Source organism: Dendronephthya gigantea, unplaced genomic scaffold (genome assembly GCF_004324835.1).
Source record: "Dendronephthya gigantea isolate DGI-Jeju-01 unplaced genomic scaffold, DenGig_1.0 000039F, whole genome shotgun sequence".
NCBI classification, from domain to species: domain Eukaryota; kingdom Metazoa; phylum Cnidaria; class Anthozoa; order Malacalcyonacea; family Nephtheidae; genus Dendronephthya; species Dendronephthya gigantea.
In genome coordinates this window covers 277585-349673 of record NW_021163049.1, presented here as the reverse complement: position 1 = coordinate 349673, position 72089 = coordinate 277585, and the positions used below count along the sequence as shown (strand labels likewise).

The 72089-nt window shown below is 38.6% G+C and overlaps 2 protein-coding genes and 1 pseudogene across 2 annotated transcripts; 1 reads left to right on the top strand and 2 right to left on the bottom strand.

The window, feature by feature from the left end:
• Positions 1-35235: 35235 nt before the first annotated feature.
• Positions 35236-38164, top strand: LOC114526592. The gene is made up of 6 exons (XM_028548189.1): positions 35236-35780; positions 35878-35978; positions 36184-36938; positions 37050-37233; positions 37319-37400; positions 37701-38164. Exons 3-6 carry the CDS (start codon positions 36586-36588, stop codon positions 37865-37867), a joined length of 786 nt encoding a protein of 261 aa, XP_028403990.1. The 5' UTR covers positions 35236-35780; positions 35878-35978; positions 36184-36585; the 3' UTR covers positions 37868-38164.
• A 188-nt stretch (positions 38165-38352) lies between these two features.
• Positions 38353-39381, bottom strand: LOC114526517. The gene has a single exon (XM_028548128.1). The coding sequence runs from the start codon at positions 39379-39381 to the stop codon at positions 38353-38355; it is 1029 nt and encodes a 342-aa protein (XP_028403929.1).
• A 7623-nt stretch (positions 39382-47004) lies between these two features.
• LOC114526516 lies at positions 47005-48921 on the bottom strand (annotated as a pseudogene).
• Positions 48922-72089: the final 23168 nt, after the last annotated feature.

Below are 72089 nucleotides of genomic sequence, written 5' to 3'. Positions count from 1 at the left end.
CACCCATGTGTGCTCATTTACCACATGGTGTAAAATGCCAACCCATAAGTCCTAATATGCAAGAAAGAGCAAACAGCTGTAACTGTATGTAAGGCATATGTAAGGAAAAGGTAGAAAAAAAACAAATGGAAAAAAGCAAACAATGTTTAAAGAACATTCCATGGAACAGTTCAGGCATCACATATGATGTTCAAGCTATATATCACGATCAACACATTTCAGCACCTCTACATACAACTGAAACCTTGGTGGAAAAGAAATATTAACTTACTTTAAAATCATCTGTACTACCATGAGACTCCCTACTGCAATACCAAAAATGGTTTCGCACAGAACTAACCCACGGCGCAAGCTCATCATTGCCTTTTTCCTTGCTGGCCTACATGTGAAAATATTAAATAGTTATACACAGGGAGGCCAGGGTCTGTACTCATCAAACAAAGTATTTGAGATTAAAAATACTTTTACATATGATAAAATACTTTTGAAATAACTTTTCAGAAAAATATCCATTTTACAGTCATTACATATAGGATAAACTGATTTGGATTAGATGCTAGGGTTTTATAATATTTAATAACACCACTTTTGGTACTTTCAAATTATAATTAAAATAGAAACTTACTGCAATTAGTTTTTTGCCAAGATTTTTTGCTCCATGCCAAACATCCCATTGATGAACAACATCCTTGTATTTTACTGAATTCTCTATATTCAACAAAAGACAGTTTCCAGTTTCAACTATTGTACAAACATTGTGGGATTTACTTTTGCAACTTACTCATAAGTGCACTGATTTCCAGATGGCCATCTGTCACAACTTCCTGCACCTTCATCTTTGATGCAAGCAATTCATCAAGCCCTCTCTCGAAACCAACCCTCTCCATATTGGTACTCTTCCTTCCCTCAATCTCCCTCACTTCCACAATATTCAAATTCAATATGGTTTTTGTATCCATATCAGCAAATGAATATGTGAGATATTGTGCACAGTGACCAGGAGAATCATTACGCCCATCCGAACTCAGGATCACTTCTTTTCCCTCTCGTTCTTGCCACTCTTCTTCTTTTATACTCTTCCAAAAATCATCAACGGTAGGGGCAATATAAAGGCTTTGGTACTGGTTATACAACATTTTGGAGATGTACTTCATGTTCATGATTTTAAACAAGAAGCCAATTTTCGTAAACGAGTTTCCAGACAGGGCAATTGCTGAGGCTAACAATAAATTTCCAGATTGTAGACCAGCACAAGTGGGCTGAGAGGCCCACCGTCCACCAAAGTGCCCAGCATGACACTTCCAATTAACCACAAGGCATGTACCACGATACATGTCTCTAAATTCAAGTTGCTGGTAACACCCAGGTCGTTTGCAAGTGTCCCCATGAAGGCGATACAAAAGCTCAAGCACTTTAGTTGTTGATGCAATACAATATTCCACTTTTCCTACATCTGATGGTGGTATCACATCAACTTTGGTGTCATCTTTGCAAGGGTCATAGGACATATCCTCAGAGTCAGACATATCTTCATCTTCTATATCCTCTACCCCTTCAACATTGAGATCATATACCTTGCTTTCAATTGATGTTTTCTCCAGATCATCATGCCTATTTGAAATGGTTATCATCATCAAGCTATGTACATTAGTTGTGATTATCTAAAGGGGATATTTTAATTGTTGAATCAAGCTTCCTGATTATAAAAGATTAACAACAAGTTTCAAACAAGACCCTTAATATCTTGGAATTTTGTCTTGAGAATATCATATTTTGTGGTTGAGTCTTATAATTCTGTGTATCAGCACCTGTTTATGCACACAAATAATCTAATACCATGGTCTGAATATTTTATACTTACTGTGGACTATCTTGTGGAAAAAACTCATCTGGTTCCTCATCATTATCACTATCTTCAGACTCACTTGCAGTTTGGGTAGTCTCCCACAATGATGTATTGCTTACTCTGGACCTTAACAAATACAAAAGGAAAACTATTGTCTTGCATAAGCCTACTGCTGACAAGTAAAATTATCAGACAAGAAGGAAAAATATATATATGAAGGATGCATATTGCATACTGCTTATTATTTACAGTCAAATCCTGAGTTTTGTTGAGGCAATATTGCAATTTTCATTGCCAGGTTTTGCTGCAGCTGTGCAGTATCAGTATGTGTGATTGCAAGTTGAAACATATCTACACAAAGCGTCTGATTTGCTAGCAATTGTTTAGAGATTACTTTTTGTTAGGGGAGGCAGTTTACCCTGGTTTGAATTGTGTTTTGTTTTCTTGGTGACCATGCAATTCACCAAGTTTCAAACATACTTAAAACAAATTCCCCAGGATAGGGGATTGGGCTGTTGAAGAAAAGAATTAAAATTTTATGCACAGTAATAGGAAGCAAGGTTATTTTTTAAAAAACATACATAGCTGGCGAAGGCTGAACAACTTCTGTCAACAAACGACGGCGTTTTGGTGAAGAGCAACCACCTGTTTGCGCAACTTGACCTTTTGATATGGGTGTTGAAGTCATAACTGGAAAGAAAAAAGCCTGTTTGGTTAAATCCTTTTGTATTAAAACTATTTCAAGTGGTATGCAACTTACTTGGCCATTGCTCGGAATGGAGATGACTTGGCGTTGTCGGTAAAGGCTGGTCAATTGCCGAATGGAGATGACTTGGTGTTGTCGGTAAAGGCTGCTCGATTGCCGCAGCTGTCACAGTCGGCTCACAACCTTCCGTTTGTGTATCAACATCACTGTGTATTTATTAAAAGATACATGACAACAAATATTTAATAAAACGCAACATTAAACTATGATCCTTCAAAGCTCCGCAGTATATTTCTAGTTGAGTCATTACCTGAAATGTCGTCTTTTGTGAGCCATGTAATTGTCGAGCAATACTGACGCAAGTTCTTTGTCAGACTTTAGCGACAATTCGTCCATCAAACTTCGCCATCTGGTGTGCTCATCCAACAAATAAATTCGAGAAGCATTTCTCTCAGCATAATATTGCTTTTTTCTTCTAGCCTTATCTTCGTCACCTGCAATTCGAGCATGCTCGACTTGCGGCAAAGAAGAACTCATTTGTAACTCCGAACTGTCCGCCATTTGTAATACAATGCGCTAATATCGCATATCATTAACATTCCAAAAGTTGCTCCCCCACTGATGGAATGTGTTGCTGCGCGGAATATATGCGCAGAACGGACTTTACCTCATCTTTAATGGTTTGAATTGATATGAAATCATATTCTAGATAATGCAAAGAAAGACTATGGTAAATAACAAAATTTTGATTATGGTTGGTACCAAGAATATTATGGTACTAGGTGTGGTACTAAACATGTTGTCTTATTAATTCATAAAAATGCAACAGAGCCAATTCATTCATCCATCATCTATTAACCTTTAATTCCTAATTGGCCCCATGAAAATATCTCTTTAATGATGGGGAAGGTAAACTGTCCAGGAAATTATAAAAGTTGCTGCAAATTGAGGACAAACAGCTCTTCATCTTCAAGTAGAGATCGGATCAAATTTAACTGTACTCAATAGAGTACACCTAGGGGACAGAGAGGGAGTAAAAAAGCTTGATTAATGCAAGATGCCAAGAATTAGTCAATTAAGCCATGGTTATTGACTTAATTTGCATTTGACAAAACAAACAAGATAAAATACTAGATTTTTAACAACCACTGTTGGAATCATACTTTGAAATATTTTATAACAGCACCCACTGGCCACTACTAACCACTAAGTGACCATGTTTTAAATTTATCTAAAAGAATCAATAGTTCAGTGACTAGTAGAGTCACTAAGAGGATTGAATAATGAATAATCTTAATTGTACTTCATAAAGTGTCGCCTCATATAACAATGCTCTATCTTTATTACTTCACTCAAAATACAGCGAATTTAAAGTAACTATAACAAAATAATATAAAGACTGGGTTCCACTGTGTAACCCCTGATAAACACCACGTCCGCCCCGCATACTTCGTCTTTTTGCTTCGCTCACGAGGAAAGAAGTTATGGCTGACTCAGCTGCCGAAGAAAAAGGTCCTAACTCAGGAGAAATCTCAGGTAAATCGATCTCTTCAGTGCTGCAAAGCACTGAGTTTATCACCGCTCTTACGGAATCTCTACTTCCTAAATTAGTAGAGAGTGTTAAAAGCTCGTTTAACAAGTCAAGTGATCTCGACAATGCTGACGAACAGTTGACCGGTATGTCCTCCGGTTCACCAAAAGGAATTGCTTCACCCAGCTTGAACTCTGGGTTACAAAAACGTTCTTCTACTCCCAGCTGCGCCTCTGGGTTACCAACCGGCAAAACAGGTGAACCACCAAGAAAAATAATACGGGTGGAACTAGATGAGAACGTAAATGCTGAAACAACTGAACAAGAAAACTCGCTCGTAGATGAGAACGATGATATTTTCGCACCAGAACCCGAAGATGACACGCTGGCGTCGGTGTCCGAGCGATGGCCAGCGTCTGATGAACTGTCAGCTTTACTTAATACTTGTTTTGGCAAACAGTTATCTGGCTATGATAAACGTCAAGTGGTTCGCTCATGTCCTCGCCCAAATGTGGACAGCGTGTACACACCATTACTAGATAAATTTCTTCCTGACCTTTTACCTAAGTGCAAAGTGGAAGATAAATCGCTACGGAAGACCCAGGACCTTGTTCTAGACGTTGTTGGTCCAGTAGCAATGGCCTATGAAACTTTAATTCAGGCCAGAGATGGAAACTCTGAAGTGAGTGTTGGTATAGTATTGAAATACTTGGCAAAATCTCTCCAGCTCCTTGGCAATGCTAGTAACCATCTTTCTAGCAAACGTTGGACCCAAGTACTTAGTAAAGTGGGCCAGAAATACACCTCATTGTCTCAGGAGTCATGGGATAACACTGGCAAAGACCTGTTTGGTGAAAAATTTGAACTTCGTCTGAAGCAACGAACAGAAACAGCAAAAGCAATTTCATCTGCAACCTTTGCACCTCAAGGCAAAGGGTTTTTTCTACTGGGCACCCCCTCAACACGGTCCTGGCAGCGAGGGGGGGGGTGCAAGCAACTTCCGCAGGAACTTTCAGTTCAGAAGCCAGTCCTTCAGGAGGCCTTATCGTGCAAGGGGGAGATCAAGTGCGACTTTCAGCCAACCACCTCAGCAAAACTGAACAATCTTCCATTAGCAACAGGTATGTTTTCAAATATCGACAACAATACCCAATTCCCTCTAGGGGGAAGGCTTCTTCACTTTTACCAAAACTGGAAAAAATTAACAACCGACCCATGGGTTTTAGAAACAATACAAGGTTACAAAATCGAGTTTGTCACAACACCCAAACAAACCTCTATTTCAAAAATGCAAATCACTCCAGCACAAAGCTCAGTGATAAGCGAGGAAGTGCAAGCTTTGTTCGAAAAACATGCAATTTACAAGGTCCAAAACTCCAATATTCAAACCGAAACTCAGTTCATAAGCCCCTTATTCACTGTCCCCAAAAAGGGAGGGGGGCACAGACCTGTCATAAACCTCAAGGACCTGAATTACTTTGTAGAGTATCAACACTTCAAAATGGAAGGAGTGACAATGCTAAAAGACCTATTAAAACCCAACGATTTTGACAAAAATAGACCTAAAAGATGCCTATCTCACAGTTCCAATTTGGCACAAACACAAAAAATTCCTTCGTTTTCTGTGGAAAGACACTCTTTGGGAGTTTGCATGTCTTCCCTTCGGATTGGCAAGTGCCCCTCGGACATTTACAAAAATTCTCAAACCAGTGGTAGCCCAGTTAAGGAGGATGGGAGTAAGACTGATAATTTACCTAGACGATATCCTGATAATGGCAGAACCCAAAAACCTTTGCCGGGAACATACTCAGTTGTCAGTCAGATTACTGACAAGTCTAGGGTTCATAGTAAATTATGCCAAGTCAGTGACAGAACCCAGTCAGGAACTAGAATTTCATGGATTTCAGGTAAACTCCAAGTCAATGTCCCTAGCCCTCCCCAAGGACAAGATCAAGGGAATAATGAAAGACTGCCACAGAATACTAAACAATCCATATGTGTCAGTCAGAACTATCACGCCTCATAGGAAAACTGTCGGCCTCTATTCAAGCGATATTTCCTACCCCTCTCCACTACCAGTCTCTCCTTCGAGCAAAAAACATAGCTCTGAGACAGTCTCAAAGCTACGAAGTCATGGTGTCTTTAAACCAGGCAGCTCAAGAAGAGCTACACTGGTGGAAAGACCATCTAGCAGCCTGGAATGAGAAATCCCTACTGAAAAGAAAAGAAGATCTCACCATAGAGACAGATGCCTCAAACCTGGATTGGGGGGCAGCTTGCAGCGGAATGTTGACTGGGGGAGTTTGGTCACAACAAGAACGTTTCCAACACATCAATTGCCTCGAACTCATGGCAGGGGGGTTTGCAGTGAAGTCATTTTGCAAAAACAAAGCCTCGATACAGGTAAAATTACTGATGGACAACACAACTGCCATCACTTACATCAACAAAATGGGCGGGCCCTCGCCAGTTTAGTTTACGAGATATGGCAGTGGTGTCTTCAGAAAAATATACATCTCAGTGCGCATCACATTCCAAGGGTTCTCAACACTGGGTCGACAGAGATGCAGCAGATTGGAAACTGAATCCAATCATCTTTGCCACCCTGAACAGACTATGGGGGCCCTTAGACATAGATCTTTTTGCCACCAGGTTAACAAACCAATTACCAAGGTTTGTCAGTTGGCGGCCAGATCCAGAAGCCGAGGCGACAGACGCATTTTCAATAGACTGGTCAATAGTAAAAGGGTATGCGTTCCCCCCTTTCAATCTAGTGGGACGGTGTCTGCCGCAAGTCAATTCACAAAAAGTTCCCCGGTTGTGCCTAGTAACACCAGTGTGGGAAACCCAACCATGGTACCCAGTACTTCTCGAGATGAGTGTGGATTTCCCATGCTTGTTTCCCAAGGGAGCATGGGTTCTGAACAAAGGGGAAATGCCTCACCCCATTGCCCATCTCCAACTAGCCGGGTGGCTTATCTCAGCAAACAGTACTTGTCAATGGGAGTTTCAAAACAAGCTCAAGACCTGCTTGTCTCCGCTTGGCGCAACCAGACCTCTAAGTCATACCAGTCAGCCTGGAACTTGTGGAGTAGCTGGTGTAATCAACAAGGAATTGATGCCTTTTCAGCCTCTGTGCAACAAGTAATCAATTTTTTGGCTAACCAATTTGAGATTGGCAAAGAGTATCGCACCATTAATGTTTATCGTTCAGCTATTTCCATGACTCTCCCAAAAATTGAGGGTGTTAATATAGGACAACACCCCCTTGTATGTCAGGTCATGAAGGGCATTTTTTACAAAAAACCACCCCTTCCAAGGTATACAACTACTTGGGATGTGTCAAAAGTGCTTATTTACATGAAGTCTTTAGGGGATAATGTTTCGTTGACAAGGAAGCAACTCTCGGAAAAACTGGTTGTTTTGTTTGCCCTAACATCTGCAGAGAGAGGTTCAGAATTAGCCGGACATGATCTTCGGTATCGAACCTTTTACCCAGAAGGAGTGGAATTTAAACTTCCAATTGTAACTAAGTCAATCCATGTAGGTAAATCCCTAAAAACCTCATTTCATGCTAGTTTCCCAGATGACAAGCAATTGTGTCCCTGTGAATGCTTAAAGGCATATGAGATGTCAACATCGTCTTTTAGGGCATCAGATCCAGCACTGCCGAATAAATTATTTCTATCCGTTATTGATGGCTGACTGGTCAAGTGATACCACCTTCCGTCGCTTTTATTACAAACCTGTCAGTAATCCAACATTTGGCAGGGTGTTCTTAATGTTTCTAAAGATTAGGCTTTGAACTAGCATTGTTATATGAGGCGACACTTTATGAAGTACAATTTCAGATTATGCAAGACCCGTAGGGTTGAAGTATAAGATGAATTGTACGAATAAATGGAGACGAATATAACAATGCTCTTTATATTATTTTGTTATAGTTACTTTAAATTCGCTGTATTTTGAGTGAAGTAATAAAGATAGAGCATTGTTATATTCGTCTCCATTTATTCGTACAATTCATCTTATACTTCAACCCTACGGGTCTTGCATAATCTGAAATTGTTTGACTGAACATAGCGAAACCTCGAGCGAAACTAGGTCATGCAGTCGAAAGCCAAAAAGGCTTAAAATATTTGCCGTTTATAACACTAATTTCAAAGAAATTACTGGATCAGGCGCTTTGGTAGATGTTTTATTATACTGTCGTGACGTATCGTCCAATTATTAAAAGTAAAAAAGTTTTGAAAACCGACTTACCTGAGGTATTAATATTTCCGATATCAATTCAACCATTCACAACATGACAGAGCAGGACGGCGAAGTTACTTCTCCATTCAATTTGTTAAGCAGGGAAAGAGTGACTTTTTAAATGAAATGCCAAAAAGAATATATACTGAAATATAAATTCGAAAACCTAAAATATTTTCATAAAATTCGGGAGGGTGATGGACACAGTTTTTGACTTTGTATCGCGATATGTCGGTGGTAATTACCACCAATTACCATTGGGCAAAGGGGACCATGTGGCATCAGCAAATCTGAAAATCCGCCATCTTTTTTGCTTCACTTTCTGGCCAGGAGCAAGTCCTCCAGGAATTATAATATAGCTCAGTGGAGAAGACTCAATTTTTGTCTTTGGATCGCGGTATGTCAGCGGTAACTGCCCAGGCCATTTAGGACCATGTGGCGTCAGCAAAGCTCAAAATCTGGAAGGCTGACTCGGGGGGGGGGGGGGGGGGGGAAATTGAAGCTGCGCTTTGTAGGTAGTGCTAGTCTTCTTATAGTTTATTTTTTTAAAACGCATAGTACACATTTTCACTAAACTCGCTCCCTAAACCTTTCTTTGCATTTATATTTATTAACCGTGTTTGTTTAAAAGTGGCTGAATTTATAAAATATAAATCAAAATATAAACTAACCTTGTAAAATGATGCGTAAATTCGTCGTCAAAGTTTAACGTTGAGAAAAAAACGCGTTTCCCCCCCCCTTTTTTTTGAGTTTCTGGAAGTTCCCAGCAAAACAAAGGGTTCAAACCACAGAATTATTGTTGGTCATTATAAAATACATCTATAATGCAGGATGTGTGAAAATAGGGCAGCAATGTACACAAAAATTGCCTCTGCAAGTGAAAAAAATCGATGGGTTGTTAGCCCTAGTCCTTTTTTTCCCAGGGTGACAGATTTCTTCAATATATTTTAATTTATATTATTTGTTTAATATGAAAAAATCCAAACAGCATTAAATTTGTATTTGAGAATAAGTATGCCATACAACTGTGTTGTATGTAGAAGCAGAAGTAGAGAAAACAAGGAAAATGAACAAATTGAGCAAGTTGTATACCACAGGTACGTTCACAAAATTCACAAAAATAGATGAAAACTTTAGATTTATTATTTTTAGATACACAAATGGACTTATAATACATAAATATTTCTTAAATAAGGTTCCCCTTAGAAAATAAAGAGAATTTTGAAAAATGGGAACAGGTAGTCAGGAGAATGAGAAAGGATGGTGAATGCTGGAGAGCAACGAAACATAGTTTCCTTTGCAGTAAGCATTTCGAAATCAATGATTACATACAGCCTCCAAACTCAACTGGTTCATGCCCTCTAAAGAAAAACGCTGTCCCCTAAATTTTCAAAATTGAATAATTTTCAACAACATATCCGCAACAAGCCGATTGCAGCAGCCAGAAAATAACTTACGTGCTAGAAGGAAGACATGTCAGCTATCCCAAGAAGAACCATCATTTGCGAAAGTTTAGATAAACATGAACTACGAATCTAATCTACTAAAAATCTTCAAGAAAGCGGTGGAGAGTGCAGAAATATCGAAGGAGCAATTAAAGTGTAAAGTGGGAAATTTACAGCAACAACTCCGCAGATGCAAAACCAAACTATCCACTAAGTCAGATATCATCAATAATCTGCAAAAAAAGCTAATTGTCAAAACTGAAATTGCTGACCGACTCCATGCATCATTTGACAAACTCCAACTGTTTTTTTTTCATAATGTAAAAAATAATAATGTTACCTCTCCAAATGGCAGAAATTATACTGTTGACATAAAAGAATTTTCTTTAACTTTATATTATTACTCTCCTAAGGCATATGAGTATGTGCGCTCAATCATACCATTACTAAACCCATCGCTCATAAGAAAGTGGTCGAGTTCAATTGATTGTGAACCTGGTTTCATTAATGAAGCATTCCAATCTTTGAAAGCCGAAGTAGATAAAACACCTGCCAAAAAGATTGCTCCTTGGTGATAGATGCTATGTCCATTAGAAAACAAACACTTTGGGATCCAAAAAGGAGAAGTATTTAAGATTTGTCAACTATGGCCCTAAACCACCAGAGGATCCAGACATGCTTCATGCTTGCAACAGAAGCACTTGTTTTTCTGTTAGTCGGAACACGTACCAGTTGGAAATGTCCAATTGGATATTTTCTTACCAGCAAATTGAATGCCTCACTTCAAGCACAGCTAGTCAGTAGCGTAGCCAGCCTGACGATTTGTCCCGCTATGCTAATATTTTGGTGTTCACTGACTGTGAAAACAATAAGTTTCTAAAGAAATGAATAATTATAATAACTCGAAATTTACATAGCGGGACAAAATCGTCAGGCTGGCTACGCCACAGCAGCTAGTTAGGATGGCTCTTGAAAAAACAGCTGATGTGGGATTACGAGTATGGACACTAACATCCAATGGTACATCCGTCAATATTAGCACATTTACAATTGGGCTGCATATTTAGTACCACATATGAATCCATGGTCACCAATTTCAAGGACTACTATGTTTACATCATTTTAGACCCTTGTCATATGTTGAAACTTGCCAGAAATGCTTTGGGAAGTATTGGATCCTTCTTTGATAACAATGATAGCAAAATCCAATTGGTGTACTTCCATAATTTACATAATCTTCAGGAAGCTGAAGGTCTGAAGTTGGGTAACAAGTTTCATCACAACATCTGAAATATGAAAAACATAAAATGAATGTGAGGTTAGCAATAGCAGCACAAACATTAAGCAATTGAATTCATTGATGTTGCAATGCAGATGCCACAATTTAAAAACAGCAAGGCCACAGTTACCTTGACCGAGCTTTTGACATTCTAAATTCAAGGAACCAAATTGGACAAGGGTACAAACAACCCCTAAGACCCTCATAAAAAAAAACATGGGAACCTATCCTCAAATCTGAAGCAGATTATCTCCTGTCACTATACTACTTTCCACCATTAAAAAACATGAAGAAAAAAAGTTCCTCTCAACACACAGGAGAAAGACCTTCATAATTGGTTTTGTTGCAACGATAAAATCAACGATTGAAATGGCAAGCGAAATGTTCTCGATCACTGAAAATCCTTTCAAGTATCCGTTCTCACATATACATATTCACAAGACCATGTAGAGTTATCGTTCTCATGCATTAGATCTAAAGGTGGATGGAACAACAACCCTAACAGCTTGCAACTTAAATATGCGTTGAGGAAGATGCCAACTGCATTGAATTTTCCGAATATTCCTCATCGATAATTCCAATTTTTCACGAAAGAAAACACAATTCTCCTCTGATTGAAGAGAAGACTGAAGTCAAAGATATCAACAATTTCACCCCATCAGAACAAATGCTGCTAGAGCAGTTGGACCAAGGAGGATTAATTGAAAATATTTTGTTCTACATTGGTGTTGGTGGGTTTGTCGTTAAGAAAATATCGAAGTCCGTTACCTGCACAGCTTGTATAAGCAGCCTCACATCCAGTTTCAGCATACCAACACTAGAACATGCGTGATTACTGTGGCTCAAAATCAGGAAGAAATCCTTGTGATCCACCTGCCTCAGCCTTCACACAGTTTGAAAACCGGAGTGGTTTGACCAATCCATCGAAATCGGTCTTCGCCGTTTTCAAATACGCGGAACATGTTTTTAAAGCGATTGTCAGCAAGGATGGGAAACAAATCAGTTCGAACGAAAAATTACGCAGCAAAATGATCTGGGAGGGCTGCCATCACTTCATGGCAGATGAATGTTGTCGATCAACTGTCTTCGCTGATCACAAACCCGGATTAAATGGCATTCATGACAACCATAGAGTGAAGCTAATTAAATACACGGCCGACCGATATTTTACATTTCGTCTTTTCACGTACGGCAAGCATCATTCCGAGTCCGTTATACAAGAAGGCAAACCTAGTGAAAGATTTCAATTAACAAAGTTAATTTTATTCAAAAATCAATGAAAAACACTTGATATTCTTATTTAAACGGATAATTATACTTATCTCTTGATAAAACAAAGATTTTCACTACAATTGTATTCTGTTGTTGTTGAAATCGAGGTTGAAATTTGAATATATCTTTGTGAATTTGTCAAATAAATTTTCCTCAGAAACAGTTCGTCTTCTTTCTTGAACAATATTTCCCTGATTGCTTTTATTTATTCATCTTCGCCAATTAATGAATATACTGACATTTACATAAATACATATACTAAATATAGTTATGGAAACACACACGCATACATCTAAACAGAATTGGCTAGGTGCACGCTACAGCTTTAGCCAATTACAGCGGCCCTATATATAATGATAAACACACAAACTAAAAACAAAATTAAATGGATGCAATACATCAAACAAAATGATGACATAAATTCTACTACTTTTGACCAGTTCATAACATGATGTTTACTCAAATTTAGTTAACAAAAGTTGAGATAAATTCCTTTTTTGGGCGTTGTTACAGCATTGCACCCGCTTAAACAGGGCTTAATAACAACACGATAATTCACATGACAGTTTACGACACTTATTACAGCACAAACATATAGATTTCCATGTTCTTGGGTCTTCAACGTCATTTACAGTTGCCACAGCTACTTCATAATATTGGAAAAGTCCACTTTTGAATCGACTTAGGCTGATTTCATTGCCTGTTAAATCGCTTGGTAGGACATCCCATAAACGAGTTGATCTATTTAAGTAAGACTTCTGGAATGTGGTGGTTTTGCATCGTGTTGTTCTAAATGAGAAGTTGTTAGGATTTGTTGATCTCGTTTCTCTTTTGTTGTGGATGGGTGGTAATGGCAACAACTTGTTGTCGATGCTCACGAGTCCGTGGACAAGTTTGAAGAAAAACACCATATCCAAGAATTCATGCCAGTAAGACAAAGGAACGAGATTCAGAAGTGTAAGCCTCTGGGTGTAGGTGGTATCAGAACGAAACGGTAGATCCAGAGCGTACTTCGTCGCTCGTCGTTGTAGCGTTTCCATATGTCGGATGAGATTGATGGTTTGAGGTGCCCAGATTTGTGACCCATAGCATAACTGGGAATGAACGAGCGTCAAATACAATGTGCGACGGACTGTGGTGTCTTTAATGTCAAATGTTGACCTTCGAACATATCCTAGAGTCTTGGAGGCTTTGGCACACTGACACTCAACATGTCTGGACCACGTCAAGGCAGATGATGTTAAAATTCCGAGATCACGCTCACAATCCGTGCTTTCTATGATGGTATTGTTTAAAGTATATGGGTAAATGATTTTGTTATGTTTACGTGTGACTCTCAACACTTTGCATTTGCTCGCGTTCAACACCAGGTTCACATTGGTGGAGCTTTCTTCGAAGCTTGATAGGTCATTTTGTAGATCAGATGCATCGGAGGTGGTGTTGATGGTCTTAAAGATCTTCGTATCGTCAGCAAATGTAGTGATATTTGAATTACTCACGGTGTAAGAGAGATGATCTTCATACAGCAAGAACAATAACAGTCCAAGAATGGAACCTTGTGGTACTCCTGATGTCACTGGAAGAGGTTTTGATGTTGCACCAAGAATAGTTGTTTGCTGGTATCGGTTTGTCAAATAAGATTTAAACCAATTGAGGATGCTGCCTCCAAACCCAAATTCATGAAGACGCTGTAGTAGCTTGGCGTGACTCACTTTATCAAAGGCTTTTGACATGTCTAGATAGAGTACATCAATTTGGTTACCACGATCTAACTCACGACCAATGTGTTCGAGAACTTCAACAAGTTGAGTGATGCACGACTTCCATGGCATGAAGCCATTTGGGCAAGGATTTAATTGTTCGTAAACGTGTTGTTTGATATTGTTAAAGATGCAACGTTCAAGAACTTTGGAGATGAGTGAAAGCAGTGAAATTGGCCGGAAATTTTCAACATAGGACTTTTCTCCGTATTTATACACAGGAACCACGTTTGCAAGTTTCCAGTCGCTTGGAACAACACCAATTCGTAGGGACTTGTTAAAGAGAGAACAGAGCGAAGAGCCAATTTGAATGGCTGTTTCTTTCAGCAAACGCAGTGGGATGTTGTCTGGACCTTGCGCTTTGTTGCTGTCTAAATTCATTATCACAGCTATGACTTCTGCTTCCGATAATGTTATGTCCTGCATTGTGATAGTATTGTAGGTATAGCCTCGATGTTCTAAGATGTCACTAACAGATTCTGGAGTGAAGACAGAGGCAAAATATTCATTGAACATATTCGCGATGTCCGAGTTGCTGTCAACATGTTTTCTTTTACGTTCGTTTATCTTCGTTGAAACTTTCCCCGGAATGTTCCTAACTTTAGACTTCAATTTGAAAAAAGACCAAAAGCGTTTTGGGTTGTAATTACGAGATGCGCAAATACTGTTCAAGTATTCAAGGCGATTGTCACGTATGTTATGCTCTGTTTATTATCATAAATATGCGTCTAAAATACTCAATTCGTCAATACTTGAATCACATCTCTTCTTCCTAGCCTCAAAAACAAAATCTCCTCATGGTCCGTACTTTTCCCAACTAATTATCGTCTCTTCGTCACTACTTAAAAATGAACTGTTCACGTGTCCGGCGCATGCAATTGTTATTGTTATAATTATCTCGTAACATTACCCCCCTCTGCAAAAACAAGCCCCCTGGCTTGTTCAGAGGAAAAACTAACTTGAACCAATATAAAAATACTTATTTATTAAAGATTAATTGTTAATGTTTGTTGTTGGACGGTGTTCGGGATGTCGGGCATAGAAATCTGTCCAAAGACGTTGATCCAAAATGTGGTCTGGTGGTTCCCACGTATTGTGCCGTTTTCCATATCCGCGCCATTTGATACGATATTCAGGTTTTCCATGGCGGACGCGATGACCAACAATTTGCTCAGCATCATAGATGTGGTTTACATTTTCTTGGGCGGATGTGGTTTCTCCGGTCGCTGGTGCGTCATTAGAATGACTAAGTGGTGGGCAGTTTGTAGAGACATGAGATACACAGGAGGGGAAACTGTCCGCTGGTATGTCATGATCATGAAGATATGGTTCACTATCCATATCTGGATCTTCTTGCGGGGCTTCGATCGGCCGATCTTTCGGATCGAAATATGGTTTTAATCGGTTTGCATGAACTGGAGCGTGAACTAGTTTGTTTTCCAAGGTTCGCAGCTTAAAGTGAACAGGGGATAATTTTTCCACGATCCGGTACGGTCCGTGGTAATTGTAGAGCAGTTTCTTTGACAACCCTTTACGGTTTTTTGGTGTAAAAACCCACACTCTTTGACCGATTGTGTACGGAGGTTGACGCGCTGACTGGTCATACCTGGCTTTCATTTTAAGTTGAGCCCGCTGGGTGTTAGATTGGATAAGCTGTTTGACTTCCTCAAGGGTTGTCACAATACGGGCGCGATGCTTAGCTACGGACGGGCTAAGATTGGTAGGTGGAAGTAGACTAACGTCCATTGGGAGACGAGGTTCACGACCATAGAGTAAGTAAAACGGTGACTCACCAGTGGTAGCATTCAGAGATACTCGGTAGGCAAACAAGACTTGTGGAAGATGTTCATCCCAATCCTTTTGGTTGGTGCTAACATACATAGAAAGGGTTTGTGCCAGGGTACCATTGAATCTCTCTACTAACCCGTCAGTTTGAGGATGGTAAGCGGTTGTGTTCAATTTAGCTGTGTTCATCAGTTTGCACGTTTTCTTGACAAGGGCTGACAGGAAGTTACTACCTCCATCAGAAAGGATGGTCCGGGGTGCACTGTGTCGCATCATGATCTCGTTAATGAGAAGGGAAGTGATACAGTGAGCTTCACAAGAGGGTACGGCGAATGCCTCAGGCCAACGCGTGTAATAGATCGAAAAGACGACAATGTAACGTGAGCCAGAATTCGTTACGGGAAACGGACCGAGGACATCCACAGCTATGCGATGGAATGCTCCTTCGACGGGGATGGGAAGAAGTGGGGCTTGACGGCGATAACGGGGCGACTTCTTCATAGAACAGTCAATGCAAGATTTGCACCAATGTTCGATATCTTTGAACATTCCAAACCAATAGTATTTTCGCCGTAACTTCTCATAGGTTTTTTGAATTCCTAGGTGTCCACTAGTGGTGTCGTCGTGAGCATTAGTAAGGATTTCGTGACGCAGAGAAGCCGGAACTACTAGTTGGCTGAAGAGATTACCAGCCTTTCGCTTGCCAGGGGACCAAAGATGACAGAGGATACGGTCGTCGTTAAGGTAGTAATCATCAACGTGGAGGAGCAAAGTTCTGGCTACACGTTGATCATTTGGCAGTTCCTTAGATTCGAGATAGGTTATCAGGTTTTGCAGGTCTGGATCTCGGCGTTGCAGATGACGAATGGTGTCAACTTGGACTCCTGGGGTGTCGATGGCTGTGATGTGGATATTTGAGTATGATAAGCGAGAGATTGCATCGGCTTTACCATTCGATGTGCCTGGGCGATGGATGATTGCAAAGTCATACTGTTGAAGCTGGAGGGCCCATCGTGGCAGTTTGCCGGTGGGGTCTTTGATGCTCATCAACCACTGTAATGCATGATGGTCTGTATGGACATAGAATTTTTGCCCATAAAGGTAAACTTGATACTTCTTAATAGCTTCAACAACCGCGAGTGCTTCCCGTTCCGTAGTGCTATAGTTACATTCAGCCTTATTGAGTTGCCGACCGCCGTACGCGATGACAACGTCTCGCCCTTCGATGTTCTGACCGAGAATATAGCCGAGTCCGGTTGCACTGGCATCAACATGTAGATGAAAGGGTTGGGAGAGATTTGGATACGCCAAAATCGGTGGTGTAACCAGGGCGTTCTTCAGGCAATTAAAGGCTCTTTCACATGACTCATCCCACTTAAATGCGGTATTCTTTCTGGTCAACCGAGTGAGGGGAGCGGCAATTGATGAAAAGTCTTTCACGAACCGGCGGTAGTAACTTGCAAGGCCAATAAAAGCACGAATGTCCTTTACACTTCGAGGACGAGGGAAGTCACGTACCAATTGTGTTTTCTCGGGGTTAGGTTGGATCCCATGTTGGGAGATAAGGTGACCAAGGAAAGACACAGATTGTTGGCCAAAGAAACACTTACTCGGATTCAAAGTAAGGTTAGCCGCTCGTAGACGATCGAGAACTAATCTTAGGCGGGAAAGGTGTTCGTCGAATGTGCGGGAAAAGACGATAATATCATCCAGATATATTAGGCAGGTGTTCCCGTCCAATCCATGGAGTACTTGGTGCATTAAGCGTTAGAAGGTGGAAGGTGCATTGCACAGACCGAAAGGTAGCACACAGAACTCGTATAAACCCGATGCCGTGGCGAAGGCTGTGTACTGTTGAGATGATTTGTCCATTTCGACTTGATGATAACCGCTACGAAGGTCGAGTGTACTGAAGTATTTGGCTCCAGAGAGAGCATCTAAAGCATCATCTACTCGTGGAATTGGATAGCTGTCCTTATGTGTAACCGAGTTGAGCCTACGATAGTCTACACAGAAACAGGATGAGCCATATTTTTTCTTGACCAGGACAACGGGAGCACTCCACGGACTATTGGAAGGTTGGATCAAGTTTGCATGCAGCATTTCTTGAACATGGTTTTCAATCTCTCGACAGGACGTCGGAGTATTCGATAAGCAGTTCTGAGAGGGCTTGTTTCTCAGGGTTAGACAACACAGAGTTGGTCAGGTTGGGAAAATCAGAGGGCGTGGCTGAAGTGGAAGTTGGGCTTGGTGGGGTTGGTGTTCTAGGTGGGTCTTGCAGATCAGCAAAATCAGATTGGTGGATTGTGTTTGCCAAGGGGTTGATAATAGGTAGTGAGGTGCTTCTCTGAGTTGTCGTGGGTAATCCTGTACATGGCGTAGGGGTGGGCGGATCAGTAAGAGTTGTGCTCTCGAAATCTTTTTGTGTGAACTGTCCTAATGTGGCACCACGGAAGATTGTAACAGGCTCATGATTTTTTAATTTTCATTCTTAAAGTGTTTTTCTTCTTAATTAAATGAAGGATTGTATTATTCATCCATGGAAGAAACCTCCGATCTTTCAATTTTTTGACAGGGACAAATTCTGCGACTGTCGTAAGAAACGTATTTTTCCAGGCCAACCAATCTTGGTTAATATTGCCATTTTCTGTTATTTTCTCGTGAAGGTTAAGATTTCCAAGACAAGCCCGTAGACCATCAAAGTCAGCTCGTCGATAGTCGAACACAGTTCTCTTCATTCTTGGTAATGAGTTACACGCTGTGATCAGATCAAACATTATAACGCTATGATCTGTGGAGATTCCTGCATCAGTTGGCTTTAATACTTCGCTCATGTTTATCTTGTCAGGAATACTTGTAATCACGAGATCAAGGATATTGTTTTTTCTCGTAGGAACTTCATTTAATTGTTCTAGGTAAAAATCTTTCAGAATTTCGATGAATTTCTTTTTATTCATGCCGGTGGAAGGCTCCTTCGAGTTCCAGCACGCGCGCGGTAAGTTGAAATCACCAGAGCGAGAACAATTTTTGGATGGCGTGAGCAAACATCGTTAAGAAAATTTTCAAAAGATTCCACCCAGATTTTATCCGCGTTTGGTGGACGATAACAAGAGCAAATTAGTATATTTGTGACAGTAGATCTATAAATAGAACGGACATGCGAGGCAATTTAGGAGGAATCAGACAGAGCGATTGTAAGATATGTAACGGTGTATAGAACCGGATAAAATAAATATAAATATAAGGAAATACAAAACTGTGACAGTGGTGGCAGCGGGAAACTAAGACGGCTAATGGCAAACAAACAAGAATATCGACTAGATCTTACATTTGATGGCGAAATCGCAGAGGATTTCGAACAATTTTGGCATCATTACGAATTGACGGCCCGTCAAAATATTGCAGCGAAACTATGGTCTGATGAGGACGATGCCCCCAAGTTAATCGCGATTGAGAAGCAGCTGCGTGGTAAGGCCGCTTTGTTTGTCCGAGGACTACCGGACAAGAGTAAAGCTACAATAAGAGCCCTTCACAGCGCACTGACGAAAAAATATGTGAACCCACGAGCGATTCAAAGCTATGCCTTGGCATTTGATCAAGCAACGCAACAACCCCGCGAAGAATTAGACGACTTTCTTCGTCGCTTACAACGTATGGTTCGCTTAGGATTTCCCAATAGTACGGAGAATGACGCGAGGTTAACTCGGCGATTTATTTCGGGGACTAGAAATACATGCATGCAGCAACCCCTCGCTATTTCAAACCAAGTACACAATTTCCTGAGTTAACCTGACCTAAACTTATATTATGAAATGACACAAAACTCAAATCAGTCTTAAAGTTTCCATCATTCAATACAAAAATAATCACAAAGCTAGTGTAAACATTGCCCGTTCAATTTTGCTGCATTATACCATGCCAGCAATTAAGTATCGGTTTAAAATCGAAGTTTCAAACGATTAAAACAGTACAAAATCTTCACAGACAAAGAAAAAACTTCAAATGTTATTTTATTCTGTAATTGCAGTCAACGCCGGCGGCTAAAAGTTTCGGTATACTTTATAAATATAGTGTGTATTTTTGATACCAAAAATTCAAATTACACTTTCAAAAACACTTTTTGAAGTTAAAGCAAAGGCGTAATAGCCGTTCACAGGTTTATGCGTTTGCAGAAAAAGCTGAAAATTTAACAAATGAACAACATACAAAGCTGAAAAGTATACAAATACGGCTCATTCTTACCGCGAAACAAGTACGAGAGTAGATAACCCCCCCCATATAGGGATTAAAGGGTGCCGACACAATAGGTTCACGTGAACAAAAATTACGATTCACGTGAACAAAGACCATGCGTTTGCACGTGGGCATGGGTCATGGATCATGTGAACAAAGAAGTCATGATTCATGAGGACAATGACCATGAGGTACATGTGAACAGGGATCATAAATCATGTGGGATGGAGACTTTCCATCACGTGAATAGGGATCATTGAACATGTGTACAGTAGGACGCATTTAGAGTGTAAATGAGATCATTTACAATTATTTTAATATGTTATAAAATTTAAAAGATAATTCACAAATTTCTTCTGCTTTTGCCTCGTTCACGGAGATCTATACCAGCCAAGAAGTATTTAATAATTTTAATATAGTATAAACCTTTTTTTTAAAAAACCCCGACTGTTCTTACATGGAATATTTCGGTTCACAAACACGAAAAATATAGTCCAAGAAATACTCCAAACATTTTGCTAAATTAGTTCCTTTCTGCCGAGTATACGTCCATCAATTGCAAGTATGGCAGCGCGAATATTTGTTCAAATTCTGTTTTGTGGGTTTGCTGTACTTTAGCACATCATATGCTTCGCCAACTGCTTGCCAAAGCCTAATTTTGTTTTCCTCTGCTTTTGCCTCGTTTACGCAGATCTACCGACCAAGCGATCTGGGTTCCTTCTGCTGATTTTTTCAATTTTAATTTCCTCTGTATGAAGTTTATTAATGTTAGCCATAATCTCATCTCTGGCTAAAGTCTTCACTGTTGTTAAATCAACACCGTACATTTGTTTAAATGAATGAGTCATTTTAGCATGAGTAAATTGGTGCTAATAATTAAGAAATGTAAATGAAGGGATTTCGCACGGTTGAGCACATCAAGTTAGATCCTGTTTACACTGTACCCGATTCGCATGGTCACGACATCAGTTTACGTTGTTTTACCATATATTTGTCCCCCAGAACTTTTTCATTTGTCAGATCATGCTAAAGTAACCATGCCACCAAACGTTTGGAGGTGAAACTCCCGTTGACATGATTAATTTTGATTTCGTGACCATGCGAATCGGGACTAAGAGGCCACTTGGGGGATGTAAATTAGGCGCTTGCAAAATTAAATGCGTGGGAAGAGCACGTTGTGGATGTAAATGAGGCCGGCTAGCAAAATGATATGCATGGAGAGAGCACGTTGTGGATGTAAATGAGGGGCGTGCGAAATTAGACAAACGTGGGTATGCTAAAGAGGAATGTGAGACCACATGAACAGAGTGTGCAAGTGGTGTGATTAACACGTCGTCCACGCAAATGAATAATCCTTGAAAGTAATATGGGTTACAATTTTGTGGAATGAGCCGATGAGCACATGAGCATAACTGCTCATAATTGCTCGTAACTGCTCATAACTGCTCATGAGAACATGCTCAACTGCTCGTAGACATTTTTAATACCAAACTATTAAATAGCATTAATATCAGATTTGGGTAGATTTTGAAGGCAAAATGGGTTGCAATTTGGTGCAATGAGCGTATGAGCATGTGCTCATAACTGCTCATAACTGCTCGTGGACACATGCTCATAGCTGCTCATAACTGCTCATAGCTGCTCATAGCCGCTCATAGCCGCTCATAGCCGCTCATAGCTGCTCATAGCTGCTCATAGCTGCTCATGAGTTAATCGGCTTCTGTGCTCATAAAATTCAGTTACTGCTCAATAACAAACCATTTTTACACAATCAGTCCTAAGGGAATGAGCTGCCAGTTTTGCGGGAAACACTTTAGACGCAGTTACAATCTGCGCAGACACGAACGGGAATATTGTCCACTAAAACAGCAAGAAAGAGGCATGTCTCGAAGAGGCTCGGACAGTCAAGAAAGGGATTTGCAGGACGATGTCTCGACCACTTCATCTGTAAAGTCTGAAAGTTCGATGACGACTGACTCAGAAACTGAAGAAAAAATGGATCCATGGATACCCCTAATAGAAGAAGCAAAGCAAAAAAGTAATACAGATTTCGAAGAAATGAAAGAAAGCCTTATAAACACTGGCCTGGATGAGCAATCTGCTAAGGAGAAAGCTTACTCGAATATTATGCCTATACTCCAGAAAGAATTGGAAAATATTTATTTGGAACGCCTTCTGTGGATGAGACAACTAAAAAAAGATCCAGTACATAAGAAAATAATGCACACAAAAGATGCGTTTGTTGAAAATGACGATTTTGATCCAGAAGAGGCAATAGAAGCTGCTGTTGATAAGAGAAAGTTTCTTATTAAAAGGCTTTTAAACAATCACCAGGTTGAGGATGAAGAAGAAAATACAGATAGCGATGATGATGATTAGAAATAATGATTTACTAAACCATTCTTATAAAGAAACCATGAAAAACGAACAAAAAGAGATAAAAAACGATTTAGAAGAAATTATTATAACAGAAAAATAAATGTTAAAATCGTTATTCCAATGATTGTCTTTGTTATTTCGTTCAACCAGTATGTTACTTTTCTGGCCTAGTACAAGTAATAGTTTAATTTCGACTGTTAAAAATTGGCAATGAGAAGTTGGGCAAAATGAGCTATGAGCAGCTATGAGCAACAAGAGCAGCTATGAGCGGCTATGAGCAACAAGAGCAGCTATGAGCAGCTATGAGCAACAAGAGCAGCTATGAGCAGCTATGAGCAAAAAGAGCGGCTATGAGCGGCTATGAGCAGCTATGAGCAGCTATGAGCGGCTATGAGCAGCTATGAGCATGTGTCCACGAGCAGTTATGAGCATTTATGAGCACATGCTCATACGCTCATTGCGCCAAATTGCAACCCATTTTGCCTTCAAAATCTACCCAAATCTGATATTAATACTATTTAATAGTTTGGTATTAAAAATGTCTACGAGCAGTTGAGCATGTTCTCATGAGCAGTTATGAGCAGTTACGAGAAATTATGAGCAGTTATGCGCATGTGCTCATCGGCTCATTCCACAAAATTGTAACCCATATTACTTTCAAGGATTATTCATTTGCGTGGACGATGTGTTAATCACACCACTTGCACACTCTGTTCATGTGGTCTCACATTCCTCTTTAGCATACCCACGTTTGTCTAATTTCGCACGCCCCTCATTTACATCCACAACGTGCTCTCCCAATGCATATCATTTTGCTAGCCAGCCTCATTTACATCCACAACGTGCTCTTCCCACGCATTTAATTTTGCAAGCGCCTAATTTACATCCCCCAAGTGGCCTCTTAGTCCCGATTCGCATGGTCACGACATCAAAATTAATCGTGTCAACGGGAGTTTCACCTCCAAACGTTTGGTGGTATGGTTACTTTAGCATTATCTGACAAATGAAAAAAGTTCTGGGGGACAAATATACGGTAAAACAACCTAAACTGATGTCGTGACCATGCGAATCGGGTACAGTGTAAACAGGATCTAACTTGATGTGCTCAACCGTGCGAAATCCCTTCATTTACATTTCTTAATTATTAGCACCAATTTACTCATGCTAAAATGACTCATTCATTTAAACAAATGTACGGTGTTGATTTAACAACAGTGAAAACTTTAGCCAGAGATGAGATTATGGCTAACATTAATAAACTTCATACAGAGGAAATTAAAATTGAAAAAATCAGCAAAAGGAACCCAGATCGCTTGGTCGGTGGATCTGTGTAAACGAGGCAAAAGCAGGGGAAAACAAAACTAGGCTTTGGCAAGCAGTTGGCGAAGCATATGATGTGCTAAAGTACAGCAAACCCACAAAACAGAATTTGAACAAATATTCGCGCTGCCATACTTGCAATTGATGGACGTATACTCGGCAGAAAGGAACTAATTTAGCAAAATGTTTGGAGTATTTCTTAGACTATATTTTTCGTGTTTGTGAACCGAAATATTCCATGTTAGAATAGTTGGGTTTTTTAAAAAAAAGGTGTATACTATATTAAAATTATAAAATACTTCTTGGCTGGTATAGATCTCCGTGAACGAGGCAAAAGCAGAAGAAATTTGTGAATTATCTTTTAAATTTTATAACATATTAAAATAATTGTAAATGATCTCATTTACACTCTAAATGCGTCCTACTGTACACATGTTCAATGATCCCTATTCACGTGATGGAAAATCTCCATCCCACATGATCTATGATCCCTGTTCACATGTACCTCATGGTCATTGTCCAAGTGAATCATGACTTCTTTGTTCACATGATCCATGACCCATGCCCAGGTGCAAACGCATGGTCTTTGTCCACGTGAACCTATTGTGTCGGCACCCTTTGATCCCTATATGGGGGGGGTTATCTACTTACGAGATAAACAAAGCAAACACGTACCCTTTTTCTTTGAAAACATTTATAAGCTTGCAGATTATGAATTATTCCTCTTACACGGCTTTGTTTTGACTGTATCCACGTTCATCTTTGCTATCTGTCATGCTTCATATATCTTGTTTCTTCTCGTTTTACTTTCTTTGCACAAAGTTTATGAAACGCTTTTACAAAAATGTTTACGAAATGACAGTTAAATTGCTGACGTTCTCATTGAATTACAAACTTTCTGTCATAGCCAATCAGAACGTTCGTTGATTACCAGTCTACACTCGTTCGCACAAGTACCATGACCATTGAACGTCCACGGTCCACGGTCCATGTCATACAATTTGAGCAACTTTGGATTCCGCTATGTTCTGTCACAATACCCGGGTGTAATAAATCTCCCAGCGGAATTAGTACCCTTGCACGGCGCTTCGCGCCGGCTCGGGGATAAATAGCGAAATTGTTCGTTTCCGCCTACTTGAAAAGGGGTTCTACAAACAAGATGGCACGGCACGTGCGAATCACCCGAGACAGTACTTGTGGCGGCTCAAGAACTTTCATCAATTCTTCAAACAAGTGGTGATTCTCCCAGTATCTGCGCTATGCGAGAGGAAAATAGTGTTCTACGGCAGAAATTGGCCGAGTTGGAAAAGAAAGTCGACAACCTTCAAGTAACTAAAACATCGGATCGTAGTTCCCGGGATCGTTTCTCCGGTCGAAACAAGCGTAGTCGTTGTTGGTATCCCCCCTGTGGAAAAGAACACCCTGGTGGGTGGAGAGAATGTCGACTTCGGAAACGTAGTGAGCCGGATTGGCAGCCATCGCCACCAGGTAAAAATCGTACTCCCCCTGCGGCTCGCGCGGCCCAATGTCAGGATTCGGATGAATCCGACCATTTAAACTAATGAGGCCTGGCTGGGTGGGGCCTGACCAGTACTGGGATAAAGGATATTATCAGTTTTTAAGAACAAACAAGGTTAATAAACAGAAATTACAGGCATATGATCAAGAGTATATCCCGAAGTGTTGTGCTAGAATACTTTGTAAGTCTCCATTTGTTCGAGTGACAATGGGTAAAAATACTGTCAGTGCCTTATGGGACAGCGGTAGTGACCTCAGCCTGATAGCTGCGGATAAAATAAAAGAAGGGGTGAAATTAACACCAATAATGCAAAATGAGACACCTCAAGCGGTTGAGGGGTCTAAAGTTAATTGTAAAGGTAAATTGATCCTAACAGTAAAAATTGGCAATACTATGGTCAAACAGCATACATTTTATGTAGTACAAAGGTTAATAGTACCCTACTTGTTAGGTGCTGACTTTCAAGCCAGGTTAGGTGAATATGTAATGGATTGGCGTAGTCGAGAACTGCGATTAGAGGATGGTAGTTGTTGTACCTTTTACCACAATTACCAGTCCAGTTCAGCAGCAGTAGAACTTGTGGGACAGAGACAGCAGTTCTATGTAACTTAGACAAGCCATTGTCTTGCAACGAAGTTTTGATTGAACCCATCACCCAGCAAACTGAATTAGTGGGGGCGTGTAGAATAGTAACACGTCCCAAGACACCTCACCAAGTGGTATTAAGAGTTGCAAACTTAGATTCCCAAGTGCAAACATTGTATCAGAACCAAAAATTGCATGGGCTAACCCAAGTTTTGAAGTTGGTTTTCAAAATCGGGATCGTGAGTCGGAATCTGGCACAAGAAAAATGCACTATAACACTGATGAGACGCTCGATACAAATCATAAACAAACACTTGACAACTTACTACAACAAAATAGCGATATCTTTTACATTGAGGGCGACCAACTGGGGTCTGTAAGGTTAGTTCAGCATGAAATACCCTTACAACCTAATGCGGTACCAGTAGCGCAACGGCCTAGGAGACTGTCGCCGTCGGAACGAGAAGAAGTACGAGAGGAAATTGAGTATCTACTGGACCAAGGGTTGATCGAGACCTCGACGAGTCCGTGGGCTAGTCCGATAGTAATAGCGAGACGAAAAAACGGACGACTACGGCTGGCAATAGATTATCGTCGCCTCAATAGTTTAACGGTTAATAGTCATTATCCTCTACCTGTGATTGATGACCTCCTGGATCGGTTAAGTAATGCCAAGTTCGTATCAACCCTGGATGCCAAGTCTGGATATTGGCAAATGCCTCATCGTGAGGATGACTGCTTTAAAACAGCGTTTGTAACACCCGACGGACAATATGAGTGGACGGGACGGGGAACTCCCTTCGGGCTGTCTGGTGCGCCGGGCAGCTTTCAGAGATTAATGACAGCTATTTTAGGAGAACTTTCGTGGAATAGTGCTTTAGCTTACTTGGACGACGTTATCGTTTGGAGTGTTACCTGGGAGGAGCACCTGAATAGACTTAGGGATGTTTTTGATAAATTTCGAAAGGCAGGAATGAAACTCAATGCAGACAAATGCTACTTTGGACAGCGACGAATTGAATTTTTGGGACATGTGATTTCAGCGAAAGGGTTGGAGATAGATACTGCACGCGTCGCAGATTTACAGAACATCACACGACCGACAACAGTAACAGAATTGAGAAAGGCCATTGGTGCATTTTCTTATCTTCAACGCTATATCCCTGGATTTTCTGACATAGCTAAACCACTGTACAAGTTGGTAGAAGGCAAGAAGAACACTGAGTTAAAGTGGACGAAGAAACATGATGAAGCATTCTTGGAACTCAAAAGACGGGTAACTGAAGCATCGTGTCTAAAATTACCAGATTTCACAAAACCTTTTTGGCTAACAACAGATGCAAGCAACGTTGGCATAGGTAGCCAATTGTCGCAAATGGAAAATGGCGTTCTACGACCTGTTGCGTTCTTTTCAAGGACACTGAGAAAGCACGAACAAAACTACACAACGACAAGCAAGGAACTGTTAGCGGTAGTTGAAAGCATTAAGAAGTTTCGAATCTACCTGCAGAACCCCTTTACGTTGATAACAGATCATCGGGCAATTCGTTGGTTAAATACATCTCTAGATCCTGAGAGAGAAAATGGTTGACTTGGTCGTTGGATTGCAGAGTTATCGGTTTACGGTCGTGCATAAACCCGGCACATCCGGTGAATTGTCGATGGCTGATTATCTGTCTCGGGCCCAGTCCGCCCCCATTACCGCCGCAGTAAACCAAGCGGAAGCAGATGGAATGGCAAACATTACGTCCATCTTCAGTCCAGACGAGTTTCTACGAGCACAGAAAGATGATTTGGCAATTCAGCTGGTGAAATGGGCGTTGCTAAGTAATACAGAACTAGGGGAAGATGTCAAAGGGGAAGCACAATTACTGTGGAGACAAAGAACAAAACTTCACGTCGGTACCGATGGGATTTTGAGAATATGGAACTATACGGGGTGCTCAACAAAATCTTCACCCTTGGGAAAGAAGGCATGGCAGCAGGTTATAATTCCCAAAAGTCTTCGCCGTGAATTCTTACGGCTAGTTCATGATGCGCCAATTTCAGGGCATTTTGGATGAGATCGAACATTGGAAAGAGTTCGCCAGAGAGCGTATTGGCCATCGGTAGTCGATGATGTAAGCAATTATTGCCTTGGATGCCCAAAATGTCAGTTACGGAAACGCCCAAAGCATGTCCCACGCGCACCATTGGAAGCCACAGACATTCCTAAAAGGCCATTATCAAAGATTTCTTGCGACTTTGTGGGTCCGTATCCAGAAACACCTGACGGGTACAAATATGTCTTGCAAATTCAGGATATTCTATCACGCTATGTATTGTTCGTCCCTACAAAGGATGCTACTGCTATGACAGCAGCAAAAGCATTAATTCAGAATTGGGTTGGAGTATTTGATATCCCCCAATCCTTACAGTCGGATAACGGCCCACACTTTGCATCAACCGTGTTAAAAACTGTCTGTGAACAACTTGGAATCCAACAAATTTTCAGCAGTCCGTGGCACCCACAGTCTCAGGGGCAGGTAGAGCGACAAAATGATACACTAAACAACTGCTTGGCAGCATTGGTGTCAGACCATCCGGATTCTTGGCCCTCTATGCTTCCCATGGTGGCTTATGCGTTTAACTCGGGGGAATCAGCGACAACAAAACTAAGTCCCTTCGAACTGTTGTTCAAGCAAAAGCCGAATCGACCCGAATAATTTTTATTATCCCCGGAAGAGAAGGGAGATAACGACGGAGACTATAAACCGAACGGACCAACGGAACAAGAAAAGCTAGCCAAGTCGGTGCGGGACAACACTAAAAAGTGGAACAGAATAATAGTAAGAACGAGAAGAAAGATTAAGGAAGCACAATCGAAACGATCAGTGAAGAAGCGAGTCCATCATAAAGGCTATAAATTGAATGATTTAGTGATGAAGAAAAATCACCAAACGTCAGGCGGGAAGCTGCGTAATTACTTTCTCGGTCCATACGTAGTGGTGGGACAAACAGGACCAGTGACGTACAAGATTAGGGACGCAGCAAACGCAGGTGCTAAGGTAGAAATACCGCATTATGAGTTGTTACCGTGGAGACGGCAAACCCTACATCATGAAAGACAGCAGGAAGACGATGAGATGGAGGTAGTTCAACCCGAAGACATACAGCCGAGACGCTCAAGTAGAACAAGACGTCAAACGCAGTTTATCCAATTACAGGGGAACCAGAAATCCTACCAATACCGTGAACCCTTGGACAGTATCGCGGAAGAACATGATGACGGTTAGATAAACATATACATAGATAGATTTGACATTACGTTGAACTGCATAGGGGGAAGGGTGTGACAGTAGATCTATAAATAGAACGGACATGCGAGGCAATTTAGGAGGAATCAGACAGAGCGATTGTAAGATATGTAACGGTGTATAGAACCGGATAAAATAAATATAAATATAAGGAAATACAAAACTGTGACATATTCGTGTCCGATAATTTTCATTTGCATATGACGTTTTTATCGGCCAAATGCAGAAAAAATGCATGAAAAACAGAAGAATAAGACCCCGTTCACACGAGACCGGTCGAATTCGAGACCATGCACGAATTCGTCCGATTTCGCCTTGCGTTCACACGGGACCATTGAAATCGGACGAATTCGAGCATTGTTTACCGGACGAATTCGCGACTAAAAAAATCTAGGTCTAGTTTTGTGCCGGTTCGGTTTTAAAATTTCGCAGCCTCGTGTGAACACCGAAACCGGGCGTTTTCAAGACCTTTTGGAATCAAAATTAATCATTACATGAAGTACAGCCCTGGAACGTAAACACAAACCACAATATTGCGACAGTAAACTGATATTTTTAAATAAAAAATGAATGATAAAAAGTTGCTCATAGCAGTTGCCGTTTTATCATTGCTATCGTCGATAGTGGGGCTTATTCAATTATCCGTTTTGGAAGCGGCAATGATTTATTTGCATCGAGAAAAACGTCGCAAAATGCATCCACAAGTGATAACGTATTCATCTGCATCGGTTGTCCGACAGTGGTTGGTGCATATAAAAAAGAAACGACGTAAACCACGAAGAACTATGTGGATTCGACCAGGACGAACGTCTGTATGGTGGGACAATTTTATAAACAACGTGATGATTGACGAAGAATGGCGAGAAAACTTTAGACTATCGAAAGTAAACTTTTTTAAGTTGTGTCACGAACTCGAACCATATCTCCGCAAGAAAACAACGAATATGCGAAGAACCATTTCCGTGGAAAAGCAAGTTGCCGTTACCCTTTATTATCTGGCCGATGAGGGTAGATATCGTAAAGTAGCGAATGCGTTTGGCTTGGGGAAGAGCACTGTTTCGGGAATTGTTCGAAGGACTTGTGGGGTTATATCTGCTGTGCTAGGCCCAAAGTATATAAAGTTACCAAAAACTAAAGAAGAAGTTCAGGAATCAGTAAATATGTTTTACGAAAAACATGGGTTTCCTCAATGCATTGGCGCCATCGATGGAACCCATATTTTCATCAAACAGCCTCATGAAAATCCAACTGATTACATCAACAGAAAGAATCGACACTCAGTGAATGTACAAGCTCTATGCGATTTCAAATATTGCTTCACTGACATTGTTATTAAATGGCCTGGAAGTGTGCACGACGCCAGGATATTTTACAATTCTGCATTGAAGGAGATGTTAAACGATGGGACAATCCCCCCACTATACCGCACACTCGTACCTGATACTGCACCAGTACCTGTATGTATTTTGGGTGACCCAGCATACCCTCTATTACCTCGCCTTATGAAGGAATTTCCTGGTGGAGGAAACTCTGTCAAAGAACAGTTCTTTGGTTACCGACTCAGTTCTGCCAGGATGGTCATAGAATGTGCTTTTGGAAGACTCAAAGGCAGATTTGGTGCTCTTCGCAGAGAGATGGATATCAACATTGATGAACTTCCCCAAGTGATCCATACGTGTTTCATTTTGCACAATTTTTGCGAAATTAATAATGATCCATTGGTGCAGGAGTCTGTTACTCTTGGTTTACAATATGAAAAGGAATTCCAACCTGCACATAGTCCTTCAATCAGAGAGCAAAGCACTGAGGCTCTCAGTAAAGACATCCGAAATGCATTTGTTGAATTTTTGAATAAATATGATAATTTGGGACAATGAATTCATTTAATATTTTCACAGTGTTATTTCTCCCTGTGCTTGAGATTTTGGGTGCATTATAGGATTAGCAGATCCTATGTAGAATGTTTTGTAAAAAAATTTTATCAAATTGTTGAATTAAATACAGCATATGTTGCTATGACTAGTTGCTATGCCAGCTCACGCTCTGAAGTATGTGCAAATGTTTCTGTTTACAAGCATTTCAATCTCACCAAGATTTGCATTGTTTTCTGTTATTTTCAAACTATTTAAACTATTTATTTATTTATTTATTTAACAAATTTTTTGATATAATGAGCTTTAAACTGAAATATTTACACAGAATAATTATCATTAAAATCCCAAAGCTTAACATAATTATTAAATTTAAATAACATTCAAATTGAATTTAAATAATATTTAAGTATTGAACAATTTGGGTCACTTTCTTATTGTATGTTTTTCAGTCCAACTGAACTAACTGGTTGTGCTGAGGTTTCAAGATTTTCCAGCATATCATACTGGCTAAAACCTAAGTAGGGATGTTGAAAAGCATGTATTCCACTATGAATATGATTGGCTGTTGCTGTTTGCTCTTGATTATCTTTTAATAAATTACCAAGAAGAGTGAAACCCTGGCTGATTGTTGCTGTTAGGGTGGTCAGTCCTGTAGCAAATGAATCCATTGTTTTTTGGTATTTTTTCTCTGACTCTTCCATTTTCTCTGTAGCTTTTCGTTTCAATGACAACTCTTCCTTGGCAATGGCTAGTAGCTGTGACTCTGTGGCAATCTTTTTGCTTAGCTTAGCATCTTTTTTGTTATTTAAAAACGTCAACAAGCTCCTTCTCCCATCATCTTTTGATTCATTCTCGACGCTTTCTTCACACAGTGGTTCATCTACTGGGTCAACGCTGTTTGAAGGCAAGGAAGAATCTTTTTCCAATAGCAATACATCAATGTCTTCAACAACATCTTGTCTGGAGCTTTCTATTCCATTTCTCACACACTCAACTGCTGGCGAACCTCCCCAAATAGCGGAGCATTCATCAAAAAACGTTGTGACAATTCGCCCCCCGCCACTTCTTCGTCCAGAATCTAAAGCTTTTTTATAACCTTTTCTTATTCGTTTCAGTTTGCTCCATATTCTTTCTTTATTGAAAACATCACCACAATGAGGAAACTGGCTTGAGGTGGTTTTTGGGTACCCTTCCTTGAATTTAACGACAAGGTCTTCATTCTTTGTTTTAACAGAATTCCAGTCTACGCCTTCGGCGGCTTTTGTCGACTTATAATCATTAACAACGCTGAGAAGTAATACTATTTCTTCATCCGTCCACATAAAATTTTTTTCAGCCATTTTAAAAAGTTTTTCCCGCGCTAACAGCAGCTTTATAGTGCCTCATATGCGCATGCGTCAATAAATGATTACGGTCTCGAATTCGTCCGGGTCCGTGTGAACACTTTCTGACCTGTAATTCGACCGGTCTCGTGTGAACAGCTGTAATCGGACGAATTCGTGCATGGTCTCGAATTCAACCGGTCTCGTGTGAACGTAGTCTAAAACACACAAAAAAATATCATTTTTTTCGAACACGCATTTCAAATCATGCGATCCAGCAACGAGCACGAGAACGTTTAACGGAGGGGGGAAGTCATTTTCGCGGGAGTTTGGCTTCAACCAATCATAAGGCAAATCTTAGGAGTTAACCTTCCAGATTTTATTAGAGTTCACTGGGCGTGCATCTATGACGTAATCATAGCTAGGCAGCCCAGAAATCTGTTTATACTCAGTCTTCGACTGCATTGTTTACGCACGCGGTCAGCTTCTCCTGTCTGTACTAATTACTGTATTATATATTAACAAGACGCCTGCTCAAGGCGTTACTCCGCCTGCAGGTGAAGAAACTACAGGTGACAAAAGGTCACAAAATGAGGTGATTTTGCTTTTTGTACTGTTGTCTGTCATACTTTTGGGATTTTTTGTTATACATTTTGTATTCATTAATATGAAATTATTCATTGATTGATGCATCTTTATTCATTGATGTAACTTTATTTTATTATAATGATGTAACTTCATTCAGTTGCTTAACTTTGTTTACAGATGTAACTTCATTAATTAATATAACTTTATTCATTGTAACTTCATTGTTGGCATTCAAAGGTAAGTTGGCATTCAAAGTTAAGTTGGCATTCAAAGGTGACTTAAATTGGTATTCAAATGTGACTTGGTATACAAATGTGACTTGGTATTCGAATGTGACTTGGTATTCAAATGTGCATTCATGGAATTCACACTCAGGGACATAAATTTTTTTTGCAACTTCCTGCAAATGAGCACCAAAACCTGGAAATTAGAACAAAAATAGGGTTTTATAAGTTTGGCAAATCAATCCTGTGATAGAAACCCCTTTTAACCCGTTATCACTCGCTACTCTGGTTTATATAAATGATCACAAAGCCTGGTCAAATTGTAATCAGGACCTAACGTTTCGACAGTCCAGTCTACTGTCTTCATCAGGGGTGATCTGACATCATACCCAAGGGATCATGTCACCTGCCAATAAGATGCATATATTCCTCTGGCAAATGGGCACTGTCGTCCCTATTCAGAGCATGATTACTCATATTCATATGCCACGCTTTTAGGCAAAGTCTTCGACCATGTATCAATTGTTAGTGGTAATTACTTTAGAGTTTTCCCATGCAATCTTGTGTTTCATGTCACACAGGTGCTCTGCCAAGAAAAAACTCTAAAGTAATTACCACTAACAATCGATATGGTCAAAGACTTTGCGTAGAAGCGTGGAATATAAATGAGTAATCATGCTCTGAATAAGGATGACGGTGGCGATTTGCCAAAGGAATATATGCATCTCATTGGCAGGTGACATCATCCCTTGGTTATTTAAGAAGCTTCGATTCCAGCTTTAGATCACCCCTGATGAAGACAGTAGACTGGACTGTCAAAATGTTGGGTCCTGATTACAATTCGACCAGGCTTTGTAATAATTTATACATTTATATTTGTGATAAAAGAATATCTTGGGGTAATCTGAAATACGACACAACTTGGCCATTTTTGATTCTGTGAAACCAATTGCAAAGAAACATGTTTCATATAAAAATTCATTGCCGAATTGAGGCATTTTATAAAACAGGCTTTAAAATAGACTCTAGTAAATAGAAATATCGAATTCTTAAACATGCAGGGTCGCTAAACTTGTAGTATGTATAATTTCTGAGAGCAAACAGTACTTTGTATATACCTAGTTTGTATTAAAACACTACGTCAACGTGAATCACTAAATCAACTATAAAACAGAAAATCTTGGGTATACTAATATGCAATTACCGCCACAGCATATGAATACAATCTAAATCTTAATAACTTACCCTTGTAGTTGTTTAACATGGTTCTGAAAGCTCTTTCAATTCGACATTCATATTTTTCAATTTTTCACAACGAAAGAACCTCAATTCAAACACGAGGCACAAGTCCACGAAGAAAAATAAACATTGCACAAAATCAACCCAAAACCTCCCTAAATGCCAACTGATGTACATATTGATGTACATAATTCATCCGTATTCATCCGTGTAACCCAGGGCTTCTCGGTCAAAATGTTTTGGGTTACCTGTAGAAATGCCAACTTCTGTCGCCCAAAACTACGACTACTACGACTACTACTAAAAGGAAAAAAGACCATGGCATTTTAAGACTCCGCTGCGCATACGCAGGCGGAGTAATAAGGTTGGCAACTTAATTTCAAAGCCAACACGTACCTTCGGAGAAATAGTAAAAAACTGTAAAACTACACAGCAAAGAACGCAAAAAAATACATAGAGGTAAACTAAGATACCTTTACTAAACTACTAGCTACCTTTTTTATCGAAAAGGAGACTGGAAGTGTCGAAAAATCGGCATATTTTTTACATATTTGTTGAATTTTTCGCTGTGACTATGCGGGATGCAAGCCTAGGTAGCCCAAAGGTATTTGTGTTTTAATCTGAAGCGTTTACATCACAGACCGCAATATTAAACTGGATGGACGCTTTAGATTAAAACACAAATTGCTGGGTTTCAGTCACGTGACACTCGACTGACTTTTACTTCCGGTAAAAACACTTGGTGGTCAATTTCATTTGATTGTCACATTATGCCGGATGTAAACAAATTTATAACTTGAACTTAACAATAGCGATAAATGCCGTCTGCTTGTGTTGTTTTTGGCTGTAAAAACAGGACAAATAAAGAAAATGATAAGCGGTTTTTCAGAGTACCTAAAGTGTATGTTCATAATGGCGAACGGGTTAAAGATTTTTTAACAAGACGGTCTGTCACATTAAACTACGGACAAACATTGTAAAATGGCTGTGAATATTGACAACATGCAAAATAATGAGCTGTCTGATTATGCAAGTGGATTAGAAGGCAGTGTTCGTGAAAGGTATTAAAGGAAAGTATTGTTATGTGATGGAACAGACCCGTATACTCTTAAAAAGAGTGATTTTTCATATGAGATAAACGAGTATCCGGCCGTAACATTCCCAGACATATCCAACTACCTGGTTTTGCAAACATCTTTTTACACAACGGAACAAATGAAAGGATTCAAGAGCATGGAAGCGTACAACTTTTTTGTTAGCGGATGGGTCAAAGAAATTGGAACGAAGATTTTAAAGAATAATTTCTGTCTAGTTTTGGGCAGGGTAAGTGTAAAAATTTTGGTAAATGGATAATACGGTGTCAAGTTTCACCACTTTTTTGTGTATTCAATATATGCATATAAAATTGTATTTTTTGTAGGTAAGGCACTCGCAAAAATGCAACGAGACGCCAGTAAAGACGTGGGTACTTTTGAAAAATGATGGAGAATTTTTGACAGCGCATTGTAATTGTATGGCAGGGTAAACTACACATTTTTTTGTTTAATACAAAATTATGACGTGTATTTTAAGAGTAAGTTCACATATACTTTATATTTCAGAGATGTATGTGTGTCTAGACACTAGCCTTTTTTGAATTATTTTATTTTTTATACTAAATTTTTATATGTTTACCTTTATTCTGATATTTGTCATTCTACCACCTATTTCGTCAATATTTTTACAGATTAGCTGAGTCATGCTCTCACGTTGGTGCTATTTTGTATGCACTTGAGACTGGTGTACGAATGAGAAATTCCACAACCTGTACTATGGAGAAGTGTAAATGGTTAATGCCATCATATGTTGACAAGGTACCCTAATAATTATCGTCTTACTTTCTTCAATCTAATTCATATCTATTTAATGAAGTTTTTTAATTAATAGGTAATTCCTACACCAGTGTCAGATATAGATTTCTCTTCTGCCAAAGCAAAGAAAAAAAAAGCTAGATGAAGTCATTGGTGGAAAGTCTCCTGTGTCATCAACTACCTTTAAAAAGAAGTGTCAGCCTAATTCTCCAGATTTAGATACGTGTAACAACTTTTATGAAGCCTTGAATAAAAATAACCCTAAAAGTGCCATACTCATGACGCAAGATAAGTACTATAAGAACTTTGTTCCTAAATCAAGTACAAATGCTCTGCCCAAATCAATTATGGAATACCGAAACCCAGCAGCTATAAGCATGCAACCAGCCATCCTCGAAAATCATTGCCAAACATTTAAAATACCAGAACTTACTCAATCACAGATATCCACAGTAGAACGTGAAACAAGACATCAATCAAAATCCAAAATATGGTACAGGCAAAGAGCTGGCAGGATAACTGCATCTAAATTAAAACAAGTTTTAAGAACAAACCCTCTGGAACCATCAAAAAGTCTTGTTAAAAGCATATGCTATCCTGAATCCTACAAGTTTTCAACTGCAGCAACAAGGTACCTCGACTGTAATATACAATGTAACTTATTCTAAATGCCTTAATGTTGAGTAATTCATCAATAACAAAGCAAGGTGCACCCCATTATCTCCATCATCTTTCTCTTTAGACATGGATGCAAGCATGAAGCCAAAGCCATTGAAGAATATACAAACATCATGTGTAATTTGCATGATGATTTTTCGGTCAGTGAAAGTGGTCTTTGGTTGAATGAGAAATGGCCATACATGGGTGCTACCCCTGATGGGATTGTAATGTGCAGCTGCCACGGGACTGGTTTATGTGAAATTAAGGTAATATATTATGTATTATACAAAGTTATACATAATGTCATTTTGATGCATACTGGTATGTAGTATTTAATTTTTTAATTTTTAGTGTCCTTACTGTATCACAGAAAAAGAGAACATTTCTGATGCTACAGAAAAAAAGGGGTTTTGTCTGGTAAAAGATGAAAGTGGTAAGACCCATCTAGACAGAAATCATGGCTACTTCTATCAATAATTTTCTTGTATGATTGCATGGCGACTTTAGTAATTATAATAACTTGTAGGTACACCACGTAAGTATTAAATACTGCAAAGCTTTCGGTCCGTTAACCCGGACCTTCAATTGCACTGATGAAGGTCCGGGTTAACGGACCGAAAGCTTTGCAGTATTTAATACTTACGTGGTGTACCTACAAGTTATTATAATTACTTCTATCAAGTCCAAATGCAGCTTAACATTGTACCTGAGGCAGAATATTGTGACTTTGTAGTGTGGAAAAAGAATGAGCTGTATGTTGAAAGGATCATGCCTGATTTAGCTTTGTGGGATGAAATTGTTCCAAAGGCAGAGGTTTTTTTTAGAAATTGCATTCTTGCAGAAGTATTTGGTAGGAAATTTACCAAGGAAATTGTAACAGCATTAAATGCAAACAATTGAATTTTAAACAATTATGAAAAAAGTACATACCTGATGGGAGCTTACAAACAGCAAAGTTTCATTTTATGAGGCTTTCTTTCAAGTACCAAAGAAATACCAATTAAAGTAACTAAATGTTAAAGCAATCATTGAAGTGAAATGTGCTAATTATATAATTATTTATATGAAGTATGATTATAAAGCCTCGTACTCAGGCTTGGTAAATTGCTAAATAAATAAGCCAAACATTGTTATAAACGGCCCTTTTATCTCTCTTTGAAAACAAAGATGATAATATGATAATAATGTTTGGCTTATTTATGCAGCGAATCTACCAACCATGCTTGTACCCAAGGCTCTAGTGCTAAAAGTCTGCACTGACTACAGTTGTAGCAATATTTATTTTGCACTTTGTAACAAAATTTATTTTTTAATTTCTTAACAAAGATATGAAATGGCAGCTATTTTGATGTGTTAATAATTGCCAATTGCTTAATTGAATGTAATTACTCCAATGGGACAACAGATTCCGATAAATTGGAAAGGGCACAGCAAATAACAGCGATTTTATCAATAACAGCTAGAGAATCCCCATCCTTCACAGCCATATGTTCAATTGGCATTGCTCTACTTTGTAAGATCTGGTATTTTTGTCTGACCAACCCAGTGACACGTTCAACATGGATCCTTACACTAGCTACTTTCCTTGATTCTTCAACCTCAATTGGTGATAACTGTGGTTTCCCTTTCGTGAATGCTGGTATTTTTAATGATGCACAAGAAAATCCAACACTGTCATCAATATCGAAACCACGATCAGCCAAAACAACATCATCAGGAAGCAACTTTTTCAGCATACCACTCTCCTCTGTGATTCGTTTATCACTAGCTCTTCCACCCCAAGCAGATGAAATATAGGAAACCAGTCCTTGTGGAGAAATACCAATTAGGAATTTGACTGTATTGTGGTGTTTGTAATTAGACCATGTCTGTGCACGTGCCAGAAGATTTGATGGTCGTTCAATGTAAACTTCAAAACAGTCGATTATAACGACAACCTTACTCCCAAATGCATTTCGAAAGTCCATTGGCATTGTTGCTTGAAGAAACTCTCTCTGTGGCCAGTCAATCAAGAATTTCACTCTTTGGTGCATTACAGTTATCACTTTGTGCCAAATCCTGGAGACGGTTGACAATGAAACATTGAAGCGATACCCTAAATCTTTGAGTGGTAAGTTGAGTCGTAACCGTAAAAGAACTAAAATAAACTGTTCGAACTTGTTCAAGGCAGATTGCGATGTAGTGCTTATAAATGGCTCACACAAACCAAACACCTGCATGAGTACAAGATAGTTGGGGAGACCAGTGTAAAATTTGGTCTTATCTGGACTTGCTTCAAATGACTGTTTACTGAATGCACTCTCAAGGGCTTTACTCCGCATATCATTCAAATCATTCTTCATGCTTTCAACTTCTTTCTGCAACGCATCCAAGTCATCGCCACTGATATCTGTTTGGCATTCTACACTAACCATTTCAACAATGACATTATGTGATTCGTCAGACTCTGAAATGAACAAACAAGTAATATGAAATTGAGAAACATAGTTAATGCTTTATTTCAGTTATTTCGACATGAAAAATGTCAAAATCTGTATTATAGTTTCTGTAACTTATTTCAAAAATTCACATGTGTAATAATAAATTTGAATACACCACATAGTACCTGTACCTTCATTTTCAACACTGCTCCTTCTTGTAATATCATATTCAAAAGGAATGCCATCACACAAATGAAGTAAAGAATATATAGCTGATCGCCGACGTTTTTCCTCCAAAGCTTTAGCACGTAGTTCACGATTCTTTGCTCCATTCGTCTTGGCCTTCAGTTTATTATGCCCAAGTCGTAGTGTGGGTGCCCAATCGTCATCATCTTCCTCAAATAATTTGCTAGGACATCCTTTATAAGTAAATTAAACTCTGATAAGATACGAGGAGCTTAGAAAAGACAAGAAACTGTTGTATTTACTAATTTTACTGTAATGATTGTAATGAACCTTGTACAATGTTAGAGATAAGAGACGTGTACATATTTCTTCCTAAAACTGTATCATCGACCGAAGTAAAAATCTATCAACTTCTGTTAAATACGTATTTAAGTGCAACGTGAAGTAAATCAATAAAATATACCTTTAACAAAGTGGTCGCTGCAAACGCGAGCGTGATTTGATTCAGCTCCCTTTGACTCCAGTGACAAATTTCTCAGCCACCGGTTTCGTCGTCTTGTTGAAAAATCTTTAACCCATTCGCCATTATGAACATACACTTCAGGTACTCTGAAAAACCGCTTATCATTTTCTTTATTTGTCCTGTTTTTACAGCCAAAAACAACACAAGCAGACGGCATTTATCGCTATTGTTAAGTTCAAGTTATAAGTCAGTCGAGTGTCACGTGACTGAAACCCAGCAATACCTTTGGGCTACCTAGGATGCAAGTTGCCTGATACCGGCTTTCGGTTCGAATCACGAATGCATCATTTCATTGGCTTTTAAAAGTTCGTAAATTGTAAAAGCCAATGAAATGATGCATTCGTGATTCAAACCAAAAGCCGGTATCAGGCAACTTGCATCCCGCATAGTCACAGCGAAAAATTCAACAAATATGTAAAAAATATGCCGATTTTTCGACACTTCCAGTCTCCTTTTCGATAAAAAAGTGGCTAGTAGTTTAGTAAAGGTATCTGAGTTTACCTCTATGTATTTTTTTGTGTTCTTTGCTGTGAAGTTTTACAGTTTTTTACTATTTCTCCGAAGGTACGTGTTGGCTTTGAAATTAAGTTGCCAACCTTATTAATATATAATCACAGTTTAGATATATCTTTTCCTTTCGTTCAGTACAGAACGTCTTTTATGAAAAATTGCGAAAAAAAAATTGATCCAATTTCATGCTTCAGCCTTTGTGTATTAAAATTACAAAAGGTCGCACAAATACAAACGATAAATATGTGTTTTCGTCATGGATATACCCAGTTATTTTTTATTTATCTTCATATAATTTCTGTCTGTCTATGAAAATTCCTGTCAAAACCCAGGTAGCTCAAAGGTATTTGTATTTTAATCTAAAGCGTCCATCCAGTTTAATATCGCGGTCTGTGATGTAAACACCAATTGCTATATTTGGTGTTTACATCACAGACCGCGATATTAAACTGGATGGACGCTTTAGATTAAAACAAATACCTTTGGGCTACCTAGGGTCAAAACCATGAAAGTATATTTTTTTCCTTTTACTAAATTACAAGAAGTGATAAATAATAAACTGTCAGTGATGAGGTTTGAAAAATAAGTATAGCTCTATATTCTGTGCTTATGAGTTTATAGGGTGGACTTTTCATTCTTCTGTTAAAGGGAATCCATAATAAATGGATATTATATACTTTCATGTATCATTACACAAATGTTTATACAGTTTCATGTATCATTACACAATTGGATATAAATTCTTTTCAGTGATTTATAGTCAATTTCAGCCACTGTTGGTCCTCACGTGTCTTTTTTATTAGTATCTATCAAGCTGGTTTGGTTGCTATTTCATGTTCACAAGAAATGTTCCACTGGGAAAAGCACTCATCAATGAAAAGTTTGCAGAAAGCACTAGTGAATTGCAGATGCATGTGTTGGATTGTTGCATGCATCTTGCTAATATTGCCAAAACATTCTTTAAGCTTTGTGATCAAAGATTGGTTTAGCTATACCTATATATATATATATATATATATATATATATATATATATATATATATATATATATACATATATATATGAACTTGGTTTTGGTTAAGATTTCTTCAGACATAGAATTAAAGCACACGAGGTGTATCTCCAAACGTTTCGCCTGTTATGGCTTCTTCAGTGGAATGCTTTACAATGATATTTCCTCCTATTTATATACAACTAATTAAAATGCTAAATTACCAATGTGTATGCAATGTCTATAGTGTTCCATTATTCTATAAAAGCATGCTCATGCATTTAATGTGCCATTATTAAGCAAACTTATTAAAACTCACTAATTTATAAAAGTCTATATAGTCCCGTAGTTTAAAATTCTATACAATGTTAATAGATTAGAAATAATTCAAACACTGATTGTTCTGCCAATACAGCCGTTCATCAAGTCTCCAGAATGTTTTTGTATTTCAAATGCTTCAATGTATTTCCTCTCCACGTTATTCGCGATATTAGCATGTAAAATCATCCATCTTATTACAGGTAGCCTGGATTTCTTGTGGGATTCCAAATGTTTATAAACCGTCTGTTTTTCCATTTTCAAGTGTTCTTTAATCCTTGATCCGATTGTTCGCCCCGTTTCCCCAATGTATACGATATCACATGCTGAACATTCGATTTTGTAAACAACATTCTTCTTTAGACACAAGTTCGATTTTAAAGATAATTTGCACGTTTCACATTCGCTCGGACTGTTCTGTTGCGTCTTTGGTGGCGCAAAAACTTTGGACAGGGGTTGACCATTGATGAAATGTATTCTTACATTCGGTATTCGTGATCGCTTTACTACCCTAATAGCCTGCCTCTTAAACTCTTCGTTGATAAATGGTAGCTTTATATAGATAGATCGTTGTTGTTCTAATTCCTCCGGTTCATTATGTTGCTGGATATGTCGGTGTTTATTTTATAAATCGTCTTCCTAATTATAGATTTAATAAATGTTTTAGATAGCCAGGGAAGTAAATAATTCCGTGATTAGATTGAGTGATTTCTTTCGTGTTGTAGAATCAGTTGAACATTTGATAGCCCTATTTACTTCCCCAATCACTATGGCTTGTTTGGAGAATATTGACCCGTGACTGTCCCAGGGTGTGATGCATCGGCTGTGAATTGGTTTTATATAAAGGGTTGTACTAAATGTTTGAGTGCCCATGTTCCAGGTGACAAGGGTATCCAAAAACGGTAGTTGATTGTTGTTTGGCAATTCAAGTGTGAATTTGATTGCGTTATTAAGGTCATTTGCTAATGTTAAAAGCTTTTCTCCTGAGAATTCTTTACTTAACAGGAAGGCAAAATAGTCATCAATAAATCGCTTGAGAGTGACATATCCATTGGACTTAATTAGGATTTGGTTATTGAGTTCGTTCATGTAAATAATCGCCAAAACGGGGGCTAGGTTGTTTCCCATAGCCAAACCTGATTGTTGTTTGTAGCCTTTGCCGTCAATCAAGACCTTGTCGCTAATCAAGCAGAGACGAACCAGTTCTTCGAAGTCTTGGTCGCAAAGGGCATGTAATTGACAATCAGCTTTGTGTTGATGGAAGAAACGCCGAGTGACTGTGAAAATACTTGGAGTATGGTCGTCTATATCAACCATTGGTATAGACCCATATAAGTTACATACGTCCAAGCTGCAGAAACCATGTACTAAGTTACCATCTGTATTCGAGATAAAACTGATAAACTCGTCAGTGTTTTTTAAATGTGCTGGAACGTGTTTTAAAAGCGCTTGTAATGATTTGGCCAAATACTTGGACAAACATGTTGCGGGGGTGTCTGTAGCTGCGTGTATAGGTCTGCCTTTAAGTTCGGGTCCCTCTTTATGGTCTTTGGGTAGACAATAAGCAGAACAGGGCAGTGGTTCACTACAGATGGTAGATCTAAGGTCATTATAAACTTGGGGTTCTTGTATCGATATTTATTGGCAACTTTGTTCAACCGATTATTGAAGTTTATTTGTTCCGTCCTCGGTAGATTTAATTTCTTTAATTCTTTATAATTACCTGTCTCTGTTGTTGATCTATGTAGCATATCCTCATACGATGTTGTATTTAGAGCTAGTAATCGTTTAGTCTTATCCGTTGGGGTAATAACTATGTTTTTTGGTGGTAAATCATAGGTTAATGACTTATTCTTAAGAATCTTTTTGCCATGCTTGTTACCTTCCTCAATCACACGAGCCATCCCTCCTTTGAATTCATTTATGGCAGTCTCGGGAACATTTTGGCGTTTGAGTTGATCTATGGCATGTTGAAGACTGGCTTTAGCTAGTAAACTAAGTCGAGGGAGATCTTTGGGTTCAGCGTTTACGAAGGAGGGGCCCTTTTCCAAAATATTTTTGAGCTCATCATCCAACTCTTAAAACGATATGTTTTTGAATCCTTGTGGTTTGCTAGAAGCTGTTGGCGTAGTGCGGCCGCGTTCTCGATTTCGTTGTTTCATATCGTTTAGAAAATTTTGGAAGCTTACAATTTCTCGGTCTTCAAGTTCAATCAGTGGAAATACATACTGTCGAATCGTATGTAGCCGGTGATATTGAGTGTTGATTGCCAGTTGTAACCATTGTCTGCTGTGTTTTTGTGCTAGTTTCTTGGCAGCTAGACAGTTCGTAGTGTTTACAAATTTGTTGTTAGCTCGCAGTCCATTGGGTATAACATTTAACGACTTGCACGTACGTAAGAAGGAAATATTACTGAGATGGCGAATAATTTTCTTCGCGATACGATAATGTGAATAGTTATGAGGTAACATGTCTGGATATTATATGAACTTGGTTTTAGTTAAGATTTCTTCAGACATAGAATTAAAGCACACGAGGTGTATCTCCAAACGTTTCGCCTGTTATGGCTTCTTCAGTGGAATGCTTTACAATGATATTTCCTCCTATTTATATACAACTAATTAAAATGCTAAATTACCAATGTGTATGCAATGTCTATAGTGTTCCATTATTCTATAAAAGCATGCTCATGCATTTAATGTGCCATTATTAGGCAAACTTATTAAAACTCACTAATTTATAAAAGTCTATATAGTCCCGTAGTTTAAAATTCTATACAATGTTAATAGATTAGAAATAATTCAAACACTGATTGTTCTGCCAATACAGCCGTTCATCAAGTCTCCAGAATGTTTTTGTATTTCAAATGCTTCAATGTATTTCCTCTCCACGTTATTCGCGATATTAGCATGTAAAATCATCCATCTTATTACAGGTAGCCTGGATTTCTTGTGGGATTCCAAATGTTTATAAACCGTCTGTTTTTCCATTTTCAAGTGTTCTTTAATCCTTGATCCGATTGTTCGCCCCGTTTCCCCAATGTATACGATATCACATGCTGAACATTCGATTTTGTAAACAACATTCTTCTTTAGACACAAGTTCGATTTTAAAGATAATTTGCACGTTTCACATTCGCTCGGACAGTTCTGTTGCGTCTTTGGTGGCGCAAAAACTTTGGACAGGGACAGTGTATAGAATTTTAAACTACGGGACTATATAGACTTTTATAAATTAGTGAGTTTTAATAAGTTTGCCTAATAATGGCACATTAAACATTAAATGCATGAGCATGCTTTTATAGAATAATGGAACACTATAGACATTGCATACACATTGGTAATTTAGCATTTTAATTAGTTGTATATAAATAGGAGGAAATATCATTGTAAAGCATTCCACTGAAGAAGCCATAACAGGCGAAACGTTTGGAGATACACCTCGTGTGCTTTAATTCTGTCTGAAGAAATCTTAACCAAAACCAAGTTCATATAATATCCAGACATGTTACCTCATAACTATTCACATATATATATATATATATATATATATATATATATATATATATATATATATATATATATATATATATATATATATATATATATATATATATAGTTATATACATCACAAAACAGAGCAAATATCATAGAAGTGATTGGAAAAATAAATCAAAAAACTATTTTAAGTGTATTTTGTTAAATCTGAATAGAAGTTTACCATTGAAAATTTCACTACAATCTAGCTGTCATTGTGTTGGGGATTATCGCCTCCAAGTAAAAGTATCCACAACAATCACAAAAGAATGAATAAAAATGATTATATTTGTCTCGATGTCACAGATTGTAATTTCACAGATGTTTCACAAATCACTATATTTTTCTAGCTTGCTCCGCATGGTCGTGACGTCATCTGACGTCACCTGATAAAGCCCCTGGGAGCTAATTCTGGACACACTCCCCCATGTATATACACGGAGTGATATACATGTCACACCTGTTTGTCATGCAAGTTCAACATTCATTAACGTCAAATATCAAAGTTTCTAATGTTTTTTTCTCTTATTGTTTCTTTATTCTTCTTTGTCTTCTTCCGCCGTTTGTCAAATACGCAATTCCGCCGCAGCTGCCGCGTCTCTTTTTGGTCGTGGTTGAAACGCAGGCGCACTTGCGTTAAGTCGAGGTGGTTGTTGCCAATCACAGGACAGTTCGAGAGGGCATAGGTGTTGAAGGGCACGTTCCAGGTTTCCTGTCCCAACCTTTAATTTTGCTGCTCTCGTTATTCCATCTCTTCCCTTTATCAATTCAGTGACGATACCAAGTTTCCACATATTCCGGTTTTTCGATTCACCCTTTATAATAACCACTTCACCAACGGTTGGGTATGGGGTTTGTTCTCCTCCAGCACGACGATGCTGCTCGCGTAGGCTTCTTATATACTCTCTCGTCCAGCGATTCCACAAGGCTTCTTTGCATCTCTTAACATGCTTAGCTCGTTTCCGTAAATCTGCTTCGTCCATGTGGTGCGCCTTTAATTCAGGTACGTGGTTAGGGTTAATCGTCAGCATCGTGTTAGGGGTTAGTAGTGGCAAAGGCACTCCTAAACAGGCCGACTAAGCGTTCAAATTGACCTCCCCACCAAGGGGCACGGCTCAAGTTAAACTGCCACTTGATGGAAAGGTCAGCCAGGTAATCATTGAGACACGGCCCGTGTCAGGCTGCAACCAAACAGCGCTAGATATGCCTTGTTTTCAGTTCCAGGTTTTGATTGATAGTAAATCGGGCCAGCGAAGTCTACGCCAATTACTTGGAATGGCGCAGACCCTTGTGTCCGTGTGCTTGGAAGGTTTCCTGGGGGTGGCGCCAGATATGCTTGTGCTCTAAATCTCTTACAACCCCAGCAGGCACTCCTCACTTTCTTGACCAAACGGCGCAATCTGGGAATCCAATAGTCGTCGCGTACCTTTGCCATTGTCAGGGACACACCCCCATGTAAAGTCAATAGGTGTGCTTGTCGTACAATTCCGTTCGTAAAGGGATGACTGTCTGGCAGGTAGATTGGAAACTCTCCTTCAATTCGCCCTCTACATTCAAGGATATTTTCGTTGTTTAGCTGCAGATTCAGTTGTAGCTGCTCTTCCTTGAACTGGCTCTTCTTGACATTCTAGTTGTGCTCGTTTAATCCACCAAAGTCTCTGTTGTTCAATCTCACTTGCGACTAGTGGGCCGTCTTGCCGAACCCCTGCTTTCGTCCTGCAGTTCCGGATAAATCGCCGAATCCATGCACAAATTCGCAGAATCTTGTGAACTTCGTAAGCATCAAGTAGTCGGTCGAAGTCATCACGGACGTGAGTTGTCATTGCGAAGATGCTTCGAGTCACCTTTAACTCAGCGTTAGATTCCTCGTTGGGCTCTAAGATCTTGTCCGATGGCCAACTAGTTTCTTCGCTCAACCAACTCGGGCCATGGTTCCATAGTTGATTATGTTCGACACTTCCGCCACGGCTACCCAGATCCGCGGGGTTCTCACTGGTCGGCACGTAATGCCACTTGACCTCCTGATGCTCCTGTATTTTGCGCACCCTGTTCGCAACGAACTGCCGGTACTCCCCGTGCCCGTGAATCCAGAAGAGTGCCACAGTCGAGTCAAGCCAACAGTGTACTGACACTGGGAATAGATTGATAGCTAACCGGACGTTAGTCACCAGATTGATCGCCATGTGACCGGCCACTAACTCAAGCCGGGAATGGTTAAATTTCGCTTTGCTAACCGAGACTTTGAGCAGACGAGTCCTTGCGATGTCCCATTCTCCTGTCGGACGACCGCGTAGACAACAGCGCTAACCCCTTTTATGCTAGCATCTCCAAATGCGTGCAATACGATTTCTAAGATTGGTTGATGATGTGGTGCCAGAGTTCGCTCAACTTCAACGTATCTAGGAAGTTTGGAAACCCAGTCGATCCATTGTTTTCTCAGCTCTGCTGGGAGTTCACCGTCCCAGGCTATGTTGCTTTCACACATCTCACGGTAAATAAATTTCCCTTGCAGGGTCGTTGGCGAGGCCAGACCGAGGGGGTCATAGATCTTTGCTAGTTGAGAAAGAGCGCCTCGTTTTGTGGTGATAGTTTCATCTTTGTGCAGCCCAACCTTCAGGGTGTCTTTATCCTTGTCCCAAGGTAGTCCTAAAAGCTTTGTGCCCGGTCGGCTCGTCCCTAACTGCTGCTTAGCATAGGTCAATTCATCGTCTGCTGCTGAACTACCGCTGGCTTCAAGTTCTCTGGCATTTGAGTGCCATTTATGAAGCGTAAAAGAGGCGTCTTGGAAAACTTCGATGGACGTGTCTTTCTTTTCTTGCACAATGTCAATTGATGCACCGCCAACCATTAGGTCGTCCACGTACAGCCCTTCGCGAATCTCTTTAACGATTTCAGGGTACTGGCGTTCCCACAGTTCTAAATGTTGGTCGAGGACTCCCGCGAGAAGAAAAGGCGATGAAGTTAGCCCAAACAAGGCTCTTGTGAAACGGTATACTTGGGTTTCGGTACAGCCAGGTGGTGTCCAATGGAACCTCAATGAATCTCTCTCTTCCTCCTTTATTCTAATCTGCAAAAACGCTTTCTGGAGGTCCCCTGTCAACAGGATCGGGTGGAAACGTGATCTTATCAGGATGTTCCATAGCATGTTTTGAAGTGATGGTCCTGGATTCAAGCAGTCGTTTAAGGAGGGATGCTTCACATCTTCTCGTGCAGATGCATCATAGACCACCCGCAACTTTGTACTTTCTGCCTCTTTCTTGGACACTCCTTTATGTGGGATGTAGTATTCTTTGCCTTTGGGTACTGTGGGTGCTCTTTCAATCACTCCGCTTTCGAGCTGTTCTTGAAGGATGCTGTGGTACTCGTCATAATTCCCCTCTCGCTCAAGCCGTTTGACAAGTTGCCGTAACCTTCTCTGACTGCCTACTTCATTTGTTGGTAGTTCCGGATGGTTGGCCTTCCAAGGCAACGCTGTTCATACCAACCAGCCTCGTTTCGTTGTAGTTGCTCCTTGAATTCCTGATATACAGTTCCTTGGTCATTCTCTGGCTTGTCAGCAAGTCCTAGCACATCCAAAGAGCACAGCTGCTCATAGTCTGTACTGACTGATCGGGTTAGCAGAAGGGGACTGGTCACATCTTCCCTACCAGGCGACATTAGCACCCAACCCAAGCGAGTACGTTCAGCAATGGGTTGCCCAGGTTTCCCAACTCGCGGTGCAGTTGTTGTCTTGATGCTGGCATACTCATTAACTCCGAGAACTACATGTATTGGAAGGTGTGGTTTGTCATCAGGATCATCTATTCTTACTCCCTTCAAATGGCTGTACTTGCTTAACAACTCTTCATACCGAGGATTATCAATTTCCATCAGTTGTGGCTTATGGACCTTGGATAGTTCGACTTCCATTGTGAATTGACAATCAGCTCCTTTGATAGTTGCAGGGTAGATTTCAACTCTGGTTGTTGTTGATCCCAGCATCATTTCAATCCGTTTTGTTTGGATCTCCCTCGGTTTCTTGTTCAAAGCATCTATAAGTTTGGCTGAGGCATAGCAACTCCCTGAGCCGGTGTCAAGTAGAGCTCTTGTTTTTATACCATCAACTTCAATGACCACCACTGGATAAATAACTTGGTTGTCTTCTGCTCTATGGGCTGACATGAACCCCTCAGGTTTCTTTGGATTTTCACAGATTGAGGTGTGATGTCGTCTACCACAGTCGTGACAGGTCACAGTACTTTTGCATTCCGCTGCTCGGTGGGAGGCTCCAGTACAGTTGAAACACAGTTTTTTACTTGCTAGTATTTTTCTGCGCTCCTCTGATGTTTTAACTGTTGGGCAGCTTGTTGATTTATGATCAGTAGCATTGCAATATACACACACACGTTGTGCCCCAGTCCCTTGGCGAGTGTGGTAAGTCCGACCCATTCTGTCTCGTCTTCGATCCTTGTCTTCGGAGTTGGAGTTCTCAGTGATCGGGTTTCTTCTTGCCCACAGTCGAAGGGCCTCTGTAAGTTGTACAAAATCCCAATTTTCCCAGTCTTGGTCTGTGCGAACGAGATCTCCTCTGATAGCTGGTAATTTATCTGAAGTCATTGCCACTGCTCCATCTACTTGAGAAAGTTTATTCATGGTCTGGAGTGATTGCACATTGTATGTTAGTTTCTCACAGAACTCATGAATCTTCCTTGCATTGGCTGTGTGAACTGGGGGAAGCTCTAATATTTCCTTCACATAAGCTTTAACAATCTCCCGTTCCTTCCCGTACTTCTCTTTAAGGATGGTTACCGCTCTATCATAACCCTCTGCTGAGTATGGCAGCGCTTCTACAGTTTTTCTCACTTTGTCTTCTAACAGTTCCCTCAAGTATGAGAATTTAGTAATCGCTGGCAAACTGGATTTGTTAATTGACTCCGTAAATTGACCCCAGAATCTGTTCCAATCAGTAAGTGACGCGTTAAATTTAGTGATGACTAATTTAGGTAGTTTCGCTTGAACATTTGTTGCTTCGCTATGAGATTGGGGAGAACTGTCTTGATTTCTCTCAGGTTTTGACTTGAACATAGCTTTGGTCTCTTGCAACTTGACCTCGAATTGGATCTGCTCTTCTCTCTCGTGTGTTTTACGCTCTGTCTTTCGATTATTTAGCCAATCTTTCAAGGTTTCTACGCTTTGATCACCCTTTGCAATATGCGTATCAATATTATCATTCCACGCATCTAATTCTTCGTCCCCAGTTTTCCCTGATATTTTGTACGCTTCGATTTCAATACGCAATTGATCTATTTCATTTATCACAGTTCTCAGTGTATTTTTATGCCTTTCTATCGCTTCCACATGCCCCTTTTCCACAATAGACGCTGTTCTATTCGCTGTTAAGTTTAATTGAGCGAGTTTTGTCTTTAATTTCTCTTCAGCGACCTCCATAGTCGACAAATTTCGCCCCGAAGGCGAATGTTTATGCTCGAGTTCGAATTAGACGAACGATAAATAGTCCCAAAATTCGCTGTTTAAGTGTACTCACCAAGCTCTAAAATCCCGTCGGAAGGTGCCAAGTGTTGGGGATTATCGCCTCCAAGTAAAAGTATCCACAACAATCACAAAAGAATGAATAACCAGAGAGGTGCTGAAATCACCTAACGCTCGCCTGCACTGTTTGTCTAGAATAAGGCTAAACTCTGTATGAAAGGTATCTGTATGAAGCACAAATTACCGATCTTTTCATTACAAATTACAAGGCTAAAATCCGCGTTGGAAGGTAATATTAAGCACAAACTTCAGATATTAGTTGTGACCTCAGAATTACTGCCAAAACTGTCCTCGGAATTACATTAGTTTTATTTGTGACCAATATTTCTTCCGTTTCTCGCAATCCGCGCACGTGATATCAACAGGTAAGTTAACGGACCAGGCAAAAGTCCCTGCTTTAAGCCGGGTGCACACACAACGATTTTACGGTAGTTGGTCCATTCAGGTTTAGACATATAGGCAGCCCTTGCCCAGACATGTTTTCCTTCTCGCGGCGCTCGCGCCTCGCGCGTGTATAGATCGCCAGTCGCCACATTTTGATGAAAACATCCATCTAGACAAGCTAGACAGGAATCGGCAGACTATTAAAAATCTTCGTGTGTGCGCCTAGCTTTATGAAATAAACAAGATTGGATTTTTATATCTACACAAAAAAGGATTATGCATCAAACAACGAAAAAGTATGTACATAAAACTTATAGGTAGTTCAAAGGGTCCTGTCTACAATTTAACTGGCTTTAATAATATATTTGCATGATGTGTATCTATATAAATAATATGCAAATATATGTCACATGCGTTGCCATTTGCCTTTGCATTCCGAGCCTATCGGCTTTCTACTTATAAATACTTATGTGCTAAAGCTTGTAATTGCGAATTATCTGACAATATTCTTTAAACTTTAACGTTGGACTATGTTTTATATATATTCACTCCCTGAATGATTTCAATATTTAATAAGCGATTGAATTTTGATACGGCATGTCACAACACAATCTCAATTAATTTATAATTGTACATGTACAATGCAAACAAATGGTAGCATACAGGTGAAAATATTTGAAAGTTTCTCATTTGGCTTAGGGTTGTACAAATACTTTCGTTAAATATGATTCAGCTACAACTTTGAACTAAAAAAAAACAGGGCTACACAATAGCCCTGAAAATCGTAATGAGCGTGATAGCTCTGGATAACTCTAACATTAACCTTATCATGATGCTAATAAGCTTAACATTTGCCTTATCATTTGATAATTTTGAGCAAAGCTCTCTTTATTATTGTATAAATGTGTACCAAATGGCACTGAATAGTCACAATGCATATCGATGACTTATATTTATGATGATTCCTCTGATGTAAAGCCATAATATTTAAAAAATATAGCATCTTAACATTGACCTTATCATTATGCTAACAAGACGCCTGTTCTGGCGTTAACTCCGGCGCACGTGCCAGTCTTTAATATAGAGCTTCTGAACATAAACAATACAGTTCATATTCGCATTTAGATGCCTTACGAAGCTAAATGTTCGATCGCGAAATTCAGCAGCACATCGTACTTTAAAAAGTATAGAAGTTCAATTGTTCGAAAATGTAAACAAACCGCATGATACATTCGCTTTGTCTCACACTTAGCCTTTGGAATTCGCGCTTATATATTATATCTTCAATCCTGTGCAAACTACGACGTGTCAACGCGCCCATACACGACCACATCATCTTGTTAAACCCACTTAAACGGCGAAATAGCAGCGATATTATTAAAATAGGACCAGAATCTACATGTATTAAATATATTCTTACTCCAATTCAATCTAAACTTAATCGAAGAGCATGAAAACAACGGTTTATTTGTTCCTCTTGAAGGAATTGCCGTATCATGCGAGCGAAATCGAATCGCGCATCGGAAAATTAGCCAAAGCTCTGCACCACAACTCTTAGGAGATAAGACTGGGACGTAGATAAATACAGTCACATACACACTTTAATTACTAGAATGTTTCCCGCCATTTCAGACTTGCGACGACGAAAAATAAAAAAAAACAACAAAAAAAAAAAACAACAAAACAAAACCGAGGCGAATTTTCAACTCCGTCGCTGACGCCGGAGTAATTAGCTTAACATTCACCTTATCATTTGATAATTTTGAACAAAATTCCCATTATTTTTGTGTAAATATGTGCTAATTGTCACCATATAGTCACAAGACATATCGATGAGCTATATTTATGATGAATCTTCTGATGCAAAGCCATAATATTTAAAAAATATAACATCTTAACATTGACCTTATCATTATGCTAATTAGCTTAACATTCACCTTATCATTTGATAATTTTGAGCAAAACTCTCTTTATTATTGTATAAATGTGTACCAAATGGCACTAAATAGTCACAATGCATATTGATGACTTATATTGATAATGATTCCTCTGATGTAAAGCCAAAGTATAGAAAAAATATAGCATTTTAACATTGACCTTATCATTATATTTTGTTGTATAATTTTCACTCCCCCCTGGTAAATGGTTCTTTTGCAACAAATAGACTCCTTAAGTAGATAAGTTGAAAATAATGGGAAAATAAAAGTGGCATCTTAACATTCTACTTATCATGTAGTGTGGACGCGGACAGGGACGGGGACGGGGACGGGGACGCGGACGCGGACGCCAAGACTATAGCAATAGCTCTCTTGCACTAAAGTGCAGGCGAGCTAAAAATGATTATATTTGTCTCGATGTCACAGATTGTAATTTCACAGATGTTTCACAAATCACTATATTTTTCTAGCTTGCTCCGCATGGTCGTGACGTCATCTGACGTCACCTGATAAAGCCCCTGGGAGCTAATTCCGGACAATTGATGTGAAATAATACAGTTTATCTTTTATATTTATCAAGTTTATCAAGTACAGAAATACTTATTCCATTGATTTTGCGTTTTTTAGAATGCATGCCATTTGCCTGTGTTTGTGCTTGTGAAACTAATGCGTTTTGGCAAACACAACAAGGCATCGGTAACTGGCCCATAACAAAGAGAAAAACCTGCAGTATTTTCCTTCTAAGTTAATCCTTGTAATTAATATGAAATGTCTACCGTGTAGCCTAACAACATATCAAAAGGACAAGGTAAAACTCCATTCAAGTTTGTGAAAACTTGTTCTTCAGCAACATCGATTTGACCTGTCACTCCTCGAATCCTATTTATTTAGTTTTTCTCGTTTCAAAAAGGTTTATCTACACCAATTCCTGATAAAAAGGTGCAGCTCCAACTCCTTTTATAAAATACGCGACAATGAAGCAAGTCCATTAGATAAATTCGCACAAATCGTTGTTTTACTGCAAAAATTGACTATTTTCCTAGCCTTTTCTATACTAAAAGAAGCCATGACACGGTCTCTCGCTTCGCGCATGCGGATAACACTGAGCTATATAATAATTCCTGGAGGACCGGCTCCTGTCAAAAAAGTGAAGCAAAAAGCATGGCAGATTTTTTCGTGCTGACGCCAGATATGGTCCCACTGGGCAATGGTAATGACCACTGACACGGCTCAATATTGAGCCCACACCAGTGATTTTTTCCCCCGGTTACTTTCTGTCAGTGAACAACTGAACAACGTGTTGGATTCGTTGTTTTGTGAACGATTGAACGTGTGTTTTACTTTTATGTTTTATAAACAATCCTGCCGCAACGGACATTAAGTAAATACTAAAATCACAAGGAATCGGGACAATTTTAAAGCTAAAGAGGTATTTACAAAGTTTTCTATAATATTTTGTTAAGATATTTTCATTATTTTTGATTGTATTTGCTTGTGCAAATCCTTGAGATGTAACTGCTGCGATTGTTTTCGATCAGTAAAGAAACAACGTTGTTCATCTAGTAGTAGGCGAGAAATTTATTTAAGAATTGTTAGAAATACACGTCGCTTATCAGCCTTAATACCTGATCACAAATGAAAAACGAAAGCACAGTATAAATCCATTTGAAAACATGCGAAAATCTGTCGTTTACTTTTGATTGTCGTGTACTTCCCGATTCTCTAAATCGTTTTTGTTTTTATAGGCCTAGTCAAAGAAATCTAAAAACGGCTAAAGTGGTAATGATATTTGAATTGATCTTAAGCTAGTTTGGGTGACAGGCATGTAAATATTATGGTTTTTCCATCATATTATGTATTTAAGTATTTCAGTTAATTATTAACTTAATCTAAACTAAAACTGTAGACAGTTAGGCCTGGTTTATACAGCGTGCTATAAGCGCACCGAACTAATTACTTAGCCAATTTTAGTTTATTGGCTCGATAATAGCACGCTGTATAAATCAAAATTGGTTCGCTGTGAAAATTAAGTTCGCTTGTCACCGTGCGGCTCGTACTTCAAAGGCGTGCGGAACGCTAATAGCACGGTTGAGCACGCTGTTGATTTATAGGATCGTGCTAACAGCAGACCAAACTATAAGATAATTGCAGATAATTTATTATAATGTACGAAATATTTAATTTTTTCCCAAGATGCAACAGGGAGTCGCATTTCTCTGAATAAAATGGCGGACAATAAATCCAAAGGATGCTCCGTGTGTGGAGAATATACAAAATATACTTGCCTAGATTGTGGGAAACCAATATGCAACAGAAGTTTAGAGTGTAGCATTCCAGCAGAGGAGAGCCTACAGATAGAATTTGTGAGTGTTTCGTACTGTAGAGATTGCAATAGAAAGCCCAATGTTCATGAATCTAGTGGTATTTGTAGTAGAGGCGAAAAATCGGAGGAACGCAGCGTATCTCCTTCAGAATTGTCGGAAACAAATAATTACGATAGTGACCTGGAGCATGATGACGGTGAAAGTGATGTTATGGGCGAAATTATGAATGCTGCACTTAGGGGGAAAAAACGAAAAAGAGGGAAAAAATGTGAATGGAAAGACGAGGATTTGGATGATTTTGTGGACATTATTACTAACGACGAGAACCATAAACGAAAGCTTATTTTTCAAAATACTAAAACCAAAACAAATAAATCAAATTATGAAAGTATCCAGAAGGAATTAAAGAAGCGTGCAGGAGAGAGGAATTCTGTATTTGAGAAAACTGTCACACAAATGCAAAATAAATTCAAGAAACTTGTAAGTGAATGCAAACAGGCCAACATGATACTTAAAACAGCCACTGGAATTAGCAACTATAAGGACAAAAAGAACTACTCAAAGTGGTTTGATATGTTGTTTCCTTTGATAAAGTCGCGTGAAAGTTGTCAACCCGAACAGGCTTTGGAGCCAAGTGCTGGGCATACAGATCCCATAACATCAGATAAAGAGAGTGGGACCAGTTTACTTGACGATCCTGAGGAAAGTGACTCCAAGAATTCAGATGAAAAGTTGTTCGTTCCAAAAATTCCAACACGAAAAAAATAAAAAGGGAGATAACAAACTGATAGAAAAAACTACTGAAGTACTTCAAACTGTTCAGTCACTGTTGCAAAATCAACAAACCTCTAGTTTTTTAGAATTCATGGAGAAAGAGAATGCTCGTGCACGAGCTCATGAATTAGAAATGCTAAAATTGTTGATTCCATCAGCCCAGCCACAGGCACCACAACATTTTGAACATAGTCACCCAAATCCAATGGCCAATTTACCAGACAGACCAATGACTAGGAGTCCCATCCCACAAAGCTGGCCATCATATGTTCCTGCAAGCACATCATCTCAAGTTACATTACCATTTGGAAATCATGGTTCCCAAGAAAATTATAGATTAACTCAGTTAAATTCAGTTCCAGTTAGTTCTGCCAATATTTCTAACTATCCACATGGATTAAACCAGTCTGATGGTCTAAATAATCATGCTGGATTATTTTGAACCTTGAAGGTTTTTTCATCAGAAAAGTTATTATATTGTTGACATTTTGTTTCATACATTGCTTGTTGGGAGATTTTGACATTTTGTTTCATACATTGCTTGTTGGGAGATTTTGACATTTTGTTGGGAGATTTCTGGCCTATAGTTCTAGCCAGTTTATATGTAATTACCTTCAAGATAATTTCTTTTGCCACCTTATTTGTAAACTTGTATAAATAGGAAATTTATTTAAATTAAAAAACAAGAGAATATGTATGTATGCAAGAGAAAATGCCCTCTTTCTTTTATACCATTTACAGACTGAGGTGGTAAATTTGATGGTAGTTCTGTACATCTGCTTTTTTGTGAAAGAAATGTTACATTATTGGACTAGTGAGGTTACACCTATTACTATATTTTTTGTTAATATTCAATTTTCCTAAATATTTAATATGAAGTTAATTTAGAAAAAGGTGTTCAATCATTTGCCCATTTTTTAGAAAGTTCTATTTGCCAAACTACTCTTCTTAGCTGAAATTTTATTTGTCTTTTTAAAACTATTCTTGCACATGCTAATTATAAATGAGGGAATTTATACAAATATTAATTCGTTCAGTTAAAGTTACTGAACATTAATACCAGGTTCATTACAAGACCTCATGCCGTGTGGAATGAAGGAGTCTATTTTATAAACAAAAAATGTTTCAAACTAAACAACAACACCAGTTTTTTTTTCCTTCCAAAACGTTTTAGTTAAGGCATCTCTGATAAGTGTTGCAGATTTTGTTGTACTCTTCATTGGATGAGACCTTGTCATATGCAACAAATTCCTGATAATGTGTCGTGGTCTCAATTGCTTTGTTGCAGGATTCACTGTAAGATCTAAACTTTTGGGGATTGTTTCGCCTTTGTCAATGCATATATTGTGCAAGATAATACATGCCAGAGTTTTTACTTTCATTGTGTCATTGTTGCTGTCACATTTTCTATGGAGTACTCTCCACCTTGACTTGAGCATTCCATATGCACTTTCCACAACCATCCTTGCTCGACTGAGCCTATAATTAAAATAACGTTGCTTTTCTGATAAAACAGCATTGGTGTATGGCTTCTGAATGCAAGGCAAGTGAGGAAATGCTGAATCAGCAAGAATAATGAAAGGAACTTGAATATCTTCTATAAGTTTAGTATATGCTGGTAGAATATTGTTTTCCATTATCTTTTTATGGAGATTAGTTGATCTGAATATGATAGAGTCATGATTGCTTCCAGGGCAGCCAACACTTGCCCAGATAAATTGCATTTTTGCATCAACCATTCCCATGAGTACAATGGAAAAAAAGTTCTTAAAATTGTGATATTCTTTAGCAGATTCTGGTCCACCACTCGGCATTTTAATTGGGATATGACAACCATCTAATGCAGAGAATGCCAAGGGAAATTGCCACAACTGTTCCATATCCAATGCACTGTCTTTAAATTGGTCTAGTGTTGAGGGGAACTTATCTGAGACAGTTTCCTTCCAGAGACGTTTTACGATTGCTTGCGAAACCTCTATTGTTATATTGCACACTGTTGTAACACCAAAGCCTGTCATTTCAGAAATTGTGTAGTAATAGTCCCCACGAGAAAGCCTGTACAAGGCAATTCCCAATCTGCATGCTGGTGAAATTGGTTCCTCAATAAAGCTTTTATGTTGAATATCACCCTTTATTTTTTCTAAAATGAAAATAAAAGTTTCTCTGCTTATCCGGAATGTTTTTTTAAAACGTTTTTCTGAATACGTATTCCAAACAGACTGCCACCAACCTGTTCGTCGCGGCTTTCGTCTGCAATTTCGTATCCTGGGAATTGTAGTCGCGATTTTTGTTGATGATAAAACTAATGATATCAGTGCCAAAACAGTCAACAACAGTTGTTGGCGCTTTAAAAGTAAATACACCATGTTTTGTATGTTTTGCTTCCTCTTCCAATTCGCTTTTAATGTTTTAAAAATTATAAAATCTCGTATCTGTGATCTTCTATGAGACGCCATACTGACAAATTGTCTATTGGCCGGCTCAAGCCACTGAATGGCTCAAGCATATTTTACGTATAAATCGGACTGCGTTCTATCAGCGTGCTCTGAACGTTCTAATAGAAAAATTGGTTTGGTGCGCTTATAGCACGCTGTATAAACCAGGCCTTAGTTACAAGCTTATGCCATATGCTTCGCCTGATGCCTCTCTGGGCAAGTCAAGTAATAAGGAATACACAAATGGTATTGTCCTTGTCTATAGGTTTAAATCAGGTGAATCCCTCATAGTCCTCAAGAGGCCAATATATTTTTCCCTTGCTTCATGTTGTGAACTTCCAGGCTAACTAAATATAATAAACATGTGTTGTATGTGGGGTTTGTTGAGTACTTTTGTTTGGCTACAATGCACCTTTCTAGTATTTCACAACATATATATTATTTGTCTCCACCAAATTATGTTCTATGCAGAAGCATTTCTGTATTCTGAGTCATTTTCATTATCACATATTTGCAGAACCATGCAATCTCTGATGAACTAGCTGTGTTGATAATGTGTTTGAAAAGAAAGGTATCACAAAATACTGATGGATTATTTTGTTAAGAACTATAATTAACATTGACTTTTAGAAATTTGATTTTAAAATTATTAACAATTAATTATGAATAATATAAATGTAAAAATAGTAAATAACAACAATAATTCATTTTGCAACATTAAATGTGCAGTCTCTGCAATTTTTCAAAACATATGTCAGGCCAAGACGTTCGGCCTGACAGTTTCTTGCCAGGTGGCCCACTTTCCCACACTTGAAGCATTTTTTTTCTACAAAATACATACAACAATTATTGTAACTGGTTTTATTTTATATCTCATAAATACTAGTATTAATCATGCAATAGTTTGTGACTTTTCCTATTGGTTGCAAGATATATGACTTTGTTTATCAGTGGAAGAGTTGTTATATGGTATAACAGCACAATATTTCTTACTTTTGTGGTGATCCCTGTTAAATTCTGAAATAAATCAATATTCTAATTGTAATTAATAAAAGCAAATACATTTGACAGGTGAAATGTTTCCTATTTCCCCTCAATACTTGTGCTTTGTGATATCAAAAAACTTTGAAAACACATACTTCTTTTGCATGTGGCAGCTCTATGGCCCCTTTGGCCACAGTTGTAACATTTTCCTAAATAAAAATAATTATGGTCAATAATTTTATTCCTGATGATTTGTTATAAGGGAGCAATAAATTTTAAATGGTTTACCTTGGAATTGTCTTCTTTCATTATCATCTGTGTGAAAGATATTTGTGAAAAATTATTTATATATGACAGGACAAAACACCTTAATCATAACAATGCTGTTTCTAAGCCTTTAATTACATATAGGAAAGGTATCATGTTTTTTATACATGGCTGTAGCTCTGCGGGCTATATGCTTAGAAACAAAGATAGATACCGTCATACAGGCATGCTCTAGCTATGATATATTTTATCAAAAACCGGTCCAAACTTATTACGAGTATATGTCTTAAAAATTCATACCATTTTGGCGCACGTTTTGTTAACACTTTTTATTATATTACAATTTTGATACTGCATTTAACTATGTCAATCCGTGTAAAAATTCTGTATGGAGAAAACTTTTCTAGATGCAAGGTGCATTCAATCGAAAAACATAGTTTGAGTTGCTTAAATTTATACCAATTCAAACAAATGATTACGGAGACAGTAGGTGAATTTATGGAAGGCGTTGACATTCAAAATGCGAGAATACAATATAGAGATGATGAAAATACCTACGTAACTATGAAAGATGAATCCGACCTTCAAGATGCAATGCGATGTTTAACAGCAGTACCGAATTCTGATGGGATCTTCAGAATGTGTGTTCGAATACACTATGAGATTACACCGTCCGGTAAACCTAGAAGTTCATCGGTGAAGACGGAATATATCGGGAGCTCCTTTCCTCAAGCTAATGATGATGCTCAAACAACACGTAAACGTCGACTAGACTTTGAGTCCAGGAATTCGAAATCCAGTCATTCAGTGCCAGTGTCAGTGAGCTCAAAACTTAGTTCAAAGCATTGTAATAAAATCCCTGCGGCCCACGTTGAACAGGACGAAAAAAAATGCCTTACCCCAGTCGAACGATATCTAGCCAAAACAGAGAAAATGATCAACGAAACAAATGAAAAGTTGCAAGATGTAATGGGCAAAGAGAGAAAAATCAAAGAAAGAATTCAAGCAGCAAAAGAAAGTAATGCCGGACGTGGCACACTCTGTCGTCATTGCCATATGCGGCTTGGTCATAATGCCCGAAATTGTACGTTTGATCAATGTTCCTCAGTTTACGAGTGCGGAGAGGAAAAATTTCATCCTGGTGAGATTAATATAAAAGCAATAACACAGGACGTAAAAAAATTAAGGAAAGAAAAAGAGAAACTGACGGAGGAACTGAGTTTTAAGAAATCTGCAGCCGAAAATGTACGTGACTCCGTCTTGAACAAGCTGGAGAACTCTTTAATCGATGTCGATCCTGCGTCATATCATGTCCGAGGAGTTAAGAATTGGAGTCTTCTGAGAAGCCATGTTTTCGCTCTGAAAAGGTATTGTGAAACCACTTTACATGGCCGTATTCCACCAAAACATGACATTTTAAATTGTCTTCAAACTGCTCTTGCATCTAATGATTGTACAGGGGCAGCTGTACCAATCAAACAAAGTAAACGTCATCGACAAAATCCAGCAAAACCTACACTGGAACGATATGGGATCCATTTTCCAACTCGCCCAAATGAATACGACGACGATGCATATGAACAAACATTTGATCGCGTTGGGGCGTGGAGTCCTGCCAGAGATAGCTCAGAAAACAATGTCATTTGCATTGACGACAGTAACATAAAAGGAACTTGCTCATGGATTGATCGCATCAAGCCAGCAAATGTAACGGAGGAAGATGAACAGCTTAAAATTGCTATGCATGCTAGTTTATACACAGAAAATATCCCAGCAAAAAGTGTTGATTCCCATGGTATGAAATCAAATACCTCAAGCGCCGATCATGCTTCAAGACCATTTCCATGGACTGTGACAGCTTCAAGTTCTGCTTCAACAGCTAGTAATTCCAGTTCGGAGTACGGAGCGTTAGTGATGCTAATCCTGTACGGAGCGTTAGTGATGCAGCAAACGCACTTCTATCACTACGCGATATGCAACAAGATATGCAAAAATAGGCGTGAGTAATTCTGTCAGTTCAGCATTGTTATAATTAGCATTTTTGTCGATTGATATTTTTTCATTGCATGTTTTATACAATACAATTATTTAAATAACTTGAACGAATTGTTATATTAAAATTACTATTAATATACTTGACATTTTAATGAAGATGAAAGCAGTAACATGAACTTTTGCGAAAAACAACATTCCTCTACTAAGCTGTTGTACCTATGTAGAAAATCACAAGGATAAATTTTCTGACACGGAAATCAGACCATGCACTAATGTGAGCCAGAATTATTTTCAATGTGGTCATATTCCTTGTATGAAAATTTTCCCTTCTGAATATATTGACGGGTATTGTGTTACATTTTATTGGTTTAATGTACTATTTCATATTTGTATAAAGCAAACAAACACAATGTTTATACGTTTCATCACTTTTATGTATTGTGCAGTGATGGGGCCTGTTTGGGTTGTTTTCTAGTAAATGTCAGTCCTCAACGAGAGTCTACCAAATCAACACCTAGCCAACCTAGCCTAATGTTACACGGTTTGCCCTTGCTGATTGTAATATAAGCAAATATACTCTGAACATACAGATATACTATCACTTTTAATTAAGGCAGTGACATGTTCTTGTTTACTTTAATGTTGGGAAATATACAGAGAGGCTATAAATAAAGATGATTACATATGTGTTGGATAAGAAATATTTCAAACCGAAAAAAAGTAGAGAAAAGTAGGGATTAGGGAATCAAATTACAGTAGATAAATTTGAATTCGAATGGAAAACCGTATAACAATATAATGCGCATACAATAGAGCAAATATTCAAGCAATATCCCGTACCACTAATAATACTATTAACACATTGTAAGAATTAGGATAACACAAAAATTGTATGCGATCAATCCATTTTTATAGTATGCAATATAAAATGTCTTAGTCTATATTCTGACTTACAACTAAGGAAATAAATAAAAAGTATTTTTAAAAAAGTTCATCATATCTGATGGAGTGATCTTTTGAATGGCAAGCATGGCGGATAATTTCGGATTTGCAACAGTTACGTTTATTAGTTCATGGTTCATAACGGTTTTCATTTTATTGAAACAATGTTCAACGGGATTAAGATCTGGTGAAAAAACCGGCGTGTATACTAATTCTATTCCCATCTCATTCAAGTACTCCTCTAGAACTTCGCCACTATCGTAGTGGTGAACTGATAGATTATCCATCACCAAAACATCGCCAATAGCCAGAGCCGGGCGCATAGTTTCCAGGTTGACAGCATTCGACGCCTTTTCGAAGAAATCTAAAAATTGGAAGGTATTGGTGGCGCCATCAATCACATCATAGTATTCCGGACCATTAAGTGAAGCTATTAGGTTAATAGTTGCATTAGGATCTTCGCATTTCTTGACGACTTCCACACACCGCTCACCTTTCGGAGCATGGCCATATAGACGCATGCCGACATTTGGATATTTGACACCAGCTTCATCAAAAATTTCAAGCAGTTTGGATTCTTTGACCTTAAGTAGTCCATAAAAATCTGTGTATATAGTAAGTTGCCATAATCAAACCGCTGTGATGCTACATGGGTTATTTTTTTTCGAGTGTATATCTTCCCAGATTTCATGCGTGATTTAAGCGCCCTCGATATAGCTGAGATTGAAATATCACCTTGAATATTTCCCATTTCTTCTACAGTTGATTGAACTTCGCGAAGGGAAACAGACCCTTTCAACTGTTTCATTACTTCGATAAGCTCTAAATCGTCCGACGTTAATTTTGAGCCTCGATTCCCTCCAGGTTTTGTATCGCATTCTAATACACAATTAGCACAATACTGCGTCCATACTTTCTTTAGGGTGGTTGAAGACACTCTCACGGTGTGGGAAACTGCAGTGAATGTGCCCATAGGAACGAATTGGGTTGTTCTGTCTGCACCGTGATGGAACATTTCGTCAATTATCAATGCTTTCATGTCGCAAGAAAGTGCGACGCCCCGCTTAAACGACCGACCTTCGCGATTAATCTGCATTATGTATGTATATATATACATATATATTTCGTGAATCGTAATTCCAGTTTTTTTATCCTTGGAGCGGTTTGAGCAACGAAGGCTTGTCGAAATTGACGTGTGGCAAACGTTGACGTATTTCCTACAAAGTTGTACATTTTGCGCCGAAAACGTGAAGTAATTCACAAGGAAACGTAACGTTTCAGAACGGAAACATCGTGAAAAATTTCTCGCACTCAACACTTGAACGCAAATGGTAGTACAAATGAAATAAACAAAAAATAAAAAAGAGCGCGAAAAAAATACGACAATCTGATTGGCCCAGACAGTGGAAAAGATATTATTACTAACATGAAGTAATGAGATTGATGGTATGTAAAAACTAAATAGGAACAAGGGTCAGAAGATTGGATTACTGTCTGCCTTAAAGTACCACAAAAATAATGGTATTTGTTATAATTGGAAAGGATAAGAACAATCTACTTACTGGTGAACTTATTAAAAAATTAAGCACACAGTATAAATGTATTGTGCAAAGTACATTTTACATGTTAGTATTTAATTATTTTTATTTTTACAATTAATCTAAAAATCTATCTACTGTTGTTGGGTGCCAAAGCATGTAAACCATTCTATTGTGACACTTTGCTTAAATGATTGATCACAGAAGAGGAAAAATTCTTCGATCATATACTACCCACAACCAAATGACACTCTGCCAAGAGTATATCATTTACCCGTTTTCTTCATTACATAATACATATCATCCCATGATTTTGGCAATGTTTTGGATGCTACATATGGCTTGCACAGTGTGTGGTATCTCTTCATGGTACCTAGTTGTATATTTAAATAAACTTGATAAAATGCAGTAATGCTAACAGTTGCTGTTATACATTGACTTTTTTTCTGCATTAGGCTGTAAGGATTACACTTGCAATAATGTCAATACATTGCCACTTTTTTCTTCAGTATTAAGCTGTGAGGATAACACATTCACTTTTTTTCTGCATTAGGCTGTGAGGATTACACTTGCAATAATGTCAATACATTGCCACTTTTTTCTTCAGTATTAAGCTTTTTTTCTGCATTAGGCTGTGAGGATTACACTTGCAATAATGTCAATACATTGCCACTTTTTTCTTCAGTATTAGGTTTTTTTTTCAGCATTAGACTGTAAGGATTACACTTGCAATAATGTCAATACATTGCCACTTTTTTCTTCAGTATTAAGCTGTGAGGATAAATTCATTCACCATCTTGCATATATTCACTGGGATGAATTCTCAATGCAGAAGAATGCCATTCTTCTTGTCAAGCATAAAGTCAATGAGATTTTCATACCACAAACTGGATGTAAAATTATATTCCAACAAACTTTGATTACCATGTTGATCAAGTAAAATTGAGGTGTTTTTTTTGGCTGAGTGTTACTTTTCCAGTGAGTTAATTGTTGTTCTCAACTTGGTATATAAAGAGTCAAGAAAAATGGAATACTTGCTTGGCAAACGTCAACATCAGTATTTTTATAACATGTAATGTTTTTATGTTTTTGTGTTCCTATATTCATGTTTAAAATATTTTGTTTGACTCACAAAATAAGGTCATTTCAATCTGGTTCTGAGCCTAATTTGGATTGATTAAACCACCCAGATTATAGGCCCATAAGATTTTAAGAACAAGTTTACATCATACATGTATAAATATAAAACATAATTAGTATATTACAATATATTAATTTTACAAAATTATAATTTGATTCTTAATTTATTATTCATGGTTGCAGTGAAATCTTTCCATTTTTTCTTAACCTAACAGATAGATTAAAAGGCACACAATTATTGGCACTAGAACTGAATAAAAACATTTTAAAAAAATAACTAGAAATACATTGCATGCAAAGTCCCCTCGCCTGACGCAATAAACTTTAATCAATAAACAATATTTAAAGCTATAAACAATATTTCCATCACTGAAATTCTATGATACTCGTTTCTGCTGAATGATCGAAGTCGTAAAGTAAAATCCTATATCTTGGTAGAATTATAAAGTCGACTCTCGAGCTATCAAATTCGACTATAATATAATCATAATTGTGCTACGAATAGTTTTAAATACTACAATTCTTAGCGAAATTTCAATTACTTTTTAAACAAATTCACCTTTAAAAATAGATACTTTTCAAATCCAAATCATTTCAACGATATATTGAGGAATATATACATTTGTTGATAAACCCACATATTAAACTTACAAAACAATAGTATACTTTAAAATACCGAAATCTACCCATCTACCTGTTCAAAAACACTTTAAAAATGCTTCAAAATCGTAGATATTTCACCATCCATTAGAATGAAAATTTTTCTATCCAAAGGTATCTTTTACATTATATTTTAATCAATTTTACGAGTCAATTTTTCGTATATTTTTAAGACCATCCAAATGAAAAATATTATTTAAAAAAAGGTTTATAATTCAAAATATCAGTTATGCAGACGTGACCCAAATTTTAATTTAGCCAATCGCACGTTTGTAAACGTTTGCTAGTTACCAGTTTTAACTCGTCTTATACTCACGCATGCGCATAACTTACAAAAACGCCCAACGTCCATGACATAATGGCGGACAACTTTCATTTCGCATTTGCATTCCCGGGCGTAATTAAAATCTCCGGGCGGAATTAGTACCCTCGCCCGGTGCTTCGCACCGGCTCGGGGATTAGAAAACAAAAATGTAATATTACCTCTAGGGACATCATTAGATTTCAAATATATAATTTGTTTGTCCAGTTATCAAACACCATACATACACATTATTTCTGTCAACCCCTAGACACATCTAAAATGTGCAGGTTACGTTGACAATGCATTCTCAACAATGCACACTTCCTCGAAACACAAATGATTGTGCCAGGATACGCCCAACCTTTCGAAAATGCAATGTCTATAACTGAAACATTAGAAACAAGGCTGCAGATATAAATAATATTGTTTACAAATATAAGCAACTTTTGTCTTTATAGTCAAAGGTTTGCTTAAAGATGATGTAAAGTCCGTTCTGCGCATATATTTTGCGCATAACAATGTTTGTTTACGTTGGTTATATAATCTTTATATGACGTATGAGTCCGATTGTATCGTTTTAATTTTCTTCGTTTAAATTATTATTTTCTTCTCGCTCGACCGGCTGTGATCTGTGATGAATATGCTTACTACCATTTGCGTTCAAGCTTGCGACGTGCGATTTTAAAACGTACGTTTGACGTTTCAAAACGTACGTTTAACGTTTCAAAACGTTACGTTTGCCGTTTCAAAACGTACGTTTTGTCACGCCCCCTGCCATGTTTGGGTAATTAAATTGACATGTTTTTGCAGTTCATACGGCATGTTTAAATATAGCGACGTTTGTACTTATTTAAAAATACTCAATACAGCAATTTGAAAAATGACATTCATGACATGACAATGGACCAAATACAAGTGCAAGTTCAGATTGGAGAAACACGGCGTGTTTTTTTCACGGCCTCGCCGAGGACATACAATGAAAGAATACGTGGTAATGAACAGTGATCCCCTATGTTTCCGAGTCGCAATTACTGGAATAAAATGTATTCCAGGGACGGATATTCATCGTCTTAAATTGAGAGTATTCGAGGGCTCTTCACCAAGTGTAAAAGCGAAAGTTGACAGTAGAGCCCAAGTTGAGGAAGTGACCGATTCACATTGCAGACAGCCACAGTCAAAATCTGCATTAAGACGCTACCCAACGTCAAGTACAGTAAAATCTTCTCTTGTAAGTAACTTTATGGGCTGTGAGGATATAGATAGTGATGATACTGAGGAAGATCGCATGATCATGGGCCTAGACAATGACAGTGACGATCGTTTAGATAACGACTTATGTGTTGAGAAAACGCCACTTGAGAGATACATTACGAAAAGCGAGGAAAAGATTGACGAGCAGAAAACAGTAATTAGGCAGCTACAAGCAAACATTGAAAATGTTGAAAAAAAAATAGCAAGAGTCAAATCAGATCCAAATAATGGAAATATAAGTAGAAATTGTCATCTTAGATTGGGTCACACTGCTCGCAATTGTCAACTCGATAAATGCACATCGGTCTTTAAATGCGGATTGGAAAAAAATCACCCAGGCGAACATAAATTAAAGGAAATGCGATTGCAATTAAAGCAACACGAAATCAAACTTAAACAGTTAAGGGAAGAACTTCGCAATAGAAAACATGCTGTAGAAAATGCGACGGACAAAAAACATGTTAGAATCGAAAGTGAGCTGTTGCAAGCAAATAGGGCGGCTTACATGGTAAACGGTAACCAAAATTGGTCATTACTACGAAAACACGTTTACCTAGTGCAGGAGTACTGCAAAAAAAAATTTGGGAGGAAAAATCCCCGCAAGACATGATATCGGACGTATTTTGAATGTCGCCCTCGGTCTTGCTGACGACGATTCGAGTAATAACCAGTTTTACAGCCGGTCAAAACAGAACACATAGCGACGCAAACATGAAAATCCAGCTCGATCCTCACTCGAGCATCATGGAATAGAGTTTCCTAGTTCGAGATTAGTCAGTACTCAAAGTAGCAGTTCCTGTAGTAACAGTATAAGCTTTGATACTGATAAAGAAAAGCCTTCACAAATTTTGCATAGTGCCCCTGCATCAGAAGAAGAAGAAGCTGAGCAATTAGCTATTGTCATCAGAGAAAGCTTGCATAAATCAAAACCGCAAACTCTGGAGAGTGCCAACACGAACTTGTCTTACCCTACCCTACAGTCAACATATGCCCCGACAGGCTTCGATCTCCCTATGGCATATGGAAACATGTACACCCCAATGGCAATGCCTTCTTTGGCATCGATTTGTCCCTTTTTCCCAAGCTACTCACCAATGGCAATGCCGTACACCCAAACTACTGGGGACTGTGTTCGCACAACTACGAGTACGCCGACAAACAGTTTCATGACGCCGGCAGAGTCGACAAGTGGACGCAGTTTCTATGTTGTTAAATTTGTCATCGCAAAACAATTAGTTAATCTTATGCGATAATATTATGACATAGTCCAAGTTTTATTTGATATTACGTTCAATAAGGTACCATTATAGGTTTACCAGGCGAAGGGAAATATTTCTTCAATAAGGTACCATAGTTTACCAGGCGAAGGGAAACATTTCGTTATTAAAATCGTTTTTGAATTCAGTGGCGAAGCAAACGTCGATAATTGGGAGGGGGGCATATTCATATATTCATGTTTTGCATGATTAACTTCTTTTTTAAATCGATTGTCATTACATTGTGTGAGTTTATTTTATGCCCCCCTCCAATTACAGTATTGATGCTGGCTAAACGCCGCGGTTTGTTTTAGAACCAACGTAAAATACACCCTTGCAATTGTGTTTCGTTCGCATGCTTCTGGCTACATAGTAGGCTAATATTACTGGAACTTGATTCGATTTTGTACGTTGTGGTTGTTCCGCACCAGATTTATTGTTGTTCAGTTAATGTTAAAATGTTTGAAATAATCGAAATAAATTAAAATGAAAAAAATACCATCGTTTCAACGTCGCAAAATTTGAGAGTTATTACGTAACTGATGTTGGATTTATTGAAATACGAAAGGTTATATTTAGAACTATTGTTTCTGATGACGCTACATTTTCTCTATACTAATTAATATTCAGAAGTCAGAACTATTTTTATATCAGCCATTTCAATCGTGCCTGCATTATCGAATGAAAATAAATGCTCATTTAATTGTAATAAAGCAACTATACCATGGCTATACTACAGTGCTAGATAAACAAGTAAGATGTGGCTTCATAGAAACCTGTCATGTCCGTTGGTGAAAGTGTCTCGACGGCTTCTGCAACCGCAAGATGTAAATTATCGTGGACCATTTTCCTGAGTTCACCATTTAGAATGTTTTTAATCTTGTTGAAACATAATTCAATTGGATTCAGATCAGGAGAGTATGACGGCGTATATAATAGTTCTATACCCATTGTGTCAAACCACTCTTCCAAAATTTCTCCACCTTCGTAGTGATGAGACGAAAGATTGTCCATCACAACGATGTCACCCACCTCAAGGCATGGACGACCTGTATTAACGTTGACCACTCTTCCGGCCTCTTCGAAAAATGCAAGAAAACGCGCGGTGTTTGTTGCTCCGCTAAGAATATTATAATATTCGGGCCCAACAATTGAAACAAGCAAGTTCAATGTGTTGTTTGGAGATTCCTGCTTTCGTATTATCTCCACACTGCGCGTTCCTATAGCACTGTGTCCGTACGTGCGAGTTCCTACGTTTGGTATTTTTATTCCAGCTTCGTCGAAAAATTTTAACTTTCTTGGATCCTTCGATGAAAGATAGTTTATGAAAAGTTGTGTGTAAAACATGTTGTTTGGAGTAAACCGCTCCCTCGCCAGTTTGGTCAGTTTCTTTCTTGTATACCGTTCACCTGAAGGCATCCTGCTTTTTATTGCTCTCGAAACAGTTGACATGGAAACCTCTTGGACGCCACATTCTGTTAGCTCCTGGATGATTTCCGCAAGAGAAATTGACGGCGAATTAATCTTTAACACTTCGATTAGTTCGAGGTCATCTTCCTGTAATTTTGACTGTCTTTTGCCACCTCTGCGCTTGGGTTGTATTGTTGGAACTTCTTCACAAAATCTATTCCAAATATTTTTTACCGTATTGGGAGATACTGTAAATTCGTTGGAGTACTGTACATACGTTCGTGGAATGTAACCAGTAATACGGTCGCCACCTTCTTTCAAAATTTTATCGATGATAAAAGATGCAAATTCTTCGCCAATGGGTTTACCAGGACAGTAACTGCGACCATATAGATTCACTTTTTTTACAGAGTACGGATCCATATTTGTTTACACTAGATATTATGCCAAGTTCGTTTAGACTTCAAAAACATGTCAATTTAATTACCCAAACATGGCAGGGGGCGTGACAAAACGTACGTTTTGAAACGGCAAACGTAACGTTTTGAAACGTTAAACGTACGTTTTGAAACGTCAAACGTACGTTTTAAAATCGCACGTCGCAAGCTTGAACGCAAATGGTAGTATTTTATATCATATTTTGAAGAAAATATCATTATATTTTGAAGAAAATATAATGCAAAGCTTTATAAAGCGAAGCTTGTAAATAAACCGGCCGTTACGTTATATATTTGTAATCCTAGAACAAGCAAGAAGGCAACCTCGTACCCAGGGTCTTTACTCTACTCGTGGGGAGAAAAGACCCTGGTTGGGGCTGGTTACCTGTCACGCGGATTTCGCGTGGTAAATTTAAATTCTTATCTGGGAGGGGTGACAGAGGAGTTGTATTGAAAATTGAAATTTAGATTGGCTATCATTTTGTTTTGATTATACAGAATTCGCAAAAGTTTGGATTTCTTTTTCGCTAATATGAACTTATATAAATCTTGGATTGAAATTAAATACATCCTGTTGTCAAACTCATCACACATGTAGTAATATTAAATTACACAAGTAAAAAATTTCGGTTAATCCGGTCAAATTTCACTCAATCGATCTCTGGTCTGGACCGCCGAAGAAACTCTACACAAAACGAAGGGAGTGACTGGGAATCGCCAGCTATTTCTCGTTGTAGACGTTGTAACTGTGTCGCTGATCCAGGGCAAAGTAAAAATCTCTTTCGTGAAAGGAATTAGACAATTTTACGAAACGCGGAGGTCGTTTATGGCAACGAGTTGCGACAAGACATAAACAACCTTCCACGTTTGGTTTGCGCCTCGTGTGTTTAATGGGAGATTAAACTTTATTCAGTTCAAGAATATTGTTACCGAAACACGGCGATCATTACAAGAAGATACACGTATTAAACGTTGTGTCGAAATTTCACCTTCTGTGGCAAAACCGTCAGCCAAGGCTCGAGCGAAACAAAGATTTCAATATTGCCACTGCCGGCGATCAGTCGCCTAGTT

Excerpts from the sequence above, each read along its gene's own strand:
- LOC114526592 (XM_028548189.1), top strand. The coding sequence starts at position 36,586 with ATGACGCAAGATAAGTACTATAAGAACTTTGTTCCTAAATCAAGTACA. Across the intron at positions 36,939-37,049 it reads TTTTCAACTGCAGCAACAAG|ACATGGATGCAAGCATGAAG; the intron begins GTACCTCGACTG and ends CTTTCTCTTTAG. Across the intron at positions 37,401-37,700 it reads TCTGGTAAAAGATGAAAGTG|TGTGGAAAAAGAATGAGCTG; the intron begins GTAAGACCCATC and ends GTGACTTTGTAG.
- LOC114526517 (XM_028548128.1), bottom strand. The coding sequence starts at position 39,381 with ATGGTTAGTGTAGAATGCCAAACAGATATCAGTGGCGATGACTTGGAT.